The 60,948-nt window shown below is 48.5% G+C and overlaps 3 protein-coding genes and 2 long non-coding RNA genes across 8 annotated transcripts; 2 read left to right on the top strand and 3 right to left on the bottom strand.

Moving 5' to 3' along the window:
* Window positions 1–542: 542 nt before the first annotated feature.
* LOC134562793 (uncharacterized) lies at window positions 543–1,582 on the bottom strand. Its single transcript, XR_010083267.1, has 2 exons — window positions 1,114–1,582; window positions 543–965 (listed from the first exon to the last, which is right to left on the bottom strand). It is a non-coding gene; the product is annotated as an uncharacterized LOC134562793 (long non-coding RNA).
* A 9,817-nt stretch (window positions 1,583–11,399) lies between these two features.
* On the top strand, window positions 11,400–16,541 carry LOC134562791 (translocon-associated protein subunit beta). 3 transcript variants are annotated; one of them, XM_063420295.1, is made up of 6 exons: window positions 11,400–11,534; window positions 13,334–13,488; window positions 14,424–14,522; window positions 14,903–15,011; window positions 15,168–15,245; window positions 15,926–16,541. In XM_063420295.1, the coding sequence occupies exons 2-6, from the start codon at window positions 13,334–13,336 to the stop codon at window positions 16,034–16,036; spliced, it is 552 nt and encodes a 183-aa protein (XP_063276365.1). In that variant the 5' UTR covers window positions 11,400–11,534; the 3' UTR covers window positions 16,037–16,541. The 3 variants fall into 3 exon arrangements, with proteins under 3 accessions (XP_063276365.1, XP_063276366.1, XP_063276364.1); XM_063420296.1 differs by lacking the exon at window positions 11,400–11,534 and adding an exon at window positions 11,579–11,709; XM_063420294.1 differs by lacking the exon at window positions 11,400–11,534 and adding an exon at window positions 12,218–12,461.
* A 2,484-nt stretch (window positions 16,542–19,025) lies between these two features.
* CCT3 (chaperonin containing TCP1 subunit 3) lies at window positions 19,026–27,809 on the bottom strand. Its single transcript, XM_063420291.1, has 14 exons — window positions 27,202–27,809; window positions 25,444–25,505; window positions 24,888–24,938; window positions 24,728–24,790; window positions 24,048–24,144; window positions 23,580–23,697; window positions 23,209–23,395; window positions 22,589–22,738; window positions 22,065–22,197; window positions 21,487–21,568; window positions 21,188–21,368; window positions 20,436–20,681; window positions 20,064–20,195; window positions 19,026–19,380 (listed from the first exon to the last, which is right to left on the bottom strand). Exons 1-14 carry the CDS (start codon window positions 27,545–27,547, stop codon window positions 19,276–19,278), a joined length of 1,953 nt encoding a protein of 650 aa, XP_063276361.1. The 5' UTR covers window positions 27,548–27,809; the 3' UTR covers window positions 19,026–19,275.
* Window positions 27,810–28,276: 467 nt separating this feature from the next.
* LOC134562790 (translocon-associated protein subunit beta) lies at window positions 28,277–33,210 on the bottom strand. 2 transcript variants are annotated; one of them, XM_063420293.1, is made up of 6 exons: window positions 33,093–33,210; window positions 31,138–31,292; window positions 30,103–30,201; window positions 29,614–29,722; window positions 29,380–29,457; window positions 28,277–28,699 (listed from the first exon to the last, which is right to left on the bottom strand). In XM_063420293.1, exons 2-6 carry the CDS (start codon window positions 31,290–31,292, stop codon window positions 28,589–28,591), a joined length of 552 nt encoding a protein of 183 aa, XP_063276363.1. In that variant the 5' UTR covers window positions 33,093–33,210; the 3' UTR covers window positions 28,277–28,588. The 2 variants fall into 2 exon arrangements, with proteins under 2 accessions (XP_063276363.1, XP_063276362.1); XM_063420292.1 differs by lacking the exon at window positions 33,093–33,210 and adding an exon at window positions 32,165–32,436.
* A 34-nt stretch (window positions 33,211–33,244) lies between these two features.
* Window positions 33,245–43,632, top strand: LOC134562794 (uncharacterized). Its single transcript, XR_010083268.1, has 3 exons — window positions 33,245–33,403; window positions 34,670–34,729; window positions 39,046–43,632. It is a non-coding gene; the product is annotated as an uncharacterized LOC134562794 (long non-coding RNA).
* The last annotated feature ends 17,316 nt before the right edge of the window (window positions 43,633–60,948 follow it).

Raw genomic sequence — 60,948 nt, 5'->3', positions numbered from 1 at the left:
GTGTACTGAAGAGGGCCCTGGGGCCCTTTTCCCACCAGAGGAAGCTGACAGTAGAAAAAGGGCACAGGGAAGCTATCAAGGCTTCCTGCAGTGCTGAAAATGCCAGCAGGTTTGTTTTGTTACTGACTGCACCAGGGAGGTGAAGACAAGTTCTGATCCACTTTAATCAGAAAGCTGGAGCCTGTCTAGGGGAGGGGGACATGGGTAGGTGTAGTTAAGCAGAGGGTCCCCAGTGCAGGAAGGGAGAGTTTCCCAGCTGCTGCACCTGATTCTTCAGCAATTTAACCCTGATACACTCCAGCCTCATTGCTTTGCAAGCACACCATGGACTGGGGCAGGCTGGAGGGCCACACAACACCATCAACAGGGCAAAGCAGCAGATCTGACATCCTCTGTCAAAACACATCTGTGATATCACCGGAGCAAGCTCGGTCCCACAGGGCAGGCAGCACCTGGAGGGGGCCTGAGATATGACACCCTGCAGAAAATTGCAACAGGCAAATGGGAGCTGGAGGCAGAACAGGAGACACAGCCCCACAGACTAGGGCCCCTCTGGGCACTAACAGGCTGCTTGTATTGCTGTGGCTGCAAAGAGAGGGGTTCCCCTTCCAAAGGGGCCGGACAAGGCAGTTTGGGACTTTTGGCTGTTCTTTTCTCTGTTTGCTTGTTCCTCCTTTAGAACACAGAGGACACCTCGTCTGCTGCTGCAGCCCCTAAATCCTTTGCCCCGAGAGCTGAAGCACGGCCCAGGCAGCACCTCGCAGGGGACGGTGCCATCCCGACCCAGCCCTGTTCTTGGGGCTTCAGGGTTCTCCTTTCCCGAGCTCTGGGCTGCTGGTGGCATTTGACTCTGCTCAGTTCTTTTTGGTCTTGGGGGTGTCGTACTTCCTCTTGCTCGAGTACCACAGCAGCAGGGGCATCCCGATGGAGGGCAGGGTCATCACACCAAAAGCTGCCCAGTCCAGCTGAAAGGAGAAATTGTTAGAGAAAAGTCAAAACAATCCAGGCCACAGGAGTCTTAGAGCAGTGGGGAGGTCAGAGGAGGAGAGCAAGGGGAGACCTCACACTGTCTGCAGCTTCCTCATGCAGGGAAGCAGAGGGGCAGGCGCTGACCTGTGCCCTTGGTGACCAGTGACAGGACTGGAGAGAGCACCCGCAGCTGTGTCAGGGCAGGTTTAGGCTGGACATTAAGAAAAGGCTCCTCTCCCAGAGGAAGGTCTCCCACGCACTGGAAGAGGCTCCCCAGAAAAGCCGTCACAGCTCCGAGCTTGACAAGAGCTCAAGCAGTTTGGACAGGGCTGACAGGCGGATGGTTGGCATTGGTGGGGTTGTCCTCTGCAGGGCCAGGAGTTGGACTCCATGATCCCTGTGGGTGTCTTCCAGCCTAGGACGTTCTAAGATTCTACCCTCAGATTTTCTGGCTCAAAGCCCACAGGGCAGCTCCTTCACAGAGGGAGCTGACATGGAAACTCAGCTGCTTCTGTGATAGACCTCTGGAGAACTGACAGGAATTAACTCCAGCTCCCACTGGAGCTCTCCAGGTGACTGCAGGGCAAGCCACACACAGCACGTGCAAGCACAAAGCCACTGCACTGGGCTGAATACGCATGAATATAGCCAATAAAATCCCAGCAAGTCCAGCAACGGGTGTGCAGTCAGAATGGAAAATCCTTCCACTGTACCCAGCGCACTGTCTTTGCTCACACTTTACCATGCTAATTAATCAATTATTAGATTGAATTGCTGCTTGATATATTGCCCGTGTCAAGCGTCTCACTTCTAACAGGTGCCCCCACACTGCCACCTCCCTTTCATCCACAGGGGGTGTGGCTTCCCGGGCCATAGTAGGGTGATGACTTTACCTGGCTTACCTAAAATTGGAGAGTAGGCAGAATAAAGAGAATAGAAGTGGATATATTTAATGAAGGGTATTGACGTACACTGAGAAGAGACAAAGCCACCTCAAGGGGCTACACCCAAAATGGACAATGGTCCTGACTTTTTCAGATAGATAAAAGTTTGGTTCATTAACATATCACAGGTTAATCCTCCAAATACACCTTTCGGTAATGAAGTCATATACCCCAGTTGGCTCTCTCTCCCCCATTCATTTTGTTTATACTGTTCAGGGTCTGAGGCAGTAGACTATCCTTGAATTTCAGGCCTAGAGAGATTGTTTTGTCTGACCAAAATGTGAAGACAGTCATGTGATAAATGCCAATAACTCACTTTTTGAAATTTATGAAAATTTAATAAAGAATAAAAATTGGTTACAAAAAAATTAATACAATAATAAAAGTTTAAAAAGTTTTCAGAGACAGGACAAATAATGAGGCAAATAAGAGCAAAGTAGGTAGCCCGGGTCTACCGTCCCCCCTCCCTCCCAGACAAAGGCTGAGAAGGAGAAGGGCCCCGTTAGAGAGAAGCCTCTCTATTTTTGAGGACCAACTTTAATGAATATGCATACTTTATCTAAGAAAAGCCCGTTTGCCACGAGCCTTTTGCAAAACCCCTGGCGTCCTGGAGTCTGGCTTAACCAGATAGCTTTGTGGATTCAAGGAGATATGCATGGTCTGGCTTGACCAGGGTGGTTTCGAGGAGATATGTATCTTTCCCTCTGAAACATCCAAGAGGGGTTTTTAGTCTGGCTTGTTGTAATTGTTCTCTCTGTGTAGAAACCTCTGGGTTATCTTCTCTTTGCTCTTGAGCTAAGGACAATACCTTACACACACTTCTTACTTAGATTCAATGTTAAAAACTACATTTACTATATTATTTAAAATGTTAATATTGCATAACTTTTCTACCTAGCATATTACATATAGTAAATATCTGCGTAGAGCCACACACACAATATGCATTTTTCACAATCCCTCCTCTTTCTTTTTATAATAAAATTGGCTCGAGCGGATATTTACTGCTCTCTTGCATCTCTTTTTAGATCCTCATAAACTGGTATCCCTAAGTGATCCCCTTCAGGTCCGGGCAAAAGAAAAAATCCTGGTTGTATGACACCCAGAGTACAGCTCCCTTTCCACTTGGGAGGGAGTTTTGGATACGCCCTTTTCCCACATATCCAGAACAAACCGTCTGGAGCTTTCCAATAGTCCAATTTTTGCTCATCCATATTCTCCCAAAATTTAGAAATCTCTGGGATGCCAACATAAGGATTCTTTCCTGTATCATTACATTGAAAAAGCCTGATTTTATTATTATATTCACAATTTCCGTTTTTTTCTTTTTTCTGGGTCCAGTACATGGTAGGTTCTTCTGGGATCCACCATACAGAGGTTCCATTACTAACCTTGTATCTTTTACAGGGAGTTTTTCCTACTTCACGGAGGAACTTTTTTCCTTCACGCCAAAGACATTCCTCCCCTATGACTACTGAACTTAAAATCCATCCCCCTGGCCGATTTTCTCCCTTTATACTTGTTTGGTTCCACTTAAGGAGCTCGATTGGGCCTAAGCTGCTGCCTTTCCATGGCCATTCTTCTGACATCAAAGCCCCTCCACAGACCCAACAATTGGTTACGTTGAGTTCCTTACTTATTCTTTCTCCCAATTCCACAAACAGATTTTTACCCATCCGTGAAATATCTATTTCTTTCTCTAGTTGTTGTTCCAATTTCTTATACAAACCATCCAGCGAGATTGGTACAGGCTTCGGTGGTGGTGCAGGCCTAGCTTTTTTGCTTATCAATTCCTCCTTTACCAAATCCTTTGTTTTACTCCCAGTAATGTGGGTGAAACACATCCATTTCTCCCCTTTTGCACATTCACTTCCCCTCACATTTTCCGCCATCCAGTACTTTTTCCCATTGTGTATGCAGTTTCCCAATTTGGAAGGGTTATAACAGTGACTGTTGATATGAGTGTGAGAAATAAAGAAGGAGCCTCGGTGTCTTTCCATATACAGTTTTTGGTAACACCTGTAGCATGGCCTGGTCGGCATCCCAAAAGGGAAGAGCCAGAAAATGAGTGACAGAACCAGCAGAGGTCCAGTATGGCTTATACTCCCACCTCCCATGCCTATGGGGTTGCAGCCCACAGCAGGTGTATGTGATCTTCTCGGTGGCGATTACAGAGGCCAATCTGGTCTTGCCCTCTCCTCTATTGTCACTTTCTCTTAGCTAATTTCCAGGCAAATCGTTTTTGACACTCCTTAACCGTGGTCTCCCACTTTTCCTCAGCCACCTCTCGTTCAACAGGCACTAATAATTCCCATCCACACAACAAAGTTATTATTTTAGTTGTTTCAAATTCTTCTTGGATAGGGGGCTCAGGTGACACTCTACACTTCATGCAACGAGAGCGTCGTTTGTGTGAATTACAGTACCAATTTTTCCCACAGCTCAAACACTTACATTTACACCAACCACCATGTCCAGTATTTGGGTGAATCAAACAGGGTATTTGGCTTGGCAATGTATGAGGTTGTAATTCACCCTCCTCTTTATATAAATCACAGGCTAAGGCAAAAACACAGGGGTTTTCTGTCCGAAACAATCCCGATCCTCCTGTCTGTGGTGGAAGTATTCCTCCCCAGGGAGGGTACCGGAGGTGTCTCAGAGTTTTCCCAGGTGGTATTTGAAACCACTGGTGCAAACTCGGTCTAGCTTCCCAGTCTGGTGTGATCCTGTGTATGTTTCCTGGATCATGTGGATCTCCCCAGTTCATCACCTCTCATTCCCGTTTTAGGGTTAATTTCGTATCACCCGGTTCCGATGATATTGTCCACTCCTTAGGCTTTTCCACAGGTCCTTTGATTCTGCTGGCATGGATCCACCCTCGTTCCCTGGTCCAGATCGCAGCCTCAGTGCCAGCAATACCTGAAAAGGACCTTCTCATTTTGGAGTTAGAGATATTAATCACAACAGTTTTGATATGGTGCAATTTATAATTCCTTTGAATAATATTTTGGCACAACATAATCGATCTGTGTGTGCACCATATAGCCGACAGAAATGGCAGCATATTAAATTGATCATAGGTTTTAACAAAATCTTGGAATACAAGCTGCACAATGTTAAAATGCGGTTATAAGTATATTATAACTAAGTTCTAAATGATAACAAAAAAATGGTCCTGTCTTTGTCTGAAAGACAGGTGTCTGCCAGGGAAGGCTGGAGCCACCCTTGGAATGAAGAATTCCAACTCTCTCCCTCTGAATTATTGTAATTTTGAAAATTAGGGAGCTCTCAGGTGAAGATATGGGACTATAATAATAGTTCCTTTCTGGTGTGTATACACAGGTTAACAAACAACACCAACCTTAGCATTAATAATAAACAGAAGCAGAACTCAGGAACACTTCCCCAAGGACACCCTGGGGCTTCTGGGATTTCCCTCTTGGGGACAAAGACATTCATTCGCTTCTGCTAGGGTTTTCTTACAGAGCCAGAGCTGCTGGGCCTGGGGTCCCCAAAGCTTTGAATTAATTGTTGTAACACTTTTTGGCATAAAATGTGTTCCTCTGCCCAAGTCTTTCTTATTAACCATTCTATATCTTGGACTAATTTTTTTTTTTTTTCAAAAGGGGTTTTACTTACCACATTAGCAGTAGCCTTGGCAGTGGGAACTGCCTCCACCCAATGAGTTAAATGGTCTGTTATTACTAATATATATTTCCATCGTTGAACTTGAGGAAGTTCTGTAAAATCTACTTGGATACTTTGAAATGGTCTAAGGGCTAATTCCTTACCTTCCAGTGTAGTTCTCTTCATTATCTTTTTATTTTATCTTTTGACAAGTTATACATCTTTCAGTTACCCTTTTTGCTACCCCATAAATCCCAATGCACCCATAGTTCCTTAAGAAATAATCACACAAAGCTTGGGTACCTCAGTGAGTTTTCTGATGCATGTCTTCTAATATTTTTCTAGTAAGTACTTTATTAAGTAATTGCCTTCTATCACGAAGTTTCCATTTCTTTGATTCATCTGGTTCACCTCCTATCTCTTTCAATTCTTTTTCCTCTGTTTCACTAAATTTTGGAATTTCCAACATCTCCTCATTGGTAGTTAATACCAACATTACTTTTTCTACTCCATTCTCTGCTGCATCCTTTGCTTCCTGATCTGCCAAATTATTTCCCCTTACTTCTGGAGTTACTCCCTTTTGGTGACCTCTAATATGTACTACAGCTATCTCTTCAGGTAATTTTAATGCTTCTAGGACTTCTAAAATGAGCCCCTCATGTACTAATCCTTTTCCTCTTGAATTCAGCAAACCTCTTTCTTCCCAAATTTTTCTAAAGGTATGTACCACTCTAAAACAATACATGCTGTCAGTATAAATTGTACCCCTTTTACGTGCTAAGTGTTCCAGTGCCCTTTTTAGAGCATATAATTCACAGGTTTGAGCTGACCAGTTTGAAGGTAATTTCCCTTTTTCAATAGTTTGCATGTTCTTCCCATCAATTACTGCATATCCTGACATTCTTTTCCCTTGTAGGCATCTGGAGGATCCATCCACATAAATTATTTCTCCTTCTAGAAGGGCCTGGTCCTCAAGGTCTTCTCGAATCTTTGTCTGGTATTGGATAATTTCTAGACAATCATGTATTAAGTTATCTGTTGGTTCCCCATATAAAAATTGAGCTGGGTTCAGGCTTTTATTTACTTCTAATGTCAAATCATCACTGTCTATCAAGATCGCCTCATATTTTAGCATCCGAAAGTCTGTCAACCATTTTTTTAGCCTTTTGGTTTAACACATTTCGAACTGCATGAGGCGTGCACACAATTAGTTTACCTCCCTTAAATGTTGTACTAGCCTGTAACTTCCATCAGACTTTTTTACTGGAAGAATGGGGGTATTATGAGGAGACATACAGGGTTCTAGTGTACCATCCTTTATCAGTCCTTCTATTACCGGCTTCAAACTTTCCCGTCCTTCTAAAGAGATAGGATACTGACGCACCCGTATGGGACAATCTTTTCTTTCAATTGTAACTTTTATGGGATCAATATTCAATCTTCCCCTATTTCCTTCAGCAGCCCATACCTCCTTCTTAATTTTCTTTTCATCCTCCTGTTCTAATTTCAATATTTTAGCTGTCATCTTCCCATTTTCTGGTATAACTCCTATTCCTAATTTTATTTGGAAGTCTCGTCCCAATAAATTACTCCTTGTTCCTGGGACTAACAAAACATCTCTTATCTAAATTCTGGTATCTCTCTATATCACCGCATCCCTGATGACAGGCAAAACTCTTTTCTTGCTCCCACCACTCCACTGCATCTTTACTTACACCATGCCTTCCTGAAATATCTACCACACAAATTCTTCTTGCTATTGCACCTTCCACAAATTCCAACTCTTCCTCCTGTCTGCACCTTCCAAAATATTTTCTACACATCTCATTTTATAACATAGACTAAGCAAATAATCCAGTGAACACTAATACTTCCCTTTCTTCACTCCTCCTCCTTCCACATCCATTCATCAATTGTAGAAGAGACACTTAAAAAGCACTAAACACTGACTTCACATGGCCAAGCTCTCTCTCATCAAGTGAAAAACGCTTGAAAAATGTTAGCACATCAAGCAGCAGTCATTTAAAAAGCACAGCTTCAGACACTGTCTCCTTTCCTCTCAAAAAAACCACAAGTCTTTCCTAAAACATCCCAGAACACGTGTGCACGCTGTCTGAGTTTACAGACTACTGATTTGAGAGAAACTGAAGGCCAGCGCATGAGAAACACTAAAAAAATCTTTAAAACTTCTATGACCCGAGTCACTTGGTCATAAGGAAAAGGGCAGCTGCAGCGGGCGCTGATAAGCGAGCTGGAGGAGGGGCGGGCAGGGAGCTGCTCGTCCCACGCGCGGCTCGGCGCCGCCGCCTCCACCGGGCAGCCCCTCTGCCATGGCACGGCTGTGCAGGAATGCGGCGGCCGCCCCTCTCCGCCACCGCCACCGGGGACGAGAGCCTCGCTCGTCCTCCTACTCCCGGCAGGAGAAGCGCTCGGCCACCGTCCCTCTCTGCCCACTCCCTTTCTTCCTGAGAAGATCTGCATTGACTGCGGTTTCCAAGGGAACGGCTTCCCCAACAGGAAGTGGGGAGCTCTGGAGGACTGACTACTGATTTTTTTGGTCCTCCAAGGACGGGGCATGGGTGGGGTCTGCCACCGGAATTCCCGAAGGGGAAGCAATTTCCGGTCTCCTCCATGCGGCCGCGCTCTCCTGCATGGCCCATGCTGGCGGCTCCAGCTGCCTCCGGCAGTCGCCCAGCACCACCGGAGCTGGAATCGCTACTGAGGCAGCTAGGGACCGGACCAACCCGCCACACGCCGACAGCGGAGGAACCGCCGCCGGGAAGGGGAAGGGGGGAGGGGGAGCCCGCTGCCCCGCTGCCGCCGCCGCGAACGGGAGGGGGGTGAGGGGGTACCCGCCGCCGCCGCTGGGAGGAAAGGGTGAAGGAACCAGCCGCCCCCACCCCCGCTCTGCAAGCGGAGGGGGACTTGCCACCGTGGCTGGGGGAGGGGAACCGGCCGCCCTGCCGCCGCTGCTGCTGCTGGGGGGCTTTTCCAGGGTCGGCTAAGCCACCACGCGGTCACCCCCCACGTGGCTCATGGCGACTGTACTCGCCGCTTCTAACAAAAGTAAGGCAGCGGCGGCAACGCTCAGCGCTGCTAAAACAAACTAACAAACAAATACTGGGAATGAGGTTGAAAAAGCCATTGCGGGAAAATAGCGAGAGGGACCGGGGTGGGGGCCGGGTACCGTCGCTGCAGAGAAGCTGCAGCCGGTCCCGAAGCGGCGGGCGGAGGGACCGGGGGGGTGCCGGTCCCGACTGAGCCGCCGCTGCGAACAGCGAGGGGGGGGGGGAGGGGAGAAACCGGCTGGGCTGCCGCTGCGAACAGCGGACTCGTGCCTGGGACAGAAACTGGGGCAGAAACAAGCGACAAGCCAGAACCTGGGGCAAGCAAAGGGACTGAGACAGGCACTAACACCGGAGCCGGCAATGCAACTCCCAAGGGACGATCTTAGGGTGATATCTCTGTCGATGGTTTCTCCCCACTAGACTTCTATCCCTTTTCTTTCAAAATTTTCTCTTTTCTATCCATCCCTGTCTCTGTTTACCTTCCCTTTACCCCCACAAAAACTACTTTTCTCCTTTCTCCCACACTATTACTTAATACAATTTACCTTCTCTGAGGAACTATAATAAAGCTTAAAATAAAATAAAAATCTACACTTTCTATACTTTCATTTGTCCACATTCACTCCACTCTATTTTTCACTTAATCTCACGCACAACAAAACAATCACAACTACAAGGTACCTTTTACTTTCCACACACTTTTACACTCTTTAAGAGTACCTGGCCAGAAAATGCCCTTCATAAACCCTCAATCTGGCAGTGTTGGGGGTTCTCCCCAACCCCAGGTGCTCTTGGGTTTATTTCATAGATTCTGCAGAATTTAACATAACCCTGGATGTCTCGGAATTGCTTCCTCCAATCCAGCTGGTTATCAACCCTGGATGCTCTCAGAATTTTCCTCAACCCAGCTAAATTCTGGGTGTTCTTGGAATATTTCTTCAACCCAGCCGATTATTAAAATAACCTGGGTGTTCTTGGAATAATTTTCCTCAACCCAGCAAAAGCTTTTAGGGTCCCCTTTTCACACACTTCTTCCCGGGGGGGTTCTTTCATTCCTTTTTACCATTCACTTTCGTCCTGGTGCTGGCCGCCTCCCTCGCGGGACAACGGAACCGCAGCGTAGGGGACTCCGCTCTCGCTTGGAAGGTCCGGGTGTTACCCCAGCCCGCCTCTCAGGCACACACACTTTCAGCCCCCGTTCCGCGCCAAACGCTGCCACCCCCAATCCCAGCAATTCTTACCACTCCGTTGTCCTTGGGTCTTTATTCTTCGTGTACACTTTGATGTTAGGAGCTGGTTACCGCGGTTTTTAGGGAATTCTTTCCCTTCTCTTTGCCTTATTGCCTCCTTTTGTCCTTGGATCTTACCCCTTTCTGGGGTACTCTGCGAGGACCAGAGCCGAGGCCGCCTAATGCAGGCGGGACGCGTCTTCCTGGTCTCTAATCCTCTCACAGCACCCACAGTGGGGTATTTTAACCGTACTCTGCTACCAAATTGTGATAAATGCCAATAACTCACTTTTTGAAATTTATGAAAATTTAATAAAGAATAAAAATTGGTTACAAAAAAATTAATACAATAATAAAAGTTTAAAAAGTTTTCAGAGACAGGACAAATAATGAGGCAAATAAGAGCAAAGTAGGTAGCCCGGGTCTACCGTCCCCCCTCCCTCCCAGACAAAGGCTGAGAAGGAGAAGGGCCCCGTTAGAGAGAAGCCTCTCTATTTTTGAGGACCAACTTTAATGAATATGCATACTTTATCTAAGAAAAGCCCGTTTGCCACGAGCCTTTTGCAAAACCCCTGGCGTCCTGGAGTCTGGCTTAACCAGATAGCTTTGTGGATTCAAGGAGATATGCATGGTCTGGCTTGACCAGGGTGGTTTCGAGGAGATATGTATCTTTCCCTCTGAAACATCCAAGAGGGGTTTTTAGTCTGGCTTGTTGTAATTGTTCTCTCTGTGTAGAAACCTCTGGGTTATCTTCTCTTTGCTCTTGAGCTAAGGACAATACCTTACACACACTTCTTACTTAGATTCAATGTTAAAAACTACATTTACTATATTATTTAAAATGTTAATATTGCATAACTTTTCTACCTAGCATATTACATATAGTAAATATCTGCGTAGAGCCACACACACAATATGCATTTTTCACAGTCACTAACACTCTCTATGGAATTTAGAGATACACACTAATGAAGCAGAGGATTTCAAAAATATAAAAGCTAAACTCCTAAGGTGTGCTCACAGCCAGAGCCAGCTGGTGCTCACATGTGTGTGTGAGGAGCAATATCTGTACAGAGGAGGGTCCTGAGGCCCTTCTCCCACCAGAGGCATCTGCCTGAGAGACAAGGGAACAGGGGAGCTCCAGGGGCCTCCCACAGTGCTGGGAACACCAACAGGTTTGTTATGTTACTAGCTTTGCACTAGGGAGGTCGGGACACGCCCTGTTCCGCGGGAAGGCTGCAGCCTTTCTGGGGGGAGTGAGTCAAGCAGGGTGTCCTCAGTGCAGGAAGGGAAACTCTGGGCTTCTGTGCACCTGATTCTTGAGGAATTCTGCCCTGCTTCTTCTCCCTCACTCCTCCCTCACTGCTTTACACATCCACCACGGACCTGGGCATGCTGCTGGCGTGGGCAGAGCAACTAGTCGTGTCGATTCTCACGCTGTTCTCCAGAGCCTTGTTAGAGCCCCGGCCTCGCCCGACCTGCGGCCCCGCCACCGCCTCCTTCCTCGCACCGCACCCCCCATGGGCGACGGGGCGGGGCAGAAAGCGTGCGCTGCGCAGGCGCGGAGTCCCTGCGTGTGCGAGGCTCTAGACTCCATTTCCCAGGGGGCGTAGGGTTCCCTGGGTCGGCGTTCACGTGCGTCATTTCCGCCGCGGCTGCGCTGACTCGTCTTTGCGGCGTTGGCGGCGGCAGAGACGGTGAGGGCTCGGAGGCCCGCGGCAGCTCGAGGCTGTGTCCTCGGGCCTCTGGACGGAAAGGGGGGCGGCGGGAAGGGTGTGTAGGAGAGGATCGGTCGTGGGCTGTGAGGGGCCAGGAAGGAGCGGCCGGTTTCTGGCGCTGGAGCATCAGAATCGGGGTCTTCTGCGGGCAGCGGTGGGTGAAGCCGGACGGTTCCCTATTGAGAGGTATCCCTGAGCCTCTCTGGGCCTCTGGGCTCCGTGAGGGGGCAGGAGCAGCCCGGGCTGCATGCGCTGGTGTGCGGCTAGAGCAGGGCAGGACTGGGGGAAGGAAGGGGCTTCTGGCACCCGCACTGAGATGGGCTGGGCAGGCGGGTCCGTGCCAAGCCCAGGAGGTTCAGCGAGGCCAAGGGCAGGTGCTGCACCGAAACACAAACCGTCTGGGGAAGAAGGGATGGAGAGCGGCCCGGGGAAGGAATTGGGGCACGGGTTGACAAGAAGCTCAGCATGCCGTAGCAACGTGCACTGGGGGTCCCCAAAACCAAACATTGTCCTGGGCTCATCCCCAAGAGCGTGGGCAGGATGTGAAGGGGGGGATTCTGCCCCGTCTGTTCTGTTCTGGAGACACTCCATTGCAAAGCTGCCTCCAGCTCTGGGGGCCTCAGCACAGGAAGGACCTGGAGCTGCTGGAGTGAGTCCAGAGGAGGCCACGGAGATGATCCAGGGGCTGCTGCCTGTCTGCTCTGGAGACAGGCTGGGAGAGCTGTGGATGTTGAGCCTGGAGAGGATTCCATGGAGATCCTAGAGCCCCTTCCAGGGCCTAAAGAGGTTCCAAGAGAACTGGAGAGGGACCTTGGACAAAGGCCTGGAGCGACAGAACAAGGCTTCCAACTGCCAGAGGGCAGAGTTACATGGGATATTGGAAAGAAATTGTTCCCTGTGAGGGAGGTGAGTCACTGGCACAGGTTGTCCAGGGAAGCTGTGGCTTCCATGTGGCTTCCCATCCACGGAAGTGTGGAAAGCCAGGTTGGACAGGGCTTGGAGCTCCCTGGTCTAGTGGGAGGTGTCCTTGCCCACCTCAGGGATGTGCAGTTGGATGGTCTTTACTGTGCTGTCCAAGCCCGTACACCCTGTGAGTGTGGAGGGCAGAGGCCCTGACATTGAAGCAGTTTTTTGCATTTACAAGCCCCATCAAGTGTCCTCACTGGTGACATCTGTAGTGTTCCTGTTGTGTTCTTGTCCTCCCTCTTAACAGGGAAGCTTCCGAGGCACTGTGTTTGGATAAGTCGGGACACGTGGCCCGAAGCAGGGACTTGTGCAGGGGATCATAAAAGCCACGGGAGGGAGTTGGTGGTTCCTCAGTGGCTGGAAATAAGAAAAAATAAATGTTGGAAGTGAGGAGCTGGTGCTTTCTGAGAAGAACTAATTGTGTTGTGTAAGACAGTGCTGGAAATTTGCCAGGCTTTGCAAGGGCAATTAACTGTTAGTTGCTAAAACTGACAAAATTATTAATTGCCCAAGCTTTTGCCCTGGAAGTTACTAGAAGAAGCTTAGTGATGTGAAAGCTTTGCCCATTGCTGAGATGTGCAGGGCCAGGGGTTGGACTCAGTGATCCTTGTGGGTCCCTTTCAGCTCAGGATGTTCCATGATTCTGTAAAGGGGAGTGATACTGGCCGGGGTTTTGAAAGGAGAGAAGACCATTGACTTTTGTTCCATGGCTGCAGATCTGGGACACTGCTGGTGCCAGTTCTTACAACCTCCCAGGCAAGCGTTCAGAGATTTCAAGTGATCAGTACCATTCCATTTCCTTGTGTTTCCAGATGAAGCTCCCGCTTCTTGCTGTGTTTGCCCTGGTGTCTGTGGCTCACTGCGAGGATGGCGCCAGGCTCCTGGCCTCCAAATCCCTGTTAAACAGATACGCGGTGGAGGGCAAGGACTTGACTTTGCAGTACAACATCTACAACGTTGGCTCCAGGTGAGCCCTGTCCAGCCTTCAGTACTGCCTTCATTTTGCTTCTCAGACCACGAGCAAATGTTCTCTGTGTGGCTGCAGGGTACGAGGCCATTTCTGAGCTCTGTCATGTGCTGTTGCTTTTGCTCCCTCTAACTCTGAGCTTTCCAGCAGTGCCTGAAGGATTGACCCTGAAATTTGCCTTTTCCTTCCTCTTCCGTTGTCCCTGCTCTCACCTCGTGGCTGCTCAAGTGGTCAGTCCAGCATGGCATAGTTCCTGTGGTGTCCTGTGACACTGCTCCCCACGCATGCAGCTCCTTTTCTTGGCCTTGGGAGCTCTTTCTCACGTTTATTCTTTTTAATGAAAATTCCTTTTTGCTCTCAGGACTTAACTATGGACCTGACAAAGATAAAACAGAGCTTCCACAATGCTGGTAAAAAGCTTCATTCGCAGAATGAAAAGCTGATTGGACAAAATGTGGGACACTACTAAAGTGGTTTGGGGTTTTGTGTTTAAGATTTTTTTTTTTAAGGCAGAATAATGCATGCTGAGGGCAGTACTGCTAGGAGAAGAATATGTGGTGCTGTAATGTTGGATTCATACAACATTAATGAGATCCTTTAATTGTGTATGTGGGATTTGGTTATTATTTAGGCCAGCGTGTGTATCCATGGGATGGTATCTGAAGTTCAGCAAACTGCCAAATCCTATTGTGAAAAACAACAGTTTTTTTCCTGTCCTTGTGGTTGTTTCTCTCAACTTTGCCTTCCTCTCTCTGCAGTCTCCTTCTAAGACACGTCAACTCTCTGCCCCATCTTCTACGGATGACATTTCACTTTTCAAAAAAACGTTCTTCCATTTGGTCACGATGGAACTGTCAGTGCACTTTGCTGCAGAGCCTGTGAGCAGATGGCAAATCTTAAGATTCCCGTCTCACCCCTCTCTTTGTTGTGTTTAGCGCTGCCCTAGATGTGGAGCTGTCGGATGATTCCTTCCCCCCAGAAGACTTTGGCATCGTCTCTGGCATGCTCAGCGTCAAGTGGGACAGGATTGCTCCGTATCTTTTCATGTTTTGAAGTTCTCCCAACTCCCTTTCTTGCCCCTGGGCATGCTGCAGTTTCATCCTCTCTTCATCTGCCGTCTCTGAAATTCCTTCCAGAGCCTGGACAGGGTGCCGAGTCAAACCCCTGCTCTTCTGCATGGTGCAGTATAAAAATAAAAGTTCCTTGCAGACAGGGCCAGGTGCTGGGGTAGTTCCTCTGCTTGAGGAGGAGCAGCTGGGTCAGCCTCAGGTGGGTCTGGCTGTCTGTGACCAGGAGGACTCAGATCTGTCAGCAGCACTGACTTTTGCACCTGGCTCCAGGCTGCTCTTTTGCATCTCCTCCCTTGTCTTCCTGTGATGAAATAGAACCATTTTCCTTAACGTCCGGCTCCCAGAGCGAGCAACGTGTCCCACACTGTGGTTCTACGGCCTCTCAAAGCTGGGTACTTCAACTTCACCTCTGCCACCATCACGTACCTGGCACAGGAGGGTGCACAGGTCGTGGTAAGTGATTGATTTTTGGGACCCCTGCAGATACACGTGCCCGCGCTCCTGGAGCCGCGTGGTCGGGGATGATGCGTGCCTGTATGCTCTCACCCTGCCCGGTTGTGGAGCGAGGAGGAAAGGTGGCAAAGCCTGTCTTTTCCCTGCCTTTTGCAGGTTGGCTTCACTAGTGCTCCCGGGCAGGGAGGAATTCTGGCTCAGCGTGACTTTGACAGGAGGTTCTCCCCTCACTTTGTAAGTACCTTTCACTTATAATGCAAGAGTGCACCCCGGCAGCTGCAGCCCAGTGCGGTGGCTTTGTGCTTGCACGTGCTGTGTGTGGCTTGCCCTGCAGTCACCTGGAGAGCTCCAGTGGGAGCTGGCGTTAATTCCTGTCAGTTCTCCAGAGGACTATCACAGAAGCAGCTGAGTTTCCATGTCAGCTCCCTCTGTGAAGGAGCTGTCCTGTGGGCTTTGAGCCAGAAAATCTGAGGGTAGAATCTTAGGGTGTCCTAGGCTGGAAGGCACCCACAGGGATCGTGGAGTCCAACTCCTGGCCCTGCAGAGGACAACCCCACCAATGCCAACCATCCACCTGTCAGCCCTGTCCAAACTGCTTGAGCTCTTGTCAAGCTCGGAGCTGTGACGGCTTTTCTGGGGAGCCTCTTCCAGTGCGTGGGAGACCTTCCTCTGGGAGAGGAGCCTTTTCTTAATGTCCAGCCTAAACCTGCCCTGACACAGCTGCGGGTGCTCTCTCCAGTCCTGTCACTGGTCACCAAGGGCACAGGTCAGCGCCTGCCCCTCTGCTTCCCTGCATGAGGAAGCTGCAGACAGTGTGAGGTCTCCCCTTGCTCTCCTCCTCTGACCTCCCCACTGCTCTAAGACTCCTGTGGCCTGGATTGTTTTGACTTTTCTCTAACAATTTCTCCTTTCAGCTGGACTGGGCAGCTTTTGGTGTGATGACCCTGCCCTCCATCGGGATCCCCCTGCTGCTGTGGTACTCGAGCAAGAGGAAGTATGACACCCCCAAGACCAAAAAGAACTGAGCAGAGTCAAATGCCACCAGCAGCCCAGAGCTCGGGAAAGGAGAACCCTGAAGCCCCAAGAACAGGGCTGGGTCGGGATGGCACCGTCCCCTGCGAGGTGCTGCCTGGGCCGTGCTTCAGCTCTCGGGGCAAAGGATTTGGGGGCTGCAGCAGCAGACGAGGTGTCCTCTGTGTTCTAAAGGAGGAACAAGCAAACAGAGAAAAGAACAGCCATAAGTCCCAAACTGCCTTGTCCGGCCCCTTTGGAAGGGGAACCCCTCTCTTTGCAGCCACAGCAATACAAGCAGCCTGTTAGTGCCCAGAGGGGCCCTAGTCTGTGGGGTTGTGTCTCCTGTTCTGCCTCCAGCTCCCATTTGTCTGTTGCAATTTTCTGCAGGGTGTCATATCTCACGCCCCCTCCAGGTGCTGCCTGCCCTGTGGGACCGAGCTGTTCTTGTTATGGATGGGTAATGCAATGGTTGGCTCTTGCAATTAAGGGATGAATATTATGTATATGTTAACAGAAGTTTCACTGATGTATTGTTCTGTTATCGTGATTTATTGTTTGGACATCCTCTCCATAGTCCCCTTCCTCCCCATATGGTTGCCCAGAGATGGCCGTGGTAGGCAGGACATGTGAAAAGAGGCCGTGTACCAGTGCCCCTTGCATGTGGCATTTGGCAGGAGAGAAGGCATTTTACCAGGAGGTGCAGCATGACAACAACACCTGTCCTCCAATTAAGTTGCAAGAACGTAGCCTCTACCAATAAATGGCAAAGAGGAGTTCACTGGCAGACTTTGGGAGGGGCCAGGGTTGTGTAATGCAACCCCCAGGAGTATAAAAAGCAGAGCTGCTCTTTTGTAGACGAGCTGGTGGCTGCCAAGTCACCAACACCCAGCCTGCTCTTTTTTTTCCTTATTCATTCCGTTTTTTGTGTTTTGTTAAGGTTTTTAATAAATCTTTGAAATTTTAAAAAGTGAGTGTCATTTCTCAGACTGGTGACATTACAGTCCTGATGTGATAGAGGTTATCAGAGCTGCTGCTTGCCCAAAAGGGGCACTAAGGGCAGTCTCTGTTCATGGTGTTCTCTGGATAGCCTTGATGTGTGTTGTTGAGCAGAGAACTCTTCTTGCTATTCTTTTTTGTTCTGCACTTGGTTGAAGTTTGTCGAGGTATTGAGGATTTTGTAATAACATAAAAGGATCACCATGATAGAAGCCTTCCTTGTACCACCTTGTGTCTCGGTTTAGAAACAAATTCTAGAAAGACACTCTAAACTCAGTGTTTTTCTCAAGAGAGGGCTTCAGTAAGTCGTCTTTCTTTTGTCAACGAGAAATGGATACTAGGGGATGAAAGTGAAAAAAACCCTGTTTATTAACCAAAAAAACCACCACCAACAAAAAAGCATGAAAACAAAAAGTTTAAAAAAAGGAAAAAAAATTGAAATTGACAGCCCACCTCGCCCAATGGCTGAGAGGCAAAGGTGGCAACCGCCCTTCTTTGTCTGTGGAGATGGGAGGAGGAAAGAGTTCACAGCAGCTGGGAGCCTGTTGGACTTCAGGCATGGGTCTTCTTGCAGCTGCTGAAGTTGGTGGATTTTAATGCCCTTTCTCATGCCAGTTCAGCTCCTGTGAGGCCTCGGGTTTGGGATGTCCTGCCAGCTTCCCAGACTAGCCAAAAAAGAAAAAAACCAAGAAGCCAAACATTTCAAAGACAAAAACCAAAACTCCAAGAGGATTCCCGGTACAGCCTCCAGGCTAAGGGAAGGGAAGGAAAAAACCCTTTTTGCTTCAGACTAGGAGCAAAAAAACTGCTCAATCCAACAAAAGGAACAATGTAGCATCCTGATCCACACTGTCCAGAACACCCGGAGAGAACTGAGCCCCAACAGCTTTAGGCTCCCCACTCCACCTTACCAGGTCTGTCTTAAAGCTACAGTATTCATTTTCTGGGCATAAAGCCGACAATAAGGGAATAAAGTATCATCATAAAATCACCCCAAGTCACCTTGGTTGCACCACTGTGCTCAAAACCAGGTTGCCTGCATAGTGCAGTGAGCTGTAACTCTTCAGCCAGGCTCACAACGGGATTTCTGCTTCCATGGGCTATTGCAGAATTGGAGTAAAGAAATAACAATCGAATGACAGGGTAACAGACTGCTTTTGATCAGAAGGGGTCTTAAAGACTATCTAAGTCCAACCCCCCTCCATTCGACCAGGTTGCTCTAAGCCTTCTCCCAGCAGGCCTCGAACACTACCAGGAATGGTGCAGCTACAGCTTCTCTGGGTCACCTGTGTAAGTGCCTCACCACCTTCACAGAGAGCACTTCTTCCCAATACCTCATTCCCATACCCCAATACCTACTTGCCCCAGAGCTGGAGGCAGCTCTTCAAGGAGGTGTCTCCAGAATAGAACAGACAGGGCAGAATCCCCCCCTTCACATCCTGCCCACGCTCTTGGGGATGAGCCCAGGACAATGTTTGGTTTTGGGGACCCCCAGTGCACGTTGCCACGGCATGCTGAGCTTCTTGTCAACCCGTGCCCCAATTCCTTCCCCGGGCCGCTCTCCATCCATTCTTCCCCAGACGGTTTGTGTTTCGGTGCAGCACCTGCCCTTGGCCTCGCTGAACCTCCTGGGCTTGGCACGGACCCGCCTGTCCAGCCCATCTCAGTGCGGGTGCCAGAAGCCCCTTCCTTCCCCCCAGTCCTGCCCTGCTGCAGCCGCACACCAGCGCATGCAGCCCGGGCTGCTCCTGCCCCCTCAGGGAGCCCAGGGGCCCAGAGAGGCTCAGGGATACCTCTCAATAGGGAACCGTCCAGCTTCACCCACCGCTGCCCATAGGAGATCCCAGCCTTTGGAGGGATTGTGAGGGCAGAGAGAAGCTGATGGCAGCAGCCTGGCAGGGTCCTGGCCCCTTCCCCACACTGGGACTCTGCCCCAAGGCCTTGGCCAGCCCATGGACAGAGCTTTTCCATCACCTCCCCTACCCTGAGAGATTAAACACAGAAAGAGCCTGAAACAATGTATTTATTTTGAGGCAGAGAATTTTCAGTCTGGAACCCTACCCCCTGGAGCAGCATCCTCCAGTGCAATGGTACCAACAGCCACTGCCTTTTTCTCCATGTCCAGGGTATTTTCCATCCCTCCCCGACTTTAAACAAACTTTTCCAGGCTCAGCCTCGAGACGAGGCCACGGCATTGAGCTCTTCCCCATGTCAAGGTCAAGGGAGCTGGTTCTCCCCTGGCAGAGACTCAACCTCACTCCTGGGCTGCCTCTGGTGCTGCGGACTGCTTGCTTTGGTTGTCACTCTTCTTTTTGTGCCCCGAAACGATGTCATCAATACGGAGGAGGAGTACTGCAGTCTGCAGAGAAACCCCACACCCAGGGCTCATCAGGAGCTCATCACAAAAGACAAAACACAACCTGCCCAGCTTTCACACCACACAACCATCAGCCTGGGGTGAAATGATTCTTTCAGCAGCAGAGAAGGGAACGGTGCCTCACAGGCGTGTGGGAGCAGCAAGCGGCTGCATTCCCACCACCATGGACACAAGGACATCCATTTTTTCTTGTTGACTGACATAGAAGGGACACAGTATCCCTTTGAGGAACAGCCTTTGATCCAACATCAGCAAGGTAATGGCAGGATCTGTATCTAGAAGGGCAACTGAGACTCAGCAGCCCCAGACAGCCAAAGACATAAAGCTCCCACAACCACTGATGATTCCAGCGTGTTACTGGCACAGGATTGCTCAGGCACGGCTCTGTCTGGCATTGGAAGCAGTGAGAGCACTCTGCACTGTTTACAGGAAAAGGGTGGGATGAAGCATGATGACATTTAGCCACAGGATCAAAAACCCTGGGAAAGCCTGAGTCTGGGGTCCCACATCCCTCATTATCTCACCTCCAGCAACAATGAGCTCGGACCCCTGCATGCCCTGCACTGAGTGTGTGATGCCCATCCAAACATCCCAGCATACAGGGAAGGCCTGTACCTCTCTCAAATGATACCCAGAGAGGCTCTGAAGTTTCCACCTCTCCTTACCTCCACAGCTGTTTTGTAGGTCTGAAGTTTGACAGCCAAGGGCTCCCAGATCCCCAGTTCCTTCATGTCAACCAGAGCTCCAGTCTCCCCATTCACCCCCCACGTCTGGCTGCCTTCCTGAGTGTGCTTGGCCTGGAAGCAGAAAGACAGGTCAGCACCAGTGGGATGAGATGGCAAATTCCTCTCTGGAATCTCAAAATTGACCACAGGCTCAAGAAATTGTAACAGGTCCTTAGAATATTCTCGAGTTTATGCAAGAACATGTTACTGATAGCATGACAAGGGCACTGTTCTGAACGGTGACTGATACGAGGAGCTAGGCAAAGAAGGAAAGGGCTGACTCTCTCCTGGTGCCCCTGCCACATGTCTTACCCTGAGTGAAGTCAGAACACGGATTGTACTAGCGCCACAGTTCTGGATCAGTGTCCGGGGAATGACTTCCAGAGCCTGGGCCACTGCACGGTAGGGCCACTGCTCCACGCCTGTCATGCCCTTGGACCTCTCCGTCAGTGCATGGGAAATGGCCATTTCAGTGGCTCCTCCACCTGGCACCAGCTGTGGGTCCATGAGGACATTGCGGCACACCTGCATGGCATCCTGCAGGTTGCGCTCCACCTCCTGCAACAGGTACAAAATCGCACAGTTGTTGAGGCTGGAAAGCCCTCTAACATCATCACTAACCCAAGTCCCAAGGTGCCACATCCATACATTTGCATCCCTCCAGGGATGGTGACTCCACTGCTGCCCTGGCCACCCTGTGCCAGTGCTTGAACACACTTTCCATGAAGAAGTTTTCCCTAACATCCTATCTAAACCTCCCCTGGTGCAACTTGAGGCCACTTCCTCTTGCCCTGTCACTTGTTAGGAGGATGAAGAGCCTGACCCCCAGTGGGCTAGACCCTTCTGTCAGCTACTACTAAATAGGGAGCAGTAAGGCTCTCACTGAGCCCCCCCCAGCTCCTTCAGCTGCTCCTTGTGCTCCAGACCCTTCCTCAGTTCCACTGCCCTTCTCATTATTAACTGGAGCACCATACCAGCTGAAAGCCCAGCCCACAGTCTGCTAGCCATGACTCACTACGAAGGTGGCTGGCACAGGAGGTGAAGCAGCCCATGCACTCACTTACCGCTAGGATTTCCTTGCTGGCTCCCCGCAGGATGATGGTGCAAGCCTTAGGATCTTTGCAATCAGTGATGAAAGCAAAATACTCATCTCCTATTTTTTTCACTTCAAAGAGCCTAGCACCGGTTCCCACATCCTCCTCCCGGAGCTCATCTGTGCGACTGACAATGCGAGCTCCACAGGCCCTAGCACACCAAAGCATGACATTAGACACTCACAAATCAGAATTGAGAAAGAGTGAGATTAGAACAATTCCATGTCATGCACAGTAGGAATGGGCTCCAGACAGGAGCCAACACCTACCTGGCAATCCGGTTGTTGTCAGTCTTCCGCACCCTGCGGATGGCGGTGATGTTGGCTCTCATCAGGTAGTGCTGGGCCAAGTCTGAAACCAGGTTTGTGCAATTTCAGTAATGAACCAGCAGTATCATGTCAAACTTCATCTGTTTATCAGTTATCAATCCAACTATTTTAATTTCAGTCTTTGAAAGAAAAGGGGTTACAGGAAAAAAACACCTAAATGTAGCTTTTTAAACCAGACTGCAAGGCACAATGGTAGCACAGCTCTCCAGCAGTTAAGACTTCAGTTGTATTTTGGTATCTTTCCCAAATGCTAGAAAAGCAAAGTATTTTAAGAGTCTACTTTCACAAAGCAACATCAAGGACAAACTTCAATGCCTGCAGTGTACACCTATTTACTAGAAAGCTAAAACAAAACCCAAACCAGATTCAGCACCTGTTTTGGAAGGAGCTGTATTAGTTTGCTGTTGTGGGGGTTTTTTTAGTCTTGGTTGGGTTTTTTCTGAGTTCCTGAGCAGTGCATTTAACACCATGAACCCGACTGAGATGAGTTCAACACAAAGGATCGCATGTGCTATTACCAGAAACTCCTTTTTCCGTGATGACCAGGTCTGGCTTGACTCTTATCAGATCCTCGCACATCTGTTGAATATACTCTTCCTCCATCTGCAGGATACGGGCAAAGTCTTCCTCCCGAGTAATTTCAATGTCAGTCTGCACAAAAGAGGTGTAAACAGTTTAGGGTGTTCATTCCAACCTTCACCGTATTAGACACACCTCCCCCAGCTTCAAGCAACTCAACTCCTCCAGTATAACCAGGGAAAATCAGGGATGAAAAACACTGAACAAATAAACTGCAACACTGTGTCAGTTGAGCATTAACCTTAGTTCAAGCTCAGAAATATTTCTTTTGCTCTTGACCAGCACTCAGATACAGAAATCACTGGACCCCACAGCAGAATTATTCCCCAAATTCAACAGGTCTCAGGAAGGTAGAACAGAGAAAGCCCTTCACCACTTACACTTTTAACAAGCCATTTCCATTTGTTCATTTTACTCATCCTAAATCAAGACTTGCAGATGTCTTCAACAGGATTCACTTTACCTGGCTCTCTCCTTTCTTGTACTCCAGTGAACAATCCAGAAGGACGATGCGTGGATTCTTAATAAGGCGACGCATTCTGGGATGGGTTACGTCTTTATTCACCATGATTCCACGCAAAACGCACGAGTCCTCACTAAAACCACCTGGAATCTGACAGACACAAGGAAGGGAGAAAATGAGGCGAATCAGTTTAGTCTACAAAAACTTGCGTATCTGAAAGCATCTCCTGAAGTTGTCCCACATACAGAAAAGGGAAAACATCTCCCAAGTAATCACAGTGCATCCAGATCACTATACAAGTTTAATTTTAAGCACACACTGACTTAGATTTTAAGTGGAAAGCCATGAAAGAACTTTTAGCATCCTATTTTCTGGCTATGTTTCAGTTTCCATCTTTCAAATCCAACTGAAATTACCTTTTTGACAGATACTCTAAAAGAGTTGAAATAGCAGCCCCTGTTGGCATTGTAAATGAGCATGGCTGACAAATACAGACTGAAATATCTTCAAGGATTATGTCTGCAGACTGCAGAGAAGTAACAAAATTCTTCCCAATGCACCCTACAATAAACTACAAAGAAAGGGGCACAAGGATAAGAAATAGTTCAGGACAAACTCACCTTTTCTACTTTTGCATATTTTTTAATATCAATTTCCTTTCTGCCATTTTCTTCAAACTCCACAGTCTTAACAGCATCAAGAGCAATGCTACAGGCCAAGTCAGACCAGCGGTTTATTGCCTTGGTGTTTATCGCACTCTTAATTATTTTAAGCATCATCTCTTTATTGTTCACATCCACTGGAGTGCTGAGATAAAGGAAAAACCAAAGAACAAACTGCATGTTAATTCCAACCAACAATCTAACCCTTTTAACTCCCTCTCCAATTTTTCTAAGTTATATTCGACTAACACAGCTGCCTGAAGGAGCAGCTTGAAGCAGTACAGAAAGTCCACATCCCTCCTCTCTAACTTCTGCCAGCCCATACTTACCCAATTTTCTTCAGAATACTGATCATGTCATCAAGAGCCTTACGATAAGCCCAGATGATTACAGTTGGGTGCATCTGCTGTTCAAGAAAGTGTTCAGCAACAGAAAGCATCTCTCCAGCTAAAAAAAATTTAAAATAAATCAAAATCCCCCAAGTAAGTTAGTAGGATAATCAGCAGTCAAGAAAAGAGAGTTCATACCAGAAAAAATATATCTTCCATCCATGCAGAGAACTCTAACATCACCTATACCTTTCTTTACAACTTAACTGTGATTATCATGAGCAAAGAACAACTTCCCAACATGTGGATCTGCTCATGTTAGGGTCTCATGAACCTAGTATGCTCTTGCACAGTAAAAAAACCCTCTCCATCTCAAGATTAGTAAATAAGATGTATCTCATCATGGGCTTTGCTTAGAAAAAAGGGTAAACTTCAGCCTTTATGTAAAGTCTGAGTCAGTCTCCTTACCAAGGATAATGACAGATGTGGTCCCATCTCCAACTTCTTCATCCTGAGTGCGGCTGATCTCTATCATTGACTTTGCGGCTGGATGCTGGACTTGAATCTATGTAGGAGCAAGGGGTACGGATTTGTCCCAGAATATTAGAGCAGAAACATCTCGCATCACTCAATGGAACAAATGCCACACTTTTAACACAATCAAAGGCATTCTGTTCAGCCACAGCAAGGCTTTTTCTTCCTTTCTGAGACCAAAACCAAGCCCTTGTATTTGACAGTATTGTGTCTCTTCACTTTTTTCGGGCACTACAGTTTTTGATGCTGTTTTAACAGCTTTTGCACAAGACAGACAATAATGATTTCTAGGTCTTGTCATGTGGCACTGTGAACATCACCATCTACTCAAAAGATCTAAATGCAGTTGATAATAGCTCCCACTACCAAAGAATTTGCATCAGTCTTGTAAATACTCCATGAAAACTTCCCACTCTAGGATCAAAGCTACATTTCTTTAGAGCAAGAACACTTGCTGGATATGTTTCATTTCTCCCCAGTGAGAAGCTTTCTTGGTACAGCTGGTTAGCACTTGCTCTCAGGACAGGTGAGGAGATTACACAGCTTCACTGTCACCCAAGATTCAGGTACATACTGACTTAATGTTAAGCAAGACTACTTTAGGAGAAACTTACTTCTCTAAGAATAGCATTGCCATCGTTGGTCATCACAATCCCACCCATGGGGTCCAAAAGCATCTGCAACCACAAGAGAACAAACACTTGACTGCTCTGCCCCATGTGTGTCTCACTTCTTAGTCAGCTGCAGCACAGGTGTTGCAGCACAAATTTTTACCTTCATCATTGCTCTCGGTCCTAAACATGTTCGGATAATGTCAGCAATAGTCTAGGAGGAATCAAAGAAATGAGGTAATTCAGGAGGGCATCAAAAAGTCTAAAAAACCCACAGTGAAATCACTAGCCCCTGCAAAATTTAAGTGATCCAACAACTTTGCTGTGGTTGAGATACAGACAAGGTTAAGAATTGTGTGGAAATGAGAATATGGGGATTATCAAGACACTGGAACAACACTAAATTATTATCTCAATCAGATGTCAAAACTGAGACACTTTCAGACTTTGTGGAGGAAGGGGATTTGGTTGGTTAAATGCCTCCATGATTTACAGGGTACCCATTACATGCACAGTGTAGTACTTAATTTTTATACAGAGTTTTTATAATAGTATAAAAATCTTCTGCTAGCATAGAAAATTACTTTCTATGTTGCTTCTTCTTCTCATCTATATTTGTATAGAATAGAGAAAATATGCTTCGCATCTGGTTTTCCCTCTGAAATATGTAAATACACACACACAAAATAAAGGATCAGAATAGCCTGAGAATTTGGTACCTTTGCAGCAGTGATGTTTCCCATCTGGACTTTTCTTCCAGACTCACGTTTTGTATTCTGACCTAAAGCATGCAAAAAAAATAAAATTAATCAAGTACAGTCAGGCACAAAACAACAAGGATGCAGTCACCTCTCAGTCACACATTTAACATGTGACCAGTTTAAAATTCAGAGTTTACAATACAAATACTGCAGTCACAATGAGAAATACATTGACAGAAAACTGTCAGTGAAAAACAACATTCCCTATTATAACAGAACTCATTAGCATCCTCAGACAAGGCTTTGCAATCCTGAAACAGGACCTATTACCACAGAAAATCAAACTGCAGTGACTCACTAGGATCTGCCTGATTTCACAAAGCCAAGGAGCTGCTATTGTACAGTAGTGTTCAGTCAAAAAAGCTTATAGAAGCTCATGTACAGTAAGCAGAACTGGGTGAACATAAAGTTAATCCATCAATGTTGCTTTGGCACGTGAGGGTGAGCAGCTTCTGGGGTACCAACTGGCTCACAACCACAGCTGGAGACCAGCTGTCAACAAACTCAGCCCTAGAGAATATTTGAGCTGAGGGATGCTTTTCTGCTTTTTTTACAAGCCTGGCCTGAGCATGCCCAGATTTACTCAGGAGAAGATGCATGCGCACAGGGAGGTGTTAGACAGAATAAAAGGAAACAAAGTAAGAGCAGCACCAAGCCTAAGGCAATCAGGCCTATAGAAAAGGAGTGGTGGGATACAACAGTCTGCCTACTAAGTTAATAGAGAACAGAATGGATGGAGAAAAGAGCATGGGATAGCCAAACAGAAAAAAAAACCAACAACCCTGGAATACCTGATGTTGATGGATGGTGAGAGAATCATAGAATGGTTTGGGTTGGAAGGGACCTTAAAGACTATCTTGTTCCAAAATGCTTTCATGGGCAGGGACACCTTCTACTAGAGTAGAGCTCCAAGCTCTGTCCAGCCTGGCCTTGGACACTTCCAGGGATGGGGCAGTCACAGTTCCTCTGAGCCACACTTGCCAAGGCCTAACCACCCTCACAAGGAAGATTTTCTTCCCACTATCCCACCTAACCCTGCCCTCTGGCAGTGGGAGACCACCCCTTGTTATCCTATCCTGTCCTGTCCTGTCCTATCCTAATCCTATCCTAATTCTATCTGTAAAGGCCCTTGTCCAACATCCCTCTCCAGCTCTCTTGGAGCCCCTTTAGGCACTGCAAGGAGCTCCAAGGTCCCCCTGGAGCCTTTACTTCTGCAGGCGCAACACCCCCAGCTCCTGCCCAGAGCAGAGGGCCTACAGCCCTTGGAGCATCTCCGTGGACTCTTCTAGACTCCCTACAGCAGCTCCGTATCATTCGCACACCAGAGGCCCAAGAATTTGGGTTCACATGCGGTTCAAACGGGGCAGTACAAAGCAACGTGTTGAGAAAGACGAGAAAACAGCTGAGAGCACGGAAGGATACCAGACAAGGTCTGGCTGCAGCGGGGCTCCGAGATGCCACGCTCAGGGCGCGGCAGTGGCTGCGGGTAGGGAGCTGCAAGGGAGAGCTCGGGCCGCGACTGGGGCGGCAGCGATACCCGGCGGATCCCCAGCAGGATGGGGGGCCTGGGCCGGGCCGGGCTGCGAAAGGGCGCCCGGCCATGAGGAGACCCAACATGGCGGCGAGTCAGAGCAGCGGCAAAGCGGGGCGCGGGTCCGGACGGGCCATCCCCGAGCCATCCACTGCGGGAGGCCAGGCCGCGCCGGCGGAACTTACTGAGAACCAGGACGGGGCGCGGGCCCATCATCGCGGCGGATCGAGAGCGGCAGAACCTTCTAGAGCCTAGGAACCGGACCCTTGAAAAGCCGCGACACCGTGCACCGCCTCCCACCGCCGCGGCCGATCCCCCGTGAGCGCTGTGCCCAATCACAGAAAACGCCCGGCGAGTTCCGGCCGGGAAGTGACGCCTCGCACAGGGCGGAGCCGCCCGGAGCTCCGCACGAGTGCCGCGCCCGCCGGGCCCGTGGGGAGGGGAGGAACGCCGCACAGACACAGAGAAGAGGCGGCAGGGCCCGCGGGGCTGGCGCAGAGGGGACATCTCGCTGCCGCCTCCCCGTTGCATCCGGAAAACACCGGGTCCGAGATGCCACGAGAGACCTCGGCTCCGAAAGGCCGAGCTCAGTGCCCACCCTGTGGGTCAGCACGGCGGTCTGGCGCAGCCCGCACTGTGGACGCCGGGGAAAGGACGGATCTTGAGGAGGCACCGCCCGTCCGATACGGCAGGCCATGCCCGGGGCCCGGAGCAGTCGCTGCTGCCGCTGGAACGCACTGAGCGCGTGCCCGGAGTTCCGTACCCTTAGCCCTCCTCAGCCGCGACCGGCCATTTTGTATCCCCGGCGGCTCAGTGTCACCCGAAGGGGCACGGGTGAGAGAATGGCACGGGAGAAGAGCTGGTGGCACAGAACATGTCCTGATCAGCACAAAGGTGGAGCCTGTCTAGGGAAGGGGGACATGGGTAGGTGTAGTTAGGCAGAGGGTCCCCAGTGCAGGAAGGGAGAGTTTCCCAGCTGCTGCACCTGATTCTTCAGCAATTTAACCCTGATACACTCCAGCCTCATTGCTTTGCAAGCACACCATGGACTGGGGCAAGCTAGAGGGCCACACAACACCATCAACAGGGCAAAGCAGCAGATCTGACATCCTGTCAAATCACGTCTGTGGTATCACCGGAGCAAGCTCGGTCCCACAGGGCAGGCAGCACCTGGAGGGGGCGTGAGATATGACACCCTGCAGAAAATTGCAACAGGCAAATGGGAGCTGGAGGCAGAACAGGAGACACAGCCCCACAGACTAGGGCCCCTCTGGGCACTAACAGGCTGCTTGTATTGCTGCGGCTGCAAAGAGAGGGGTTCCCCTTCCAAAGGGGCCGGACAAGGCAGTTTGGGACTTTTGGTTGTTCTTTTCTCTGTTTGCTTGTTCCTCCTTTAGAACACAGAGGACACCTCGTCTGCTGCTGCAGCCCCCAAATCCTTTGCCCCGAGAGCTGAAGCACGGCCCAGGCAGCACCTCGCAGGGGACGGTGCCATCCCGACCCAGCCCTGTTCTTGGGGCTTCAGGGTTCTCCTTTCCCGAGCTCTGGGCTGCTGGTGGCATTTGACTCTGCTCAGTTCTTTTTGGTCTTGGGGGTGTCATACTTCCTCTTGCTCGAGTACCACAGCAGCAGGGGGATCCCGATGGAGGGCAGGGTCATCACACCAAAAGCTGCCCAGTCCAGCTGAAAGGAGAAATTGTTAGAGAAAAGTCAAAACAATCCAGGCCACAGGAGTCTTAGAGCAGTGGGGAGGTCAGAGGAGGAGAGCAAGGGGAGACCTCACACTGTCTGCAGCTTCCTCATGCAGGGAAGCAGAGGGGCAGGCGCTGACCTGTGCCCTTGGTGACCAGTGACAGGACTGGAGAGAGCACCCGCAGCTGTGTCAGGGCAGGTTTAGGCTGGACATTAAGAAAAGGCTCCTCTCCCAGAGGAAGGTCTCCCACGCACTGGAAGAGGCTCCCCAGAAAAGCCGTCACAGCTCCGAGCTTGACAAGAGCTCAAGCAGTTTGGACAGGGCTGACAGGCGGATGGTTGGCATTGGTGGGGTTGTCCTCTGCAGGGCCAGGAGTTGGACTCCACGATCCCTGTGGGTGCCTTCCAGCCTAGGACGTTCTAAGATTCTACCCTCAGATTTTCTGGCTCAAAGCCCACAGGGCAGCTCCTTCACAGAGGGAGCTGACATGGAAACTCAGCTGCTTCTGTGATAGTCCTCTGGAGAACTGACAGGAATTAACGCCAGCTCCCACTGGAGCTCTCCAGGTGACTGCAGGGCAAGCCACACACAGCACGTGCAAGCACAAAGCCACCGCACTGGGCTGCAGCTGCCGGGGTGCACTCTTGCATTATAAGTGAAAGGTACTTACAAAGTGAGGGGAGAACCTCCTGTCAAAGTCACGCTGAGCCAGAATTCCTCCCTGCCCGGGAGCACTAGTGAAGCCAACCTGCAAAAGGCAGGGAAAAGACAGGCTTTGCCACCTTTCCTCCTCGCTCCACAACCGGGCAGGGTGAGAGCATACAGGCACGCATCATCCCCGACCACGCGGCTCCAGGAGCGCGGGCACGTGTATCTGCAGGGGTCCCAAAAATCAATCACTTACCACGACCTGTGCACCCTCCTGTGCCAGGTACGTGATGGTGGCAGAGGTGAAGTTGAAGTACCCAGCTTTGAGAGGCCGTAGAACCACAGTGTGGGACACGTTGCTCGCTCTGGGAGCCGGACGTTAAGGAAAATGGTTCTATTTCATCACAGGAAGACAAGGGAGGAGATGCAAAAGAGCAGCCTGGAGCCAGGTGCAAAAGTCAGTGCTGCTGACAGATCTGAGTCCTCCTGGTCACAGACAGCCAGACCCACCTGAGGCTGACCCAGCTGCTCCTCCTCAAGCAGAGGAACTACCCCAGCACCTGGCCCTGTCTGCAAGGAACTTTTATTTTTATATTGCACCATGCAGAAGAGCAGGGGTTTGACTCGGCACCCTGTCCAGGCTCTGGAAGGAATTTCAGAGACGGCAGATGAAGAGAGGATGAAACTGCAGCATGCCCAGGGGCAAGAAAGGGAGTTGGGAGAACTTCAAAACATGAAAAGATACGGAGCAATCCTGTCCCACTTGACGCTGAGCATGCCAGAGACGATGCCAAAGTCTTCTGGGGGGAAGGAATCATCCGACAGCTCCACATCTAGGGCAGCGCTAAACACAACAAAGAGAGGGGTGAGACGGGAATCTTAAGATTTGCCATCTGCTCACAGGCTCTGCAGCAAAGTGCACTGACAGTTCCATCGTGACCAAATGGAAGAACGTTTTTTTGAAAAGTGAAATGTCATCCGTAGAAGATGGGGCAGAGAGTTGACGTGTCTTAGAAGGAGACTGCAGAGAGAGGAAGGCAAAGTTGAGAGAAACAACCACAAGGACAGGAAAAAAACTGTTGTTTTTCACAATAGGATTTGGCAGTTTGCTGAACTTCAGATACCATCCCATGGATACACACGCTGGCCTAAATAATAACCAAATCCCACATACACAATTAAAGGATCTCATTAATGTTGTATGAATCCAACATTACAGCACCACATATTCTTCTCCTAGCAGTACTGCCCTCAGCATGCATTATTCTGCCTTAAAAAAAAAAAATCTTAAACACAAAACCCCAAACCACTTTAGTAGTGTCCCACATTTTGTCCAATCAGCTTTTCATTCTGCGAATGAAGCTTTTTACCAGCATTGTGGAAGCTCTGTTTTATCTTTGTCAGGTCCATAGTTAAGTCCTGAGAGCAAAAAGGAATTTTCATTAAAAAGAATAAACGTGAGAAAGAGCTCCCAAGGCCAAGAAAAGGAGCTGCATGCGTGGGGAGCAGTGTCACAGGACACCACAGGAACTATGCCATGCTGGACTGACCACTTGAGCAGCCACGAGGTGAGAGCAGGGACAACGGAAGAGGAAGGAAAAGGCAAATTTCAGGGTCAATCCTTCAGGCACTGCTGGAAAGCTCAGAGTTAGAGGGAGCAAAAGCAACAGCACATGACAGAGCTCAGAAATGGCCTCGTACCCTGCAGCCACACAGAGAACATTTGCTCGTGGTCTGAGAAGCAAAATGAAGGCAGTACTGAAGCCTGGACAGGGCTCACCTGGAGCCAACGTTGTAGATGTTGTACTGCAAAGTCAAGTCCTTGCCCTCCACCGCGTATCTGTTTAACAGGGATTTGGAGGCCAGGAGCCTGGCGCCATCCTCGCAGTGAGCCACAGACACCAGGGCAAACACAGCAAGAAGCGGGAGCTTCATCTGGAAACACAAGGAAATGGAATGGTACTGATCACTTGAAATCTCTGAACGCTTGCCTGGGAGGTTGTAAGAACTGGCACCAGCAGTGTCCCAGATCTGCAGCCATGGAACAAAAGTCAATGGTCTTCTCTCCTTTCAAAGCCCCGGCCAGTATCACTCCCCTTTACAGAATCATGGAACATCCTGAGCTGAAAGGGACCCACAAGGATCACTGAGTCCAACCCCTGGCCCTGCACATCTCAGCAATGGGCAAAGCTTTCACATCACTAAGCTTCTTCTAGTAACTTCCAGGGCAAAAGCTTGGGCAATTAATAATTTTGTCAGTTTTAGCAACTAACAGTTAATTGCCCTTGCAAAGCCTGGCAAATTTCCAGCACTGTCTTACACAACACAATTAGTTCTTCTCAGAAAGCACCAGCTCCTCACTTCCAACATTTATTCTTTCTTATTTCCAGCCACTGAGGAACCACCAACTCCCTCCCGTGGCTTTTATGATCCCCTGCACAAGTCCCTGCTTCGGGCCACGTGTCCCGACTTATCCAAACACAGTGCCTCGGAAGCTTCCCTGTTAAGAGGGAGGACAAGAACACAACAGGAACACTACAGATGTCACCAGTGAGGACACTTGATGGGGCTTGTAAATGCAAAAAACTGCTTCAATGTCAGGGCCTCTGCCCTCCACACTCACAGGGTGTACGGGCTTGGACAGCACAGTAAAGACCATCCAACTGCACATCCCTGAGGTGGGCAAGGACACCTCCCACTAGACCAGGGAGCTCCAAGCCCTGTCCAACCTGGCTTTCCACACTTCCGTGGATGGGAAGCCACATGGAAGCCACAGCTTCCCTGGACAACCTGTGCCAGTGACTCACCTCCCTCACAGGGAACAATTTCTTTCCAATATCCCATGTAACTCTGCCCTCTGGCAGTTGGAAGCCTTGTTCTGTCGCTCCAGGCCTTTGTCCAAGGTCCCTCTCCAGTTCTCTTGGAACCTCTTTAGGCCCTGGAAGGGGCTCTAGGATCTCCATGGAATCCTCTCCAGGCTCAACATCCACAGCTCTCCCAGCCTGTCTCCAGAGCAGACAGGCAGCAGCCCCTGGATCATCTCCGTGGCCTCCTCTGGACTCACTCCAGCAGCTCCAGGTCCTTCCTGTGCTGAGGCCCCCAGAGCTGGAGGCAGCTTTGCAATGGAGTGTCTCCAGAACAGAACAGACGGGGCAGAATCCCCCCCTTCACATCCTGCCCACGCTCTTGGGGATGAGCCCAGGACAATGTTTGGTTTTGGGGACCCCCAGTGCACGTTGCCACGGCATGCTGAGCTTCTTGTCAACCCGTGCCCCAATTCCTTCCCCGGGCCGCTCTCCATCCCTTCTTCCCCAGACGGTTTGTGTTTCGGTGCAGCACCTGCCCTTGGCCTCGCTGAACCTCCTGGGCTTGGCACGGACCCGCCTGCCCAGCCCATCTCAGTGCGGGTGCCAGAAGCCCCTTCCTTCCCCCCAGTCCTGCCCTGCTCTAGCCGCACACCAGCGCATGCAGCCCGGGCTGCTCCTGCCCCCTCACGGAGCCCAGAGGCCCAGAGAGGCTCAGGGATACCTCTCAATAGGGAACCGTCCGGCTTCACCCACCGCTGCCCGCAGAAGACCCCGATTCTGATGCTCCAACGCCAGAAACCGGCCGCTCCTTCCTGGCCCCTCACAGCCCACGACCGATCCTCTCCTACACACCCTTCCCGCCGCCCCCCTTTCCGTCCAGAGGCCCGAGGACACAGCCTCGAGCTGCCGCGGGCCTCCGAGCCCTCACCGTCTCTGCCGCCGCCAACGCCGCAAAGACGAGTCAGCGCAGCCGCGGCGGAAATGACGCACGTGAACGCCGACCCAGGGAACCCTACGCCCCCTGGGAAATGGAGTCTAGAGCCTCGCACACGCAGGGACTCCGCGCCTGCGCAGCGCACGCTTTCTGCCCCGCCCCGTCGCCCATGGGGGGTGCGGTGCGAGGAAGGAGGCGGTGGCGGGGCCGCAGGTCGGGCGAGGCCGGGGCTCTAACAAGGCTCTGGAGAACAGCGTGAGAATCGACACGACTAGTTGCTCTGCCCACGCCAGCAGCATGCCCAGGTCCGTGGTGGATGTGTAAAGCAGTGAGGGAGGAGTGAGGGAGAAGAAGCAGGGCAGAATTCCTCAAGAATCAGGTGCACAGAAGCCCAGAGTTTCCCTTCCTGCACTGAGGACACCCTGCTTGACTCACTCCCCCCAGAAAGGCTGCAGCCTTCCCGCGGAACAGGGCGTGTCCCGACCTCCCTAGTGCAAAGCTAGTAACATAACAAACCTGTTGGTGTTCCCAGCACTGTGGGAGGCCCCTGGAGCTCCCCTGTTCCCTTGTCTCTCAGGCAGATGCCTCTGGTGGGAGAAGGGCCTCAGGACCCTCCTCTGTACAGATATTGCTCCTCACACACACATGTGAGCACCAGCTGGCTCTGGCTGTGAGCACACCTTAGGAGTTTAGCTTTTATATTTTTGAAATCCTCTGCTTCATTAGTGTGTATCTCTAAATTCCATAGAGAGTGTTAGTGACTGTCTTCACATTTTGGTCAGACAAAACAATCTCTCTAGGCCTGAAATTCAAGGATAGTCTACTGCCTCAGACCCTGAACAGTATAAACAAAATGAATGGGGGAGAGAGAGCCAACTGGGGTATATGACTTCATTACCGAAAGGTGTATTTGGAGGATTAACCTGTGATATGTTAATGAACCAAACTTTTATCTATCTGAAAAAGTCAGGACCATTGTCCATTTTGGGTGTAGCCCCTTGAGGTGGCTTTGTCTCTTCTCAGTGTACGTCAATACCCTTCATTAAATATATCCACTTCTATTCTCTTTATTCTGCCTACTCTCCAATTTTAGGTAAGCCAGGTAAAGTCATCACCCTACTATGGCCCGGGAAGCCACACCCCCTGTGGATGAAAGGGAGGTGGCAGTGTGGGGGCACCTGTTAGAAGTGAGACGCTTGACACGGGCAATATATCAAGCAGCAATTCAATCTAATAATTGATTAATTAGCATGGTAAAGTGTGAGCAAAGACAGTGCGCTGGGTACAGTGGAAGGATTTTCCTTTCTGACTGCACACCCGTTGCTGGACTTGCTGGGATTTTATTGGCTATATTCATGCGTATTCAGAAGCTTTTCTCAGCAGTTTCTAGTTCCATTTTTTAACGTCATTATTCAACACCTATTGTGGTCCATTTTAGATTTCAATATTCCAGGATGTACATCCAGGGTATGTATCCCAGGTGGTGGGGTCCAGCTTCCAGATGTGGAATCCAGTTTCTATTTTCCATGTCTCTCAGTCTTTGATAGTGATGTCCAGTTTCCCTTTTTCAGGAACCATAAATCAGCGAGCTGAAGTCTTTCTTCCATATCCAGGATGTTTTTCACCAGTCTGTGAGAAAGCCTTTTTACATTCTAAATTGTTTAAATTTACATTCTACGGTTTAAATTTCTTTAATACAAATCAAGCTTCTAAAGTTATAATTCAAATACTCTTATTACAGAATAGCTTGAGATTTATAATAGGTAATTGCAAGCAAAGTTTTTTCAAAAAACCTTCGTCCATGCTTTCCTTGGTTGTTTATTAGAACTCATCCTTATAACAGTTCCATGGCCGTGTTCCACAATTACAATTACATAGATTCTTTTTATTTCCCTGACACGAGACCCAACTTTGTATTTCACACACGTGCCAAGCATACCTGTAAATGGCCCCTTCAATGGCGGGGCAAGCCTCGCCACCTGTGGATGATCGGCATGAAGTAGGGTGTGAGCACATGAAAGAAACATGGTCCCCAGGTGTGCTAAAACCAGAGACGTTTATCCTAAGTGTATATAGCTTTTATAATATTTTTACCATTGTGTTAGAATAGCATGGGCCTGGATAGCCAATAGTGTATTTTTTAATAAACTTGCCAGCCAGTAATATGATCAATGATCAGTTCTCTAATAACAACATCAGACTTTCGTCTCAAAAATAAATGCTTATAGAATAGTTCTATAATAACCTTTTCACCAAACTACTGTGCACCTGCTACTCGTTACATTTTTAAAAACTTTGTTGCAACTCTTCTGTTCCAACTAAATAGCCTTTTCTTTTTTGACTAAAATGCTCTTTGTTTTCTTGACTACAAGTTCCCTTTGTGTCCTCTCCCTACATTTTTGGATGGGGGGGTGGGAGGGGAGGTCGAAAGCACCTGGCAAGCATACCTGTAAATGGCCCCTCCCATGGCTGGGGCAAGCCATGCCTCCTGCGGCTGAACGGTGGGCGGGAGTGGGGTGGAGGATCAGCTAAGATGCTTTGCCAAACACTGGTTTGATGGCTTGGACAAGCTGCGCCTCCTGTGGCCTAATGGTGGGAGGGGAGGGGGATAATCACCTGCTGAGTTCACCTGTAAATGGCCCATCCGATCATTGGGGCAGCCAGCTGCCCCTGTGGCTGAATGGCAGGCGGAATGCGGGGTGGGTCGGGGCGGGAAGCCCCTGCCCAGATGCCCTATAAATTTGCCCTCTGATGCCTGGGACAAGCTACACCCCCTATGGCTGAATGGTGCCTGGAGGGGTGGGAAAGGACTTGTAGACCTGCCCTGGTAATGGCCCCTCTGATGGCTAGGGTAAGCCATGGCTCCTGCAATTGAATGCCAGGTGGGAGAGGGGGGTGAAGCTTCTGCCGAGCTAACCAGTAAATGGCCCCTCCAACCCCTGACATTACCATCAATTCTGGTGGGCTTGGCCTCCTGAAGGCCAACTCTCACATGCCTTCCAAACACTGGGGCTCTGTGCTTTCCTCTTATGGAAGAGACTCATCCTGCTTGTCCAGGTGAAAAGAATGGGGCATATGCCTTTATTAATATTCAGCTCTTTATTAAAGTGATCAGCTCATTATTAAAGTCATCAGCAGGATTGCAGAGTCCGATCAGAGTTTTCCACGCTGCTGCAGCGTTCCAAAGGAGCAGGTGCTGTCCCAGCTCATCATTCCACTGCAAACAGTAGATGCTGACTCGTTGTTCCCATAGGAAAGCTAGGAGTTGTTTTTGGTTAACCATCAGAAAGCAGAGCAGTGGAAGTCTGTCACTAGTGTGCAGAGGCAGCTCTCTACCTTCAGGGAAAAACTTGAGAGTTTCCCATTGATTATCTGGGTCACTTCAGCTAGCTGGTTCCCATTCTATCAAAACTCCTCACAGGTCATGGTGAATCTTCAAACCAGGCCAGGGGGGTGCGTCCACTTCTTGCTTGGCCATGGCACTATCTAATTCTCCTCTGACACATCTAACTTCTTGTCTTGGGGTGCAGTTTCTCTAAAAAACCCTCCCAGGATTCACAGGGGCAGTTTTATTTGCATATATAAATGCATATGCATTTGTCCTGGTTGCAGCAGAGGTATTCCTGCTAAAGGAGGTAGTTACAGCGAACAATGACAGGGCTATCTAGGCATGAGCTGCTCCTTTTCACATTTAAATGAGGTAGGAGAATGTGGCTTTCCTTCGAGGCAGCTTCCCTCCATCCTCAGACTTGCTGGGGTGTGGGGGTTACCTCTAGCCGGGAGGGGATCAGCCAATTTTGAGGGACAGCAGCCTCACCCCAGCTATGGGGTTCTCTGCAAACAGGAAAACCCCCCATTTTTCTAAAAGGCTGGGTGACAGCACAAATTGGGAGGAGGGGGGTTGCATTCTCAGAGCTCTTTTAATATGCTAATGGGTGCTCGGTGTTTTCCTCTGGGGGGATGGAGCTGTCTCGCTATGGGGCTAGGACAGGGATAGCCCAGCTCCTCCTGACCGGGAAATTTGTTCATAACAAATCCCTCCTCTATTTCTTTGATTGGGCCGAAGCCCACATCAATTTACAGTCTCCTACTGGGCATTCTCTTAGTAGATACTGCTTCGGCCTTTTCTTGACAGTTAATTTTAGGTCTCCTGGTCTCTCAATTGCTGTCTTTGTAGAAGAGGTGGCAGGTGGTCCTGTTGGGTCTAATCCGGCATCAGGGGGCGGTACTGGTCCTTTAATTCTGGTAACCTGGGTCTGACTTCTTTCTGGAGTTCGCACTGCGGTATGTGTGGTGAGCAACACCTGGAAGGGACTTGCATATTTTTTTCTTTAAAGTTTCAGAATTACAGAATTGCAGAATCACTAGGCTGGAAGAGACCTCTAGGATCAAGTCTAACTCTAACTAAACAATGTCACTAAGTGCTACATCCAGTCCCTTCTTACACACATCTAGGGATGGTGACTTTACTACTTCTTTAGGCAGAAAATTTTTTTGGCACCGCTTAAGACTGTGTCTTCTCGTTCTATCAGTTGCTGCTTGAAGAACAAGACTAACTCTCACCTTACCATAACTACCTTTCAGGGAGTTGTAGAGTGATAAGGTTACTTCTGAATCTCTTTTTCTCTAGGCCAAACAACTTCAGCTCTTCCAGCTAGTATTTATAGGGCTGGTGTTCTAAGCTTCTCGCTAGTTTTGTTGCTTTCTTTTGACACACTCAAGCATCTTAATGTCTTTCTTAAACTGAGGGGCTCAGAATTGGGCACAATACTCAAGGCGTGGCCTCACCAACGCTATGCGCAAGGAAAGAATGACCTTTCTGCTCCTGCTGGCCACACTATTCTCAATACAGCCCACTATACTGTTGGCTTTGGCCATCAGGGCATACTGCTGGCTCATATTTAGTTGGTTATCAATTAGCACTTTCAGGTCTCTTTCTGCTTGGGTACTGTCCAGACACACTACCTTCAGCTTGTAAGGTTGCGGGGGGTTACTGTGGCGAAAATGCAACACCTGGCATTTGGACTTATTGAACATTATCTTATTGGATTTTGCCTATGTATCTAATCATTTTAGGTTTCTCTACAGAGTCCTCTTGCTCTCTAACAGATGGACATGCGCTCTCAGCTTAGTGTCCTCTGTAAATTTACTAATGAAGGGCTCAATACTTTCATCTATGTTATTAATAAATATATTAAATAGAACTGGCTTCAGCACAGACTTTTGAGGGACACCACTGGTGGCTGGTTGCCTGCTGGATGCAGCACCATTCATTACTACTCTCTGGGCTTGGGTATATAGCCAGTTCTTAACTTAGCAACGAGTGTTCTTGTATAAGCTGTGGGAAACAGTGTCAAAGACTTTGCTGAAGTCTAAATAGACAACATATACAATTTTGTTGTATCTAGCAGGCGAGTCACCTGGTCATAAAGGGAGGCTAGTGGGGTCAAACACAACTTAATTCTCTTAAACTCATGCTGGCTGGGTCTGATACTCTGTCTGAAAGTGGAGAGTTAAAAATTGTATAAGTTAACCGCAGGTAGTTGAGGTGGGGAAGGTAGAAGACGCACAATCTGAATTTGATGTAGCTTGGCTTTGGAACAAACATCAGCTTCTGCAACTAGCTTCATACTATTGTTTTAAGTATGACTCCAGCCCAGGAGATAATTGAGAAGCTTTGTTTTAACCAAATCATGTAGAACCCAGAGTAAAGCATAGGTATGATTTAAGATAGTAATTAAGAAATAGGATAACCAGTATCTAGGGGTGGAGTTTAGTTAACATATGTATAATTTGAAACTATAAAAATCACAAATCGAATCTGTATTCTTGGGCACAAGATTTGGGCATTTCATGCCCCTGTGTCCCGCGCGCTCAAAAAAAGAACCGCATATGATTGCCTTCGTGTGGTTATATGTTTTCCTACGCTAACATTTTGGCAACCCAGGATGGGACCTTGTGGGCACAGCCAGGATCCCGCGACCCGATCACGCTCTGGCCGGCACTGGGTGATTTCTCGGGGAGCCCATTGGCGCCGCGACCCTCGCCGCTCACAATGACCCCTGGTGAGAGGTAAGGTTCTTTATTTTCTGGTCTGGGGGCCTGCCATTAAGACGCAGCGAAAGCTACGCTTAGTTGGGCAAAAGGAATTCCTGGTGGTATTGCCTAGGCAGCCGTCCATCAGACATCGCGAAAGCGTTGCAGGTTCGGCATCTGTGGTTTTTATGTATCTGTAATATGGAGAAACTAAAAGGGTTAAAAGAAGTTTTGGGCAGCAATAATGCCTCTATACCAAGTTCTTCTCCTTTGAGTTGTTTGTTGGCACATTGGAAAGAGAGGAATTTTGGTCAGGAATTACGAAAAGATAAATTGATTGAGTATTGTAATGTGAGCTGGCCAAAATATGCTCTGCCTGAAAACCAGAGGTGGCCACAGAACAGGTCTTTAGATGTAAAGGTTATTATGCAATTTAGATCACTTTGAACACAAGATGGAATGGTGGAACAAATCCCATACCTTGATTTATTTCTATGCTTGCTCAAGAAACAAGTTTAGTGGGTTGGCAGCAAAATGGAAGCAGTGAAGCTTGGAAATAATAAGTGTCTGGCTTGCATCCAAAATAAGCATTGTATGCAGCATGCGGTTTTAAGTGAAACTTTGGGAGGAGGAAGAGATGAACTGGACCTGGATTTATTAGTAGCCCCTATAGCCCCTGGATCCACCACAGCCCCCTCGACACCGAGTTCTACCCCGCTCACCCTGACCCCACCTGATTCTCTTACATCCCCCTTGCTCACGCCAACACAATATGTTTCCCCCCCTACCTTTGTCTGCTAAAGGTAATTATCCTCCTCTGCCTATTCCTGTCCCTCCTCCGCCTGCTCGGGTGCCTGCCCCTGCTCCACCTGCTCAGAGAACCCCCCCTTTTCCACATATACCTGCTCAAAGCTATCCTGCCCCCCTGCCGACGCCTGCTGAAAGATTTATTCCTCCTCCAACACCGGTTCAAGGTTACCCTCCGCTCCCACCTACACCTCCTTTGCCAGCTCCTGTCCCATCCGCCCCCCTGTACCCTCCCCTGCCAGATTCGCCTGTCCAAGATGTGATTGTGAGGCGGAAGCAAAGGGGGGATGCAGAGAAGACAGATAGAATAGAAAGTAGTGACAGTGAAGCAGATGAGCTAGATGCCCCAGTAGCTCACCGAACATGAGGAGAACTGGACCCGGCGTGGCCTAAGGCAGGAAAGCGTATACTAAAATCAGGCAAACAAAAGAGAACAATTATTGCACCATTAAGGCAAGGGGTAGGAACTAATGGACCTGTCTTTGTAAAAGTACCCTTTTCATCTGCTGATTTAGTTATATGGAAACAATCAGCTGGAACATATAGAGAAAACCTAGATAAGGTAGCTCGCATGGTTAAGATGATAATGAAAACTCAGAACCCTGATTGGGAAGATATTCATGTGATATTAGACACTCTGATGGATGAGACAGAAAGGGACATGGTACTTCGGGCAGCGAGAGAAAGAGCTAGAGAAGACATACGAAATGGTTTGGTGACAGGGACACTAGATTACAATTTTCCCACTGCAGATCCAGAGTGGGATGCTAATGACCCATCTGGAGTAGATATGCTAAGGCTAAAGCGATATCAGGAGTGGATTTCAATCGGTGTTCAACAAGAAATACCTAAGAGTATGAACTGGTCTAAGTTGTATGAAATTCGACAGGAAAAGAAAAAATCTCCCACTGCCTTTCTAGAAAGACTCAAAGAAGCAGCTAGAAGATATACTGATCTTCAGGTAGACAGTGAGGAAGGAAGAACTCAGCTTGCCTTTATTTTTCTGGGTCAAGCACAGGAGGATATTAGGAAAAAGCTACAGAAACTGGAAGGTGAAGAGTTAAGAAACTTGGATAAACTCCTGGAGGTTGCCTGGAAAGTTTATAATAGGGACAGAGAAGTTGCCAAGAAACAGGGGCAAAGCCTTTTGGCAGTTTTACAGAGACAGGGGCGAGGACGTGGTAGAGGAGGTTGTGGCGGTAATAGAGGTGGCTTTGGCAGAGGTTCTGGTTGGGGGGGGGCTAGGTCTGAACCAGTGTGCGTATTGTCGAATGGAGGGACACTGGAAAAGGGAGCGTCCGAGTTGGTTTAGCCAGAATGGTCAGCCTCAGTTAGACAGCATGTTTAATCAGAGTGGTGAGCCTCAGTTGGATGGTGTAGCCAGGGTCATGGTCTTACATGAAAGGGAGCCAGGATCAAGAGAGCCCACGGTGACTTTGCATTTAGAAGGAAAAGACGTAGATTTTCTCATTGACACGGGAGCAACACTTTCTGTATTAAATTACCTTGAGGGGCAAGTCAGGAACAAGTCAGCAGCAGTCATTGGAGCCACAGGGAAGGAGGACATACGGCCATTCCTGCAACCCCTAGATTTGAGCTTTGAAGATTAGATCTTGACCCATGAATTCTTATACATGCCAGATTGCCCAACTCCGCTCTTAGGGCGCGATCTACTGGCAGCACTGGAGGCAGTAATTACTTTTGAGAATGGTGAACTTGTATTGAGAATACCTGAGTCTAAGACAGGAAGGATTTTGATGATAAAAGAAAAACCAATTTCTAATATTCCTAAGGAAGTAGAGGATGCAGTAATTCCCTCTGTCTGGGAAACAGATGTACCTGGAAAATTCTAAGTTAGCACAACCGGTACATGTAGAGTTAAAAGAAGGAGCAAAGGCTGTACGAATCAAACAATACCCTATAAAACCAGAAGCACGACAGGGAATAGCAAAGACCATTGATAAATTATTAAAACATCGAATTCTAGAGGAATGTGAATCAGAATACAACACCCCAATATTCCCAGTAAAGAAACCCAATGGTGAGTATAGACTTGTACAGGATTTAAGAGGCATAAATGAAATAACCAAAGACACTCATCCAGTGGTTGCCAATCCCTATACATTGTTAGCATCCGTAAAAGAGATATATAAATGGTTTACTGTAATTGACTTAAAAGATGCCTTTTTCTGCATACCCCTTGACCAAGAAAGTAGGAAACTATTTGCCTTTGAGTGGGAACATCCAGAAAATGGAAGAAAAACCCAGCTCACCTAGACCCGACTTCCAATGGGGTACAAGAACTCACCCACCTTATTTGGGAGTCAACTGGCAAAGGAACTGGAAATCTGGACCAGAGAAGGGCAAGTACCGAGAGACCAATATCTATTACTCCAGTATGTAGATGACATTTTGATTGCAACAGAGGAAGAAATGACCTGCATAAAAGTAACCATTGAGATTTTAAATTCATTAGGAATGGGAGGGTATAAAGTGTCCAGAGAAAAGGCACAGATTTCCCAACAGACTGTGATTTACCTGGGATGTGAAATCTCACAAGGGCAGAGAAAACTGGGTACTAATTGTATTCAAGCTATCTATGCTATTCCAGAGCCCCAGAATCTACACGAGCTGCGGATCTTCCTTGGAATGACAAGGTGGTGTCGCTTGTGGATCAAGGACTATGGACTGATTGCAAAACCCTTGTATGAAGCTCAGAAGGCGCAGCCATTCACCTGGGGCAAACCACAGAAAGAAGCCTTCCAGAAGTTAAAAGAAGCATTGACAACTGCTCCTGCTTTGGGGTTACCTGATCTGTCTAAAGACTTTCAGCTGTACGTGCATGAAAGGCAGCAACTGGCACTGGGAGTCCTGACCCAATGACTGGGAAGCTGGAAAAGGCCGGTGGGTTACTTTTCCAAACAACTTGACAACGTAAGTGCCGGATGGCCTTTATGTCTGTGGGCAGTGGCAGCTACTGTGCTGCTGATACAGGAAGCCAGGAAGCTCATGATGGGAAGACACATAGATGTCTATGTGCCACACATGGTAACTACAGTCCTGGAACAAAAGAGGGGCCATTGGCTCTCTCCAAGCCGGATGATGAAATTTCAGGTAACCCTGACTGAGCAGGATGACGTTGCACTAAAAACAACTAACCTCTTGAATCCAGCTCTGTTTCTAGGTGCCACAGGTGAGGAAGGTCCATTAGAGCATGACTGTCTAGAAGTAATCGAGCACACCTATTCAGCAAGAACAGATTTGAAGGATGTCCCCCTGGAGCAACCAGAGTGGGAACTCTTTACAGATGGAAGCAGCTTAATGGAAAACGGAACCAGATACGCAAGATATGCAGTAACTACAATTGATGTAGTAATAGAGGCAAAAGCACTACCACCTAATACATCTGCACAAAGGGCAGAACTAATCACATTAGCCAGAGCACTAGAGCTGAGGAGAAAACAGTAAATATATAGACTGACTCCAAATATGCCTTCGGAGTAGTGCATGTACACGGAGCTTTATGGAAAGAAAGAGGACTGCTGTCCTCCCAAGGTACAAATATTAAACATCAAGATGCGGTCCTACAACTGATAGATGCAGTACAAAAACCTGAACAAGTAGCAATTATGCACTGCAAAGCACATCAATCAGGCAACTCCAAAATTTGTGAAGGAAATCGAAGAGCAGATTGGGCAGCCCGTCAGGTGCAGAGAGGTGCACCGAGAGGTGCAGAAAACAATGGCATTGATACCATCAAGACTTAATATCTCTCAATTTAACTTGCCTCCTAAGCCAAAATATACAATAGAAGACGACAAACTAGCACAACTGCTGAAGGCACAGAAGAACGCAGAAGGGTAGTATGTAACCGCACAAGGGCAAATAGTGGTACCTCCTTTAGTAATGAGAGAAATTTTACAGGTAAAACATAATGAGTGTCACTGGGGTGCAAAGGCGTTGGTAAAGTGGTTGAGACAATGCCTAATCTCATTACAGATGCAAACAATGGCCAAGTCAGTAATGTCTAAATGTGAAATCTGCCTGAAAAACAACCCGGTAGGTAGACGACAGGCACAGTTAGGCAGAATTCAGATGAGAATAGAACCAGGAGACTATTGGCAAGTGGATTTTGCAGAATTGCCAAGAACTCGGGGATACAAATACCCGTTAGTAGGGGTTGACACGTTTTCTGGATGGCCAGAAGCCCTTCCCTGTCGCACAAACCAAGCAAAGGAAACAATTAAGTGGTTATTACAGGAGATCATTCCCAGGTTTGGTGTGCTCCTAGGGATATCATCAGACAGGGGCCCACACTTCATAGCCACAGTGGTACAAGGGGTAAACAAGTTATTGGGAATATCTTGGGACCTCCACACACCATGGAGACCCCAGTCAAGTGAGCAAGTAGAGAGAATGAACCAGACACTGAAGAGTCAGATCAGTAAAATATGCCAAGAAGCCAAACTGCAGTGGCCACAGGCTTTACCAATAGCATTGCTAAGAATTCGGATAAAGCTTAGGAGTGAGATGTCAGTTAGTCCTTATGAAATATTGTATGAGGAACCATATGAATCTCCTAACCCCAATCCAGATGTTCATGTCACAGGAAAACAAGATGTGTATAATTATGTTCTGTCCCTTGGAAAAACTCTAGCTTGGCTTTGAAGTGTTCTCGTGTGGAACAGACCACTGGCTCTGGAGAATCCAGTCCACAATATCGAACCAGGAGATGAAGTATACATCAAAACCTGGAACGAAGAACCACTAAAAGAGAAGTGGACTGGTCCCCATCAGGTACTGCTAACCACCTTTACAGCAGTTGTCCTAGTTTAGGACAAAATTCCACAACTCCCTCCCCCACCACCGGGTTCGGGAGGAATTTCCTCAGAGGAGAAAGTGGAAAAAACTTGTTTATTGAGAAACAACGAAAAAACACTCCCCAACACAAGGAAAACAGTCCGAGATGACAAGAAATGTTTTCACCTGTCCAAGAGAGGGTGAGCAGTCTCTGCTGGGGAGGGTGCCAAAGCTTCTTTCAGGTGCAGACTCCGGGGGCTGCTCCCTTGATGTTCCCGAAATCAGGGCCCGAAGCAGGTCCGATGTCTTCAGGGAAGGGAGGAAGGAAAGAAGGGGAAACACAAAAGCAGAAAAAATGGCAAAAAAGCAAGCAAAAAGCAGAAAGCAAGAGAGCAAAGCCAGCAAAGCAGCCTAAAGCTAGCAGCAAGCCAGAGGCAAGCAGCCGGGGGAGGGGCTCAGCCACAGACAAAACAAACTGAGAACACGGGAACAGGGAAAAAAAAAACAACCACGATTTGGGATACAAAGCATGAAAATGTCCTGTCACCCCAGGACAGCAGTCAAAGTGGCTGGAGTGGAACCCTGGATACACTACACGCATGTGAAGAAGGTCCCTCGTGGAGTCCAATCGTGGGCTGTAGAAACTATAGGACCGACAAAGCTGAGGCTAAAACGTCTGTAACTGCTCAAACGGTATCGGTAATTGTGCTCATGCTCTTCTTGTGGGTAATGTTAATTTCATGGATACTAATTTCACCAGTGCGGATTGCTGTTGCTTTGGGATATGGAATACAGAAGGGTCAACTAACTATTCTTTATTCTAGAATGAAGAGAGAGGTACAAGCAAAGACACAAGTACTAGAAATTTCTAATGAAATTCGGGCTGAGAATGTAATGATTAGATTGGTCAGAGACTTTGCCAAAATGCACAATACCAGCAGAATAACAGCCTGTCTGCCAATACCAAAGGCAGCAGGGGACCCAGTAAGCTGGGGAATAATAACGTCAAATTTCCTGGAATAGAAGGGAACAAAACAGTCAAATGTAAACAAGTACCAGAGTCAAGGGTGGTGGTCAAAGAGTACTGGAAGATAACAGAGAGAGCCTATATGCAACCTATGAGAAAATCAGACTGCACTCTTAGTAATGGCAAATTAAGACAGATCATAGAGTGGTGGGTTAAGGACCAAGAGCTTGCAAAATGGGAATGTTGGTTACCACACTATCAAAAGATCAAGGACAACGCTACAGAGAGCGTTGTGGTGTAGAAATGTGAAGAAAAGGATTGGAAAGGACTGGAACCCTGGGACAGTGCATAGTCTATGAGTATCCTCCAGAAATTCCAATATATGGCAAGCACACCCTGGTGCATTAAATGGAAAGGCTCTGAAAATGAGACAGATCCCACAGTGACGAGTACTGGTACTAGCAGTCAGAAAGAGGCAAATAAGGTAAGTTGGTAGGTATGTAATAAAATTTATGATTGCACCTCTGATGATCTGGAAATAAAACAGTGGTCACTATTGGCAGTAGCCTTACGAATCGGTTGCTCCTGCAGGAAAATTAGACACAAACAAGGCAAAATAGATTCCAAGATTATAGTAGGATGTAGCAGGAGTACAATTCGAAGTCCAGGATCGTTTGTATGGGCAATGAGTGATGGCACATGGACAACACACTTGCCTATGGACGGGGAGGTAAGAGAAATCACCCTGGGCCTTCCCACTTTATGTCCAGTTTGGAAGAAATACCCATTTAACAGGAGCAGTGAGCCCTTGCAAATAAAAGCAAAACAAGATGTCTCAGAGGATAAGAACCCAGATGACACTTGGCAGGAACCCTCTAGTGGAGTAAAGATTGGGTGGGCCCTAAAATCTTTGTTTGGTCCCGTTGCAAATTATCGAAATAGAGAAATGCTATATAGACTCACAGGTCAGGTAGATAGATTAGCAAGAATCACACGAGAGGGATTTAAGGAACTCAATGTGCAATTACAGGCCACCACCAAAATGACTGCAAAATCGTTTGGCTTTAGATATGTTACTTTTGAAAGAACACGGAGTGTGTGGATATTTAACCACTGCTGCACCCACTGTGGGACCATTGCTGCACCCACATCCCAAAGGTAACTGCAGATGTGGAACATGACATCAGCCAGTTAAAACAAATAGGGCATGAGGCACAAAAGGAACAAAAGGATTTAGCTACCAGCTGGTTAGGTAAAATCTTTAAAGTATTAGGATGGAATGTGAGTTCATGGATAAAGTCTATCCTTGAAAATCTGATAATTTTACTAATTATATTTTTAGCAATTTGGTTAGTTTACAGAATCCTGAAGAGAGAGACAGAGAAAAAGGCATCTTGGAACAGGACCATAATGAAGGCATTGGCACGGAATCCATATCCAGCGCCTTCGATCCGCAACAACATCCGGGACAAAGCTCATGACAACCGATGATTTGAAGATGAACATCCAGTATAAACTCTGAAGCCAAATAGACTGTATTAAGTGAAAGCATTTACACTTAGTATATTAGAGTGAAAATACTTTCAAAGGGGGGAATGATAGTGGAGGGTTAAAAAATAATTTCTGTATAAGCTAACCGTGGGTAGCTGTGGGGGAAGGTAGAAGACACAGGAGTTGAACTTGACACAGCCTGGCCTTGGAATGAATGTCAGCTTTCTGCAACCAACTTCATACTATTGTTTTAATTGAATCAAGTGTGACTCCAGCCCAGGAGATAATTGAGAAGCTTTGTTTTAACCAAATCAAGTAGAACCCAGAGTAAAGCATAGGTATGATTTAAGATAATAACTAAGAAATAGGATAACCAGTATCTAGGGGTGGAGGTTAGTTAACATATGTATAATTTGAAACTATAAAATCACAAATCAACTCTGTATTCTTGGGCACATGATTTGGGCATTTCATGCCCCTGTGTCCCACGCGCTCAAAAAAAGAACTGCATATGATCGCCTTCGTGTGGTTATATGTTTTCCTACGCTAACACAGCAGCAGGGCAGCCCCAGCCTTCCGCTCTCTGTGACACCACAGCCACGCAAGGCCCAGCCTTCCCTCCCTGGAGACACCCCAAGGCAAGCGGCCACAGCTGTGGCCCGGCACCACAATGCAGTGGCCCAGCTCTGGCCTCCTGTGCATTCCTCTGCACACAGCTCCCACAAGGTCCCTTTGGCCACCTCCACAGTGCCACAGGCAAGTCTGTCACATACACTGACAGAGCTCTGCCCACAGCTGACAGGAAAAGTTCATGAGGAAAAAAAAAAACCCACACCCCACCAAGAGAAAAAAGACTCAGTCCCCAGCCCCCCACTACTTTCACCGCCATCCACACAGTACCTGAGCCTGCAAACAATCAGCATTCCTCTGGCACATGTGCAGCAAAAGCAGCTTGAAACAGTCTTGCAGCAGCACTTTTCTCATCTCCGTTGAAAAAAGGCCCCTAAGCAGGCAGCTGGAGGGCCCTTGCAAAGGCCAGGGAGCAGGGCCTCAGCCGCCCCGGCACAAAAACGCTCTTCCCAGCCTGCTTCACATACAGCATTCTTCTGGAGGACTGCTCAAAACTGACACACAGCTCTGCCTTCTCCATCTTCCCTGTCCTAAGGCTGCCTGCCAGAAGAAATGGAGCTTCAGTGCCTGGGCCACAATCCTTCCTGGCCCAGGCCACAGGGCCGGCAAGCTCTTGGCGTGCCCAGCCTTTGCTGCAGCCACAAGGAAATCTCCTGCCTCAGGGACACCTTTCCAGCTCAGACACACTCCCTAATGCCCCAGCAGCAGGAATTTGTCACATCTCCGGGGGACGGCTGCTGGCAAACGCTGCACCTGGGCACTGCAGGTGATGGCAATTTCTTGCATCTGGACTGCCGGCACTCCTAAATGACCAGGCCTGGCCAGCGCCGGTGCCAGCAAACACCAGATTTCAGCCTGCAGGACTGGATCTGAATTCCTTCCTTCCTTCTTTCTTTCTTTCTTTCTTTCTTTCTTTCTTTCTTTCTTTCTTTCTTTCTTTCTTTCTTTCTTTCTTTCTTTCTTTCTTTCTTTCTTTCTTTCTTTCTTTCTTTCTTTCTTTCTTTCTTTCTTTCTTTCTTTCTTTCTTTCTTTCTTTCTTTCTTTCTTTCTTTCTTCCTTCCTTCCTTCCTTCCTTCCTTCCTTCCTTCCTTCCTTTCTTCCTTTCTTCCTTTCTTCCTTTCTTCCTTTCTTCCTTTCTTCCTTTCTTCCTTTCTTTCTTCCTTTCTTTTCTTCCTTTTCTTCCTTTTCTTCCTTTTCTTCCTTTCTTTTCTTCCTTTTCTTCCTTTCTTTTCTTCCTTTTCTTCCTTTCTCCCTTTCTCCCTTTCTCTCTCTCTTTCTCTCTCTCTCTCTCTCTTTCTCTTTCTCTCTTTCTCTCTTTCTCTTTCTCTTTCTCTCTTTCTCTCTTTCTCTCTTTCTCTCTTTCTCTCTTTCTCTCTTTCCTGCAACCAGCTGCCTTCACTCTCCCAAATTCCCTGCCTTTTCCTCCGCCTTTCCCATTCAACTGCAACTACCCACAAGACCTTGCAAGGCTCCAAAATCAAGAACACCACCACCAGCATGCCCAAAATTTCCCCCTGCTCTCCCTCACTCTACTGTCACACTCCAAACCCCAAAACCACCCCATCCCCACTTACAATCCTCACCTCTCACACACTTCATCCCACTCCCACACATCCATCCCCACCCTACACTGCCTTTCCTTAGCCCACCACACCTCACCACACCTCCTTCTTGCCTTGCACACCACCTTGCACGCTTCCAGCCATTCAGGGGCTGCTGCAGCTTCTTGGCCAAACCTATCCCATGGCACCACCATGGCCACCATATCTGTAACTGCCTGTGACCACTGAAAGTACAAAAGGCAAAGATCCCCGGCTGGGAGAAGAACAGTTTCCTGGGGACAGCAACAAGATACAGAACAAATAGGAACAGAAACAATATTGATAACAGAACTGATGAGACAAATGATATACAGGGAAAACTACAACAACAACGACTGGCTCTTTCTGGCCACATATTTCCTCCTGTCTGGATAGGACACCCTTCCCCTTGGGAAAGAGAGAAGAGTCCCTTTCCTGCCCCTGGCAATGACCTGAGACGAGACCAAATACAATGAGTCAATGGCAAGACCCTCATGTTCCTTAATCCAACCTCACATCATTGCTAAGGGCAGGGAGAGGGACAGGTGTCTTTCCAGTATGGATCACGGGGAATGTGGCTCACCAGGGCTATTCCTAATGTGGGTCCTCTGATGGGGGATGAGGTTGAAGATGCACATGAAGCTCTTCCCACAGCTGGGGCATTCACAGGGCTTCCCTCACTGATGCCTCCGTTGGTGTCTGGTCAAGTTAGAGCTCTGAGTGAAGCTCTTCCCACACTGGGGACACTCGTAGGGCCTCTCCCCACTGTGGATGCGCCGGTGGGTGATGAGGGTGGAGTTTTGCTTGAAGCCCTTCCTTCAGTTGGGGCAGCGGAAAGGCCTCTCCTCTCTGTGAATGCGCTGGTGCACAAGGAGAGTGTAGCTGATCTGAAACCTCTTCCCACACTGGGAACACTCATAGGGCCTCTCCCCAGTGTGGATCATTTGGTGGGTGATCAGCTGGGACCTCGTTGAAGCCCTTCCCACATTCCCCACACTTGTATGGCCTTTCCTCAGTGTGGATGTTCTGGTGGCAGATCAAGTGGGAGCATCAGCTGAAGCTTTTTCCACTTTCCCCACACTCGCAGGGACGTTCCCCAGTGTGGATCCTCTGGTGGCGAGTAAGGTTGGAGCCATCTCTGAAGCTCTTCCCACATTCCCCACACTCGTAGGGCCTCTCCCAATTATGGATCCTCATGTGGACAATCAGGTCGGAGCTGTCTCTGCAGTCCTTCCCACATTCCCCACAATGATAGGGCCGTTCCCCAGTGTGGAACCTCTGGTGGCCGATCACGGAGGAGTTCTTGCTAAAGCTCTTCCCACACTTCAAGCACTCATAGCACCTCTCTTTGTCATGAAGCTGCTCATGGGCCATGAGGTCTGAGCTCTCGCTGGATCTTTGGATGTGTTTCTGGCACAGGGTGGGTGTTTCCTCATCAGGGCACCTTTGGATGTGTTTGCAGGCCCTCCTCATGCAGGATCCGGGCGCTTTTCCTCCCCATTGGATTCCTCTGCTGTGGATCCACTCAAAATGGCCTCTTCCATGAGGTTCTGCTGCAGGGATTTGTCCTCCCTGATCTCCTCCTCAGCTCCTTTTCTGGGGGAGGAAGGACAAGGAGAGGATGGGATTTGCCTCTGTGCCATAGGGAAGGGAAAGGAGATCCCCCCAGTGCAGCCCCGGCAGGACGGCGTCGGCAGCGGGGTTTTCCTGCTGCCAGGGGCCATGCTGGGCTGGGAGATGAAGCAGGGGAGAGGGGGAAAGGGCCAGTGACTTCCTCCTCACCTGCCTGGCTGTCCCGGGACAGCTTTCTCTTCCTTGCAGCCTTGTTCTCAATCTGGCCAAGGTTTGGGAATGAGAAATCCTGCTTTGGGGAAAAATACAATGTATGAGCACATTGGGTTAGGGGCTTCCTCCTGCCCAAGTCTATCTCTAGAAGTCACTGGGCCTCTGGTGCCCATATAAAGCTCTAAAACACCAAAATTCATTCCCCCAAAATACACAAATGACCAAGATTCAGCAAAAAAACCCCAACCATCAGTTTCCCCTTGTCTGGTCTCTCCAGTTTGGCTTCCTGGAGGTCACACCCCCCTTCGTCAGGGTTTCTTCAGATCATGTTTGTATTGGTGTTCCCCCCTTCTCCGGGCTGCTGTGACTCTTGGGAATCCAGGAGGTTCCTCTTCTCTGGGCTCACCAGTTCGCAATCAAAGGTGTCCCAGGGGTCAGCACTGTCTGGGGTCCCTGTTTCAAGGTTCTGGGGTATCCATGGGTCCCTCTTGTTCATGCTCCCAACAAGCCCAGGCTTCTGGAACATCCCCAGCTCTCGCACTGCCCGTTTCTGCTCCCCCCATTCCCAGATTTCCCTGCCAGCCCTGCTGGTACAGGGCAATCCCCAGGTGCCTCTGGGCTGACAATGCAGCCCCTGAGCCGGGCAGAGCAAGCCCGACCATGGGGGACCCTGCATCCTCCGCTCCCTGGGCAGCCGCGCCAGCCCCAGGTGCAGAGCTCTGCCAGCCCCTGCTGCCTCCTCCCAGGGCCCCCGGGGACCCCCGCAGCTGGGGCTGGCTCTGAGCAAGGCGGCCCCCGAGCCCGGCTGCGTGGCCAGGGGGTCACGGGGAGCCCGGGGCCTCTGTGCCAACGCTTCCCCCGCTCTCCCTCAGCCTTTGCCTGGCCCAGCTGAGTCCAGCCCAGCCCCCCGAGCCCCGCCCCCCGAGCCCCGCCAGGCCCTGCAGGGCCACAGCTGGGTCTCTCCCCTCAGAGCCCGGCCACACAGACCCACCTGTGCCAGGGGCCCACGAGTCACCGAGTGCTCCTCGGGCCGCCCGGGCCTGGCCCTGAGCACAGAGCTCTGCCCGGGGGGCTCTTAACCCAAGGCGGCGGCTCTGGGCCCGGGCCACCAGTCCCGGCTCTCACAGCCCGTCCGGAGCTGCACTGCTGGGCACAATTCACATAAAAAACATTGCCCGTACCCACCCCCAAAACACTAAAATCCCAATCAGCCATCACGGCACCACAAAAAATAATCCAAAAACCAAACCCACAAACCAACCACTTCCACCCTGTCCTCCTGAGCCTTCCCAGGGACCCCAACCCCACGGGAATGCCCCCGGATCTGGACAAAAGCTGCTCCCCTGGAGGCACTTGGAACACCCACCGGCGGCCCGGCCCTGGCACACGGCTCCCGGCAGCTGCCCCGCTGTCCCAGCCGGGCCTTTGCAGCAGGGAGGCTCTGCGGGACCCCCGGGCTGTGCCCCCTCCCAGGCCCTGCCCGCCCCGGGGCTGACCTTCAGCCCGGGCTCTCTCGCTGTCCCGGCTCCTGCAGAGTCCCCGCTCGCAGTTCCTTGGCCCCCTGGGCTCTCCTCTGGGGCTCGGAAAACAGCCGGCAATGGAACCTTGGCCTGAAAAGGAACCATTTTGGTGCTCCCTAGCCATGAGAGAACCTAAACGTTGTTCCTTTGACCTCAGTGCAGAGACCCTCTGGGGCGTTTTCTGCACAGAGTTCCAGCCCTCAGGTTTTGCTGAAGGAGCTGCCTACAAATGTCACACTGCCAGGCCCTGTCCTTGCTGTCACCTGCTGTGGCTGGGCATGAATAGAGCTCCTGCCCGTCCATTTCCAGCTGCTGTGCAACCAAAACTGAGGGATCTGGAGCTGCCTGAAGGCAAAAACTGCAACATGAGCTTCTCTCCAGGGGGAAATCTCTCCCTGCTCTGCCAGCCCATGGCAATGCTGCCATTCTCTGCTGCTGCTGGGGCACTGGCAGGTCTGGCTGAGCAGGAAAGGTGACCCTGAGCCAGGAGATTTCCTTGGCTGCAGCAAAGCCTGGGCACACAAAGACCTTCCTGGCAGTGTGCCCTGGGCCAGCAGGGATTGTGCCACCAGACCTGATCCTAAATTCCATCTCCCAGGCAGCTTTAGGACACCAAACATGGAGAAGGCAGAGCTGACTCTCAGCTTTGCGCAGTCCTCCAGAAGGATCCTGTGTGTGAAGCAGCCTGAGAACAGGGTTTTTGTGTCAGGGAAAGGGAATCCAGAGCCCTTTTCTCTCCTTGGTATTGAGGGTCTGCATTTCCAAAGGCCAGCAGCTGCCAAAGGGACCTTTTTCACGTAGATGAGAACAGTTCTACTTAACGCCTGTCTAAACCTGCTTTTCCTGCAAATGTGCCCAATAAACCTTCATTTTCTGCAGCCCCAGGTCTTGTGTGCATGCAGGTGTGAGAACTGAAGGATGGAACAGCTGTGCTAGGGGAAAGTTCATTTTTTTCTTTCTTTTTCTTATTTGTTTTTTTGTTGTTGTTCTTTGTTTGTTTGGGGTTTTTTGTTTGTTTTTCTTTGTTTTTTGGGGAGTTTTTTGCCTTTTTTTTTTTTTTTTTGAGGATGGTTTATTTCCATTTGGCGTGAGTTTTGTGGGGTTTTTTTTGTTTTGTTTTTTTAATTAACTACCCCTGGCAGCTCTGGGCAGAGCTCTGTAACTGCATCTGACATTTGGCTGTGGCACTGTGGAGGTGGCCAAGGGGACTTTCCCTGAGCTGTCTGCAGAGGAATCCAAATCAGCCCAGGCCGGGGTGGTCAGTGGCCAGTCAGTTTTGTTGAATGGACACAGCTATGGACACTTCCCTTGGAGCCTCTCCAGGGAGGGAACACTGGGGCTGCCACCCCTGTGGTGTCACAGAATCACTGGGTTGGAAGAGACCTTCAAGATCATCAAGTCCAACCCACGTCCTAATGCCTCAACTAAACCATGGCACCGAGTGCCACATCCAGTCTTTTTTCAAACACATCCAGGGATGGTGACTCCACCACCTCCCCAGGCAGGCCATTCCAGTACTTTATTATTCTTCCTGTGAAAAACTTTACCCAATATCCAACCTGCATTTCCCTTGGCACAGCTTAAGGCTGTGTCCTCTTATTCTGTCAGTTGCTGCTTGAATAAAGAGACCAACCCCTACCTGACTACAGCCACCTTTCAGGGAGCTGTAGAGAGTGATATGGTCACCCTTGAGTCTCCTTTTCTTCAGGATAAACAACCCCAGCTCCCTCTACCGTTCCTCACAGGGCTTGTGTTCCAAGCCCCTCACCAGCCTTGTTCCCTCTCTGGACGTGCTCAAATGTCCCAACATCCTTCCTAAACTGAGGGGCCAGAGCTGGACACAGCACTCAAGGTGTGGCCTCACCAGTGGCGAGTACAGGGGAAGAATGACCTCCCTGCTCCTGCTGCCCACACCATTCCTGATCCAGGTCAGGAGCCATTGGCCTTCCTGGCTACCAGGGCACACTGCTGGCTCATGTTCAGTCGCTGTCACCAGTACCCCCAGGTCCCTTTCTGCCTGGGCACTCTCCGCCACACCATCCCCAGCCTGGAGTGCTGCAGGGGTTGTTGTGACCAAAATGCAGGACTCAGCACTTGGACCTTTTCAATGTCATCCTATTGGACTCTGCCCATCCATCCAACCATTCCAGGTCTCTCTTCAGAGCCCTCTTCCCTTCCAACAGATTGACACATGCTCCCAGCTTAGTGTCATCTGCAAATTTACCAGTGAAAGACTCAATCCCCTCATCCATGCCATCAATAAAAATATTGAACAGAGCTGGCCCCAGCACAGACCCTTGGGGAACACCACTGGCCACCAGCTGGATGCAGCACCATCACCACCACTCTCTGGGCCTGGCCATGCAACCAGTTCCTAACCCAGCAAAGAGTGCTCCTGTCCAAGCCGTGGGCTGCCAGCTTTTCAGGAGTGTGCTGAGGGACACGGGGTCAAAGGCCTTGCCAAACAGACAACATCCACAGCCTTTCCTGCATCCACCAGCCAGGTCACCTGGTCATTAAAGGAGAGCAGGTTGGTCAAACACAACCAACTCCCTTTACCCCTCCTAAACCCACGCTATCTGGGTCTGATAGCCTGGTCATCCTGTAGGTGCTGCATGATGACACTCAGTATAAACTGCTCCATTACCTTACTGGGTACTGAGGTCAGGATCACTGGCCTATAATTACCAGGATCCTCCTTCTCCCACCCTTCTTGTGAATGGGTGTCACATTGGCCAGCTTCCAGTCCTCTGGAACCTCACCAGCGAGCCAGGACTGTTGGTGGATGATGGAGAGAGGCTTCACAAGCTCATCTGAGAGCTCCCTCATCACCCTGGGGTGGATCCCATCTGGGCCCATAGATTTATGAACATCCAGTTCTCTGAGTGCCTCCTCTCGGATAACAGAGGCATCAATCTGCTCCCTTACACCATCAACCAACCCAAGAGGACAGTTGTCCTGAAGGCAGGTTGTCTTTCCACTAAAATCTGAGGCAAAGGAGGTGTTAAGCACTCCTGTCTTATCCTCATCCGCAGTTACTAAGTTCCCTCCCTCATCCAAAGCTTGGTCCTACCCCTCCTTTTAGCAGTAATATAGTTGTAAAAACATTTATTATTTTCCTTTACAGACATCACCATTTTAAATTCAAACTGCACTTTGGCCTCCCTAATTTTTTTCCTACATGCCCTACCAGCCCCCTTAAATACATCCTGAGAGACCTGACCCTTCTTCTAAAGATGATACATCCTCTTTTTATTACTACGTTCCTCCCAAATCTCCTCACACATCCAGGCTGGATGTTTGCCTCACTGAGTTGTCTTTTGGCACAGAGGGACAGTCTGTTCCTGGGCACTCAGGATCTCCGTTTTGAAGCACACCCACCTTTGCTGAACTCCTTTGTTTTAAGGGCTGCTTCCCAAGGAACTCTCTGAATAAGTCTCCTAAACAGGCCAAAGTCTATTGCCTCTGGAAGGCAAATTTAAAAGATCACCCAGGGAATGCTTCTAGGTCTTCTCTGAACTGGAAAAAAAAAATACTCACTTGATTACAGACAAAAAAATAATGAGGTTCACTTTGAAATCTTCCTCCCTAAAAGAGCTCAAAACTTACTCCAACCAGCTGCACAGTCCTGGAGACCTTAAGACAACTAAAGGAAGATTAAGAGCTCCCGAGGGATTTCGGTATTTTAAGGAACCCTACGGTGGATTTGTGGCTGAGTCCAGGACACTCAGGCACTGAGAGAAGGTTGAAGAAGATGCTCAAAGAGTCAGAAGCAAAACTCCAAGTCCCTTGGAACATCAATGGGCCCCATGGAGGGCAGGGACTGCCCAAGGCTCCTCAGGGACAGGTGAGAGCAAATCCTTGAGGCCAGGAGTGCAGGGAGCCAAAGGCTGTGAGGAGGGAACTGCAATGCTGAGCAAGGCCTGGGCTGGCTGCAGGGAGCAGAAAGGCCAAGCCCTGAGCCCAGGCTGGGACAGCAGGGCCTGTCCCTCATGGGTGCCTCAGGGCTCTTTGGGGGGCAGTGGGATGGGAGGGGCAGCAAGGACAAATGTCATCAACCTGCGGGACACTGCAGATCCTTCTGGAACCAAGGGGCCAGGGTGACCCTGTGGGAAGTTGTGGAACCAAGGGGTCATTGTGGCACTGCTGGGGCCCACGGAACCAAGGGGCCAGGGTGACTCTGTGGGGCCTCATGGAAACAAGAGGCCACTGTGAGCCTGCAGGGCTGGAACACCCCAGAACACTGAAATGCTGGGGAACCAAAGGTTCCTTTACTTGACTTTGGAGCTCAGGAGAAACACCAACCAGATATTCTCAACATGGACAGATGCAAAGAATATTCTTGGTAGGAAGGGCCCCACAAGGATCATCAAGTGCAACTCTAAAATGAATGGTCCACACAGGGATTGAACCCACAGCTTTGGTGATACCAGCACCGTGCTGTAACCAATGGGGCTAAGAGGGCACAATGACACAACATTTTACTGGCAAAATACAGACAGTCAGGGAACTTTGGCAAAGGGCTTAACACAACATTCAATTGAAGGCTGGGACTCGATCTTGGGGTTGGAGACAGAGCAACGCAGGTCCAACCAATATGGTTATAACATACGTTCTCCTCTTTATTCACGAGATGGCTGGTTATATACAGTAAGAATAGTTTACAGTAACAAGTGCATTTCTATTGGCAGTGAAGCGTGGACAAATATGTAAACAATCACAGTTTAAGGCAGCTACCATGTTTCTATCCTAACTATCTCAGCTAAGGCATGTGCACACCTTAAGTGACTTTCTAACTGTGCCACAGGTTTATCTACTTCTAGGCAGGCCAGAATCTGAGGCCTAGTTTGGGATAGCTCAACCTTTATTCTATAAGTCATCCTGCTCCTACTACATTTGTCCTTTTTTTTCTTTTGAGCTATCCAAACTGGGTCTGTGGCACGGCTGGCTACTTTTGCATACACTGTTACAAGCAAGCACAATTTGATTTACCCAGAAAAACCCCAAGATCCTAGGTATTAAAAGCAGAAAGATAAAAGCAGAGTACTCAGTCCTTGCCATTTATCCATACACAGGTTCTAAACTTAAAGCCTCAAAATCATCTGTGGTCTCTTCTTTTTCACTGCTTGGTGATGTATCACAACTGCAGGCTTCGCTGTTGTTGCTGTTGTCTTGTTGTCTTGTTCAGCTCTGGCAGCTCTTACTAACATTTCATTGATTCCACAGCTTTATAGAAGGGAAGCTAAAACAGTTCTGGTATGTGAGTTGGCATTCTCAAAGACAAGGGAATGGAATAGATGTTCTTGCATATCAATGAAAACAAAACATGATTATCAAATCATTTTTACTATCACCTCAGAGACTGCAAGGTGCTGAAACACCTTCCTTTAGTGAAGATCCTGATACTCCTTCCCGGGCAAGGACACCAGGTTTCACCTCAAAGTTGATTCAGCTGTTATATTAATAGGATCAAACTACCAAGTTAAGATAACTTGCATATTATTTTTTAGAGCAGAAACCTCTGGGCTTTGCTGTCAAACAACATCTGTCCAAGTTAAAATTAGAGTCTGACCAGGACTCAAACTTTAAATTGGAGTGGTGCTCTTTAGTATATCCTTTAAATAAAACCTCTAATAACAATAAACATAAAATGCTTAAAATATAATAAGCTGTCATAATATCTTTACACAAAAGAAGTACTTAAAATGAAACTTAAAAAATTCTGACTTGCACTTAACAATACAACTACATTTTTTTAACAGAAACATTTATGAAATACTTAAATCGCTAAAAAATTAAATAGAAACATTCGAAATGACAAATGCTTGTTGAAAAACCCTATAAACAAATGACAAAGCATAAAAACTTAACTGCAATATCAACTTACAAGTGCTATCAATTTATATATATTTTCATACTATATAATCAATATATCAATACTTAACATGTCAACAAATTTTATTTCAAGACTCATACACTTATGAATTCAAAATGAAACACAAAAGACTAAAACAATTCACAACTAACAATAAAATCAAAGATCTAACAAATTACATCTTCTTTTTAAATCTTATTTATCAATGTTCTATCATTGTCATTTCAAATGAAATAGTTTCATTTTTGAAGAAAAATAACTAAACTTTGCAAATTAACCAAACATACTTTTTATAAATTGTAAATCTCCTTTTAAATCAACTAATATTTAAATCTAACGTAAACAAATCTTAATAAGAAATTTTACAATGTACAGTAATCTTATAAAATCTATATGCAACAAATCAATAAAATATAAATTCATTACTAATTAAACTTCTTGAAACTTAAATATAAACTTAACTTAAACTCATCAGGGCCCAAATCTTAACAATAAACTTTAAAATTATGTATTTAGCAATATGTAACTCAAACTCAAACTAAACCACACAAAAATGAATCTTAACAATGTCAAAATGTAAAAACATAACTCAACCTTACACACAATGAATCGCTCTGGCTAAAAGCTCATTTTCATTTTATTTTCTATTTTAACTTCTTTCTGATAAAATGTTCTTTTCTCACACTGTGTTTCTCACACAATGATTGATTGCTCCACAACAGAGGGATGTATGATTGTATTTTCTTCTTCTGGTCTTTTCTTCCAATGTCCACCTGCTATTCTGTTGAAACACTTGTTGAAGTGCTGTGAGAATTCCTTTGCTTTGGGCTTGGAGGATCTTATCAAGCTGAAATATGTCTGCTTTGCTGTATGTTTTCATCATTTCTGCTTAACAATCCTGGAAGTTCCTCGGGCATTGACATAACATAGGGTTGAGTCATAAAGACTTGATTGCTTCCAAAGATGATACTGACAGGTTCTGCGCTTACTGAGGGCACACTCATGCTGCCCACCTCCAGACTGTGGGTGTAGGGAGATCTTAGGGATCAATCCGACGGCCAGTGCAGTTAATTTATAGTAGAAGCGTTCATGCTCGTGTCGAAAAGTAGTGATAGAGTGACAGATGGCATTGATGCAGACTGCGGGCATGCAGGGGCTTTAGATCGAGCCGAATCTGAATTCTTGAAGGCTGACATGGGCGCAGCCATGTTTGTTTTGGTCACATGTGCTGATGATGTCAGCTCCTTTTCCTGCGAGGAGGAATCTAACACCGCCCTGCTCTCAGCAATGCCTTGAACTCTGCCTCCTTGCTGGGTCACTTGTGCCCACCCTGCTCCGCCTTCGGCCCCTCCTGCCTCCTCATCTTTCACTCCGCCCCTTGAGTCTGGCGGTTGAGACACTTCCTGGTTACTTTCATTGTCTCTGGACAGTGGTGAAAGGAGTTCCTGCTTTCCATCCACGTGGCTGGTCGCTGTATCCACTATTTTACGCAGAGAGGGGCAAAGCGGAGCTGCATTCTCACTTACAGAATGCGTGGAATGCATGGAATTTATACCGAAGAACCTGGCTACCTTGGATGTTTTCTTTGGTTCTTTTATCTCAGAGAGAGAGACCCCTAAGTCAGAAGGGCAAGGAGTCGTTCTCTCTAAGGCTGAAATTGCAGCTTTGCATTTTGCAGCGAATGTTTGCAAGGTATTTATCACTTTTTTCCAAATTACGCCTAATTCTGAACAACTCTTTGCTTCTTTCCCTTGTGAAACAGCAACACCCCATAATAATTCACTTATTTCCTTCCATCCTGCTTCACTAAAACCAAACGATGGGTGGTTTAACTTTCCCTTCTTTCAAACCCATAGGGTTAACTACCCCACATTAGTTCCTTTGATCTTTTTGCCTCTTTTTGAGGCAATAGTTGCTAAAAGTAGCACTGCTGCGTGAAGAACCTTCTCCATGCTTTTAAAATCCTTTGTCTCTTTCGCGTCTGTTGCTTACCTCTTTTCTTCCACTGCGTGTTGCTGTTCCCCTCCAGGTGAATCAGGCAAAACCATGCTCTCCAAAACCCCAGCTCTGTAAGCTCAGCTTGCTTGTGTCCCATTCAGTTAAATGTTCAGGCCAAATCTTATACACAAAACAAACCAAGCGGCAGAGATTTTGACCGCGTTTAGGCGAGATCCATGTTTAGATGAAAAGTTTAAAAATCAAAATAAAATCAGCATTTAAGTTCCACATTTAAGTGTAATAAAATCAGCATTTAAGCTCCACATTTAAGTGTAATAAAACCAAACAAAATCAGTATCAAATCGTCCAAGTATCTGCATCAAAGCAAAAAATAAAAAGAAAAACAAGTCCCAGTTCAGGC

Source organism: Prinia subflava, chromosome 31 (assembly GCF_021018805.1).
Source record: "Prinia subflava isolate CZ2003 ecotype Zambia chromosome 31, Cam_Psub_1.2, whole genome shotgun sequence".
Taxonomy (NCBI): domain Eukaryota; kingdom Metazoa; phylum Chordata; class Aves; order Passeriformes; family Cisticolidae; genus Prinia; species Prinia subflava.
The sequence above is the reverse complement of the archived record's forward strand: the minus strand, read 5'-3'. Positions and strand labels throughout refer to the sequence as shown.

Excerpts from the sequence above, each read along its gene's own strand:
- LOC134562790 (XM_063420292.1), bottom strand. The coding sequence starts at position 32,320 with ATGGAGATCCTAGAGCCCCTTCCAGGGCCTAAAGAGGTTCCAAGAGAA. Across the intron at positions 30,202-31,137 it reads ATCTACAACGTTGGCTCCAG|CGCTGCCCTAGATGTGGAGC; the intron begins GTGAGCCCTGTC and ends TGTTGTGTTTAG. Across the intron at positions 28,700-29,379 it reads GGAGGTTCTCCCCTCACTTT|CTGGACTGGGCAGCTTTTGG; the intron begins GTAAGTACCTTT and ends TTCTCCTTTCAG.
- LOC134562791 (XM_063420294.1), top strand. The coding sequence starts at position 12,306 with ATGGAGATCCTAGAGCCCCTTCCAGGGCCTAAAGAGGTTCCAAGAGAA. Across the intron at positions 15,012-15,167 it reads AGGAGGGTGCACAGGTCGTG|GTTGGCTTCACTAGTGCTCC; the intron begins GTAAGTGATTGA and ends TGCCTTTTGCAG. Across the intron at positions 15,246-15,925 it reads GGAGGTTCTCCCCTCACTTT|CTGGACTGGGCAGCTTTTGG; the intron begins GTAAGTACCTTT and ends TTCTCCTTTCAG.
- CCT3 (XM_063420291.1), bottom strand. The coding sequence starts at position 27,547 with ATGCAACGGGGAGGCGGCAGCGAGATGTCCCCTCTGCGCCAGCCCCGC. Across the intron at positions 24,939-25,443 it reads GAAACATCACTGCTGCAAAG|ACTATTGCTGACATTATCCG; the intron begins GTACCAAATTCT and ends GATTCCTCCTAG. Across the intron at positions 23,396-23,579 it reads AGTATTCTGAAGAAAATTGG|CACTCCAGTGGATGTGAACA; the intron begins GTAAGTATGGGC and ends CCTTTATCTCAG.